General features: G+C 32.9%; 3 protein-coding genes and 1 pseudogene across 12 annotated transcripts; 2 read left to right on the forward strand and 2 right to left on the reverse strand.

Moving 5' to 3' along the window:
- The first annotated feature begins 8,841 nt into the window (after nucleotides 1-8,841).
- LOC132645813 (probable WRKY transcription factor 12) lies at nucleotides 8,842-14,119 on the forward strand. The gene is made up of 4 exons (XM_060363019.1): nucleotides 8,842-9,353; nucleotides 9,600-9,673; nucleotides 10,649-10,810; nucleotides 13,725-14,119. Exons 1-4 carry the CDS (start codon nucleotides 9,075-9,077, stop codon nucleotides 13,885-13,887), a joined length of 678 nt encoding a protein of 225 aa, XP_060219002.1. The 5' UTR covers nucleotides 8,842-9,074; the 3' UTR covers nucleotides 13,888-14,119.
- Nucleotides 14,120-34,592: 20,473 nt separating this feature from the next.
- On the reverse strand, nucleotides 34,593-38,915 carry LOC132645814 (F-box/FBD/LRR-repeat protein At3g52680-like; annotated as a pseudogene).
- Nucleotides 38,916-44,222: 5,307 nt separating this feature from the next.
- On the reverse strand, nucleotides 44,223-52,648 carry LOC132645815 (uncharacterized). Of its 5 annotated transcripts, none has more exons than XM_060363024.1 (6): nucleotides 52,421-52,648; nucleotides 51,334-51,503; nucleotides 50,851-51,015; nucleotides 48,627-48,842; nucleotides 45,726-45,890; nucleotides 44,223-44,440 (listed from the first exon to the last, which is right to left on the reverse strand). In XM_060363024.1, the coding sequence occupies exons 2-6, from the start codon at nucleotides 51,496-51,498 to the stop codon at nucleotides 44,363-44,365; spliced, it is 789 nt and encodes a 262-aa protein (XP_060219007.1). In that variant the 5' UTR covers nucleotides 51,499-51,503; nucleotides 52,421-52,648; the 3' UTR covers nucleotides 44,223-44,362. The 5 variants fall into 5 exon arrangements, with proteins under 5 accessions (XP_060219007.1, XP_060219006.1, XP_060219005.1 ...); XM_060363023.1 differs by having other exon boundaries at nucleotides 51,334-51,564; nucleotides 52,421-52,647; XM_060363022.1 differs by having other exon boundaries at nucleotides 51,334-51,591; nucleotides 52,421-52,647.
- Nucleotides 52,649-59,850: 7,202 nt separating this feature from the next.
- On the forward strand, nucleotides 59,851-63,541 carry LOC132645816 (flotillin-like protein 2). Of its 6 annotated transcripts, none has more exons than XM_060363025.1 (3): nucleotides 59,851-60,000; nucleotides 61,371-62,321; nucleotides 62,795-63,541. In XM_060363025.1, exons 2-3 carry the CDS (start codon nucleotides 61,392-61,394, stop codon nucleotides 63,335-63,337), a joined length of 1,473 nt encoding a protein of 490 aa, XP_060219008.1. In that variant the 5' UTR covers nucleotides 59,851-60,000; nucleotides 61,371-61,391; the 3' UTR covers nucleotides 63,338-63,541. The 6 variants fall into 6 exon arrangements, with proteins under 6 accessions (XP_060219008.1, XP_060219009.1, XP_060219013.1 ...); XM_060363026.1 differs by having other exon boundaries at nucleotides 59,868-60,000; nucleotides 61,375-62,321; XM_060363030.1 differs by lacking the exon at nucleotides 59,851-60,000 and adding an exon at nucleotides 60,045-60,181 and having other exon boundaries at nucleotides 61,375-62,321.
- The last annotated feature ends 1,602 nt before the right edge of the window (nucleotides 63,542-65,143 follow it).

Raw genomic sequence — 65,143 nt, forward strand, 5'->3', positions numbered from 1 at the left:
CTGAGCAGTGCATTCACGCTCTTGTCCACATCAGCAAAAAAAGGGCATTTTGATACTGAAAAAATTTGTCCGCGGGGGGGGGGGGGGGGGGGGGGGTAATAGGACCCCCGCAAAGGTTAGGTGTGTAGTTGAGATTTTGATCAAACGTTGGGGGGTATTTTGAGTATTTTCTCAATAGTCTACTATATGATTGACCTCTGAATGTTTTTCCCTAGCTAAAACAAAAGTTATTATATTCACGCTTTCAAGTTTAAAATTAGTGAGGCAAAGGTAAGGTTAGAGTCTACATTTCGGCAGAACCTAGTAACTTTAATCAGAACTTTTAATTTTTGTTAAAAAATCAAGTGAATATGCATAAATCATATAATTAAATTAAGTTGTATCTCAATCCAAAACTTGCAAGGATTTTATTCCGTTGTCATTAAAGATAGACAAAATTTCAAATATAATATAAGTAATCGTGTCCCGATAAAAACGAAAACTTGATTAGGAATTCCCATATATGGAGATTAATACGAGATCTAAAGCAAAACCTATGACCTAACTAATGATATTGGTACAAGTCTCCCACTTGTACGATAAGCGTTCCTTCGATTGTTATTGTTTCCCTTCCTCTTTTATTATCCACCTACGGGCAGGGCCTCCTCAAGAGAGCCGGTGGCCTAAAACCGGAATTTAGGCCTTATATTTATTTAGTAAAATTTTAATATATTTTGTTTGTTATTTATTCTTATAGCTTTTTTAAAGTGCATTTTTTTTTTCAATTGACGATATAGTCAATTCGTGTAATTTTTCATGAGACATTGACTGAATTACGAATCTTATGTTTTATGTTACGATCATTTCATCGATTTTTTTTTTTAGTTCAAGCGATTGTTACAAAAAAAAAATTCAAAATTATTTTATAAGCAATGGAAACGTTTAAAAATAGAAGTAAGACTTCAGGCCAATAAGAGTATCATCTTCTACATATAAATATTTTCGTTATCACTTTTTACATTAAAACCGTCTGTGACTATTATGCCTTAAAAATATTTAAGGGATTAATAATGTCTTTTCTATTTTAATTGTTTAATAATTTACTTATCTTGAGCTTGAAAAATATCCAAAAAGGCACTCAAAGAGTTATAGAAGATCTTACAAAGTCAAAGTTATGAACTAGATTGATTTAAGTTGAAGTGAATTAAGTCATATTACAAAGTAGGAAGTAATTATAAATCTAATTGACTACAACTTCTAACTGTAATTATATCAATCATATTTCTAAAAAGTAGCATAAACTTTGAAAATATATATATGTAATAATTGATAAATAATTGACAGTAAAATGATCAGAAAATTATTTATCACTAATAATAAATATATATATTTTTAAAATTCTATATATAATACAAATTATTTTGGGGCCCTAATATATTTGGGGCCTAAAGCCACTGCTTTGGTGGCTTTAGGCTTCAGCCGGCCCTGCCTACGGGCTACGTAATAATTTCTTTTAAGAGAGAAAATATGATCAGAAATATTAGTAATCGTTAGATATTACATTATTATAGATGTATAAGTAATATTGATAAAGTTGATCAACATTTTCCAGTGAACACGAGTACTAGTTGCTCTGTTGGTAAATCTTTAGAGAAGTGACATTATGTAAATGAGCTAGAGAAAAAGGGACAAGTTATAACTTGGGATAATTAATCTTATATTTTTATACTTTAAAGGAAATTGGTGAACATATAGCCTTATATAAGTTTAATAGTAAAAAAAAAAAAAAATCAAAGATCTTAGTATGTTATTGTCAATTATTATATATTATTATATATAAAATTAAGATCTTGTAGAAAGACACAAACCTAAAGATAAATTTGTAAATGATACAAAGTCAATTGACTTGCATGTCTTTGACTAGACGTTAATTGGTTTAAATTTCTAGTTATTCTTTTCAAAGGAAGCTTTTTTTTTTCTTTTTCTTTTTCTTTTTTTCCTTTTATTTTGAAATCTGTAAACGAGGTTTGCTTAAGATTGCAATCTTTACTTTTTTTTCAGTTTGTACAATATTCCATATGGACCAGCTATCCTAACCAAAAGTGAATAAAGAAAGAAAATTAAAAGAAGAGTCTATTAGTCATCGATGTTATAATTGTTATACAAAAGTTAACATTATGTGTAGTATTTCTATCTCCTTATCAACTACTCTACTATTAACTACTATATAATGAAATATTCTTATTTACTTTTTCTTACTAAAGTATGAAAAAGTAAGACGACGTATTAGGAGTGAGGACATTGGTATTTGATATAATACGTCGTCTTGATTAAGCAAGACGACGTATTAGGAGTGAGGACATTGGTATTTGATATAGATAGCGAAACATAAGTTATCAATTTCTAACTTTCGATTAGGTCAAAATGAAAACACTAGTTGCTTAAAATTTAAGGACAACATTTTGAGGGGAAATATTGAACATGTTAAAAAACGTCACTTTAAAATAATGGAAATTCTTACTTATACTTTTCAGTATTAGTATCAACCATTTGTTTTTTTTTTATCCTTAATTAAGAAAATGATTAGGGAGTGTATATATACCCCATTTCTAAACAAGCATAGTGGTCAAATTAAGCTGGTCGTAAGCACTGAATTATTATTTAGGAATAATTACTTGGCATAACTACTTTTTAATTTATTTATATTTATTAGCTACAGCGATTTGTAAATTACCATATGTAGCCAGGATTTCCGTCGAGGGGGTTCAAAATATAAAAAAGTAAACATACGAAGAAGCCTAAGGGGGTTCAACATCTACTATATATACATAAAAAATAATTTTAACCTTGTAAAAACAGTATTTTTTTCGCCGAGGGGGTTCGGATGAACACCCTCGGCATAGTGTGGCTCCGCCACTGTACGTAGCTATACCAAAATACATTAGGTTTATGGCTTGTATTTCTCCCTCATTCCTCTCTTCTCCCTCACCTCTCTCTCTCTCTCTCTCTCTCTCTCTCTCTGTAGTCATATACCTTTCCCCCTCTCCGACCAAATACCTTTCCCTCTCTCTGGGATTTTTCATGTCTTTTGGTGATCCATTTTCAATAGGAAACAGAGGATAAAAGGGGAAAGGGAACAAGATTGACGTTGGCACAACCACAAAGTAGGGAGCACCACTGTCAATCCACCGTTCAACCACTAACAGCTTCACCTAGATCTCCATCGACACCACCATTGAAAATAGACATGGAAACACCGTACAACAGCCCCTAAACCACAATTGTTTTCCACCGTGGACCACCTTCCCTTTGCCTTGAATCACCGAATCTAGATTGGAAAAGCTACCAAACCACCCCTGCTTTCACCAGAGTGGGGAAATGACGAAGATGTAGGAAGGAGATCCAGTCATATCTCAGCATGGAGCTTAGTTGAGAAGGAGATCCGATCAGATCTAGGTCGAAAAACGTAGATCCAGAAAACACAGATTCGGCAAAAGGCAAATTTCGGTGGCTAATTTTGTCAGATCTGGACGGATATCGGAATCCATGGCTTCTTTTTACACCTCGCACTATCAGAGCATGAGCACACCACTTATTTCACCATATTAATGGAGTATAGGAGACGTCCCATGAAGTTTGGAAGGTACAGGTCATGAGAAGTACGTAACAATGAAGTAAAGGATGAATTACGATCTCGTAAGTCGTAACCGGGAAGGACAACCTTGGAACCAAAGGACATGACCATTATCAAGTATAATTAATGATAAATATCATGTATAGAGAGTTTCAGAAGATTCCGGGACAAAGCAAATCGAAGAAAATAAGTTTGTCAAAAATTTGAAAAAAGTTGGCAGAATTTTGGATAGAAATTTTGGGTCAACATTAGAGGGGTATATCTCCTAGTATATCAGGAGTGTTGAAGTGAAACAAAAGCCTAAATTGAATTTTAGGAAGTCTAGTTTCCAACGCAACAAACCGTTCATCAAAATGACATTGGAGCAGGGAGTTACGGGTGTTTTAAGATGGACTGCCAGAAGCCTGCGAATCTACGCGAATTCTCTAGAAACTCACTTAAGGCCCACTAATTCGGCCCAATGGAGCCTAACCCGACCCACACACCTATAAATACCCCTCTAACTCATCATTTTACATCAATTTTTCACCATCTCTCACCTTCATACCTCTCTAGAATTTGCCACAACATTCATCCAATATCCAAACCTCTCTAGACATATCCCAAATCCTCTAGAACATTCTTCCAACTTCTAAAACATGCACATATATTCCTATAAGTCTATATGACAATTTTGGTCATTTTTATTTCATTTTTAGCATATCCCCAAGTCCTAGGAAGTCCTAGAAACTTCTCCAAACATATTCCAACATATTTCCAAGCCTAAACCAAGGATCAAGGTGAAGATTAAAGTCGTTAAGGGTTTCCAAGTGAGGTTTACACTTGTCTCCTCTTCTTGAAGATGTTGGGTGAGTATTTTTAAGATGGAGAAACCATGGAATTGAAGTGTTCTTGAATTTTGAGGTAAGATTTCATATTAGTTTCATGTTTATGAGTTTGTTTGGTAATTATGTTAAGATTTGAGGAAAGTTCAAATATGCATTTGATGATATCTTGAGTTGTGAATTGACTTGAGTTATAATTATTAGTATGTTTTGAGCATAATCTTGTTATGAGGGATAATAATAATGTTAAGGAATTGTCGTATACGAGTGTATAAGGGGTTGTATGAAGTTGTTGTTATGGATTGATTATGAAAAGAAGTTTTGGGATTGAATTGAGTATAGTTTGAATGTAACCTTTTGATTATGGAATTGTTGGTGTTTTATTGTGCTTTGGGAGTTGTTTTGAAGATTGGAGGGAGTAGAAGATATAGGGAAGATGCTGCCTGAATTTCGGCAGATTCTAAAGGGGTTTAATTTGAAGGCTTAAGATAAGCATATGGCAACAAGCCTAAAATAGTATGAATTCTCTTGAATGTAGATTTACGAGCTTGGGAGGACAAGTGTTGAGTAGTTAAAGTTAAGGCGACCAAAAAGGTATGTTAAGGCTATCCTTTCTTTCATTTTGGCATGATCCCATGATATGAACGAACAAACGAGTAAGCGAGCTTCCATATTACTCTACTCTTAGAAGCACTAGGAGTACTTCAGTCTTTGATGTTCCTTTAGCCCCTTTATGATTGTTCCTTGATTTCTTAAGTCACGAAGGGGTATCCATAGGCCATATGTTTCCATAATAGTGTCTAAATCCCGAAGGGGACATTCATGAGGTTTCTTTATTCATATGCATTTCATATTTGATTTTTAAGTCTCGAAGGAGACAAATGGAAAACGGGAAGAAGTTCCCATTTTGAATTAAAAGTTGCTCCGAAGGGAGTCTTTTGATGTTTTACATATGTATGTCATGATTTGATGGGGAAGGGGAAAGGGCTATAGCGTTATATACGTAACCCACCTGATCAGCTGGTATATAATGATTGAGATGCCCAAAGGGGCTGCCCGATGGGGCCATTATGATACGATGCTCGACGGGGTGAAACTCGACGGAGCGAATGGGTAAAGGTGTATATACATATATATATGTTTTCAAAAGTACATTATGCATATTTATGGTCCTTAGCGACAGTCACAGGTACAAGTTGACTCCTACATTCTTCTTATCCTTTGAATCTTGATATGTTGTTTCATTTCTGCCTTACATACTTGATACATTATTTGTACTAACGTCCCTTGCCTGGGGGCGCCGTGTTTCATGCCACACAGGTGCAGACAGATGAGTAGAGGACACTCGCTATAAGATGTTCCCGGGCTATCAGCTGGTGTGGTGAACTCCATTTCTATTTGGAGTATTGTCGAGTCGGAGTACATATGTATATATATGTCTCGTATGCATTATGGGTACGTCGGCGCCCTGTTCCGACCTATGTTATGGTATCTTGGTTCATGTTAGAGACTTTGCAGACAGTGTCCTGTGGATAGTGCGTCGAGATGTCGACAGTTGTGTAAGGCAGCCATATAGGTCGATGTGTTCATATGCATTGATTTAAAGATTTTATTGTGACTCAAGGTTTTCTTTGACTAAACGATAAGGGAGAAGTCCCTGACATAATGAAAGAGTTCTATTAAAAAGTTTTTCATGTTTTACCTGACGGAAGCGTCATTTCATAATTTAAAGGTTCACAAAAAGGTGTGACTTATGAATAGAATGGTAGTATGACACTCAGTCGAGTAGGGTCTTAGGTGTCAATCGCGGCCCTTCGGTTTGGGCCGTGCCACTTCTTCTCCTTATTGTATCTTAGATCTGAGTGTATTTGAACGTATCCGTTATTTTTCTCTCTATATACATATGTTGTATATTAGATCTGTGTGTATTCGAATGTATTCGTTATTTTTTTCTCTATATACATAGTTTTGCTCAGATTAAAACTAGATGTATTTGACTGTATGTGTTGTTTGAATGATCTATATACATATGTTTGTATACAATTTTTTCGAGTAAATAAAGTGTATTTGAAATTTTGCATCTGAAATTTTGTTGAAATACATTCAAATACAGTCGAATTTATTCAACTATGCGACGCCGGTGGCGAGCTTGCTGATCGGAGCTCGAATACATTCAAATACAGCCAAAACAAAAGGATATATCAATATATAAATACACTAAAATACACAGCCCCGTCGTATATTTAAATGCACTGAAATACAATTATTTTGAATATACATGTATTAAGAGAACTTAGGATTGCATGTATTCAAATACAGTCAAATACAACTGACGTCAGATAAGTTGGATACAACTGAACAATTTATTCAAATACACTCAAATACAGCAAATTTGCCATAAACTAGCTACGAATTGTAAATTGATAAAAGATAGCAACTAATTGTTAACAACCCTTAAAAGATAGTTACTCCCGTAAGTTGCCCTATTATTTATTTATTTGTTTTGTATCAAGGTACTAAGAAGGCGCGGAACTATAGCTTTGCAACGGATCGGTACGATTAGCTAATTCGGCTTAGATTTATATTTGTGGTTAAAATCCATTTAATATGTAAAAATAATTTATCAAGAACCCAATAAGCTTCGTTTTCTGGAATCCGGAGAGCCCATAAACTCAAAATTTTAAGTGCGCCTCTACTACGAAATATGATGTTCACACACGAACTAAATTTTAAGTAAGTTTAAGATCTATAATTTTTCATATCTCTATATACAGAATGAAAAAGAGTCAAAGACAGGCATATGACAATGTTTCCGATAGACCAAAATGAGATGATTTTCTTGTCACAGCTTGAAATTAGGCAATTTTATTTGTTACAATTGTCAAAGATGAACTGAAATAACTCAGGTTTATAACGTTCCTTGCAACTTAACTCCAGATTATTGCTTAAAACCCCGTTTAGAGCATAATAAGTCAATAAAATGATTATTTATGTATACTTAGTCTCAAAGTAATTGTTATTATCAAACTCCACCGAGAGCCTAGCAAATTGGTTCAACCTGTCAATTCTCTTTATGAATTATGATTACACTTGGAGAGACTTCTTAGTAATATATACCAATAAATCATTCAAGTAGAGAACGTACCAATTTTCCTTGAAATAATTTAGTTCCTTATAAGAAAATGACCTAAAATGGGCAGAATAAGACTATGTTTAATTATAATACTTCTCATTGTTCCTCAATTTATCGATCATCATTTTATCTTCTCTCGCTACTGTAAATAACACTATATATAGTTGTAGCCATCCATTTGGATTTTTTGGGATAAAAAAGGGAGGTAATTAAGGAGTGGGAGGGGACAGGAACAGGGAAGGGGGTCCTATAATACAAGCCAATCCAATAAATACATGATATATGTTTTAACCAATAATATTATTACTAAATTATATAATTAATTACCACATATATTCACATTAATTTTTCATTTAATATTATGGCAGATTAATATAATTTTGTTGTAAATACCTGGTGCATATAAATTTTTACCATAAATTCTTATCGCACTTGGTATCTTTCTCAAATATAAATAGTTCAATAAGGTGAGAATAATATTCATTAAAGTAAGAAATATCTATATGCTACATATATCATGTATGTATTCTTTGATGTGGAAATTGGATAGGGGTAAGTTTTACTTCTTAAGAGAATGTTAAACTACATTGATCATTGATCATTAAAATGATTAGTTGAACCCAACTCAACCTTAAAAGCTAGATGATTAGGGGGGGGACTGTCAATACATTATAAGGGATCATAATTCATTCGCTCAATTAAGGTGGGACTTGACATTCCGTAGTATGCCGAGAAACTGGAGTCACTAGTTAGCATACACAACACAGAATTACAACAGTATGGACTAATGTATCTGGCCCGATACTTAGTGACAAAGCTAGTTAATAAGTTACGGGTTCACCTTAATCCAGTAATTTTGTCCAGATATAGAAACACATAGTTTTCAAATTTTGAGTTTTTTTTTTTTTGGCAACTAATAATTTTGAGTTCCCCTCTATCAATACTATGTTAAAAAAAAAATACTTCATCCGTATCAAATTGGTTGTCATGTTTCTTTTTTGAAAGTCAAATTGACTCATTTTTAATAAATTGAATTAGCTCAACTCAATATTTTATATTTAAAATTTAGTTATCAAAAACCTATACGATAAGTACTACAAGTTACAAAAAATTTCATGTTAATTTGATGAGAAACTATTTCTAAAATGCTAGTCAAAGTTTACATAACTCTTGAACGAAGGAGTGGATACCAAACCTAACTTAAACTCCAAAAAATAACTATTCACGGGAGAATTGTCCAAATACCTATAAATAAATGTTTATATATTTCGATTACATTCTTTCTATCGTTTACCAGTTGACAAGAGAAGAACTTTAAACTCCGATGTTGGTGAAAGAAAAAACATCATTCGACCTGAAACCCCACACGGCGTACGAATACATGCAATTGACGAAATACATCAGCCAATAATTTCACCATCACAAGAAGAATAAGCAACTGAAGAAGAAGAAAAAATTGTTCAAAAGGTCATCAACAAAAGTTTGGAATAAAACTAAAGGAAGAATGGAAAGGGGTGAAGAAAGGGAGTTAAACAACTACAATTTACAAGTCTCTGCCAATAATATCCATGAATTGGGATTTGTACACTTTGCAGATCATAACCAGGTGATGAGCTTCTTAGCTCCTTCATCACAGTCTTCTCAAATATCTCAGTCTCTTCAAGCTAGCCTTACGCCTCCCACTACCACCACAAACGTCGCCGCCTCCTCAAATAATATTAGCAGTGCCCTAGGGTTTAACCACAATGAACTTGTCCATAGACCATCTTGGAATAACGACCAGGTAATTCAGACGTTTTACTTGGTTCATCTCATCTGCCTAAGCTTTGAGCGGCATATATTTGTGTTGTTACGCAAACTGGTCTAACCACTAGTAGTATTAAACAAAAAAAAATAGAAAGCTTCTTGTCTTTGTGATATACTAACACAAAATATTGGGATCTCCTTTAGGGTTTCTCTATTTATTCTTAATTTACTTCTCGTAGTCATCTCTTTTGTTAATTCGTTGTTATGGATCAACTTTACATAGGTGGAAACACTAGATCCCAAGGCTGTTAATGACGAAAATTGCAGCGGTAATGCTAGCGAGGGTAACAATTCATGGTATTATCTCGAATCTCATCTCTCTCTCAGATTTAGTTTATTTTCAAAATGAAAGTAAAATGTTGTATCGATTCTAGCTCTATGAACTGCGGCTCGTGATTATCATATAGAAGTACTGAAATATCCTTCTTCTAACTTTTGATTTATATATCTTGGTTTTCACAAGAGGGGAAAACTAAAGAAAGAAGGTGGAGGAGTTTTGGATTTATTGGATCATGATCTACTTATTCTTTTCACCAATATGCATGCATAGAGATTTTGATTTGCAAGAAGTTATTAACCTCAGCATAAGAGAGATACTTTGTGCTTAATTCATTCTATCAAAATCTATGAATGGAGCGATTATGATGGAGCCTTCAAGAACGGTAATACCTGCGGTGGAATGGTAGAGATTTCTTCGTTCTAATCTGACTTTGAATCTCAAGGACTGAACTTCTTTTCGGCAGAGAGCACTAAATTCCTAAATAGCGGGCTTTTTTACAAGGCATGTCGGAATTAGTCGAACTTGTGAGCTTTTCACCGCATGTACCAGAATTAATCAGACCAGTAGGTTTCGAAGATGAAAAAAAGTCTGCTTTATTTTCAAGTATTTATTACTTACCTCTAGAAGCTTCTTCATGATTTTCATTAAAACCTGAGAAGATCTAAGCATTAATTCATGCAGACAGATTCTTGCATCATTTTTTCTTGCAATGTCTCTTGCCCTTTACTTAACTCTATTTCAAAATATGTATAAATACTGTTGTTTGTACTATATATGTAGTGTGGACGGTGTAGTGCATCTTAAGAAGGACAAGTGGTAGATCCACTATATATTATAATGCTCTATTATTTGTACCCACGTGTCCATCATCAAATTCAACACACATATGATAATTTGATAAGACTTCATCTTAGCTAGCAGAAGTATAAATCCATATTGTTGTGAGCTCAATTGATTAATTACTAGTAACATTTGATTTCCAAAACATGTAGGTGGAAGGGTTCATCCTCAGATAAAGGAAAGGTGAAGATAAGGAGAAAGCTGAGAGAACCAAGGTTTTGTTTCCAAACAAGGAGTGACATTGATGTTCTTGATGATGGATACAAATGGAGAAAATATGGTCAGAAAGTTGTCAAGAACAGCCTTCATCCCAGGTACCTAATGATATTTCCCCATAGTTAAGTACCCGTTTCTTCGGTTTTTCTTTTTTCCCTACAACAACAACTACAACATATCCAGCATAATCCCACAAGTGGGCTCTGGGGAAGGTAAGATGTACGTAAACATCACCCCATTGTGGGGTAGAAAGGTTGTTTCCGATAGACCCTCGGCTCAAAAGAAGTCTAATCAAAGCAGAATAGAAAGGAAGACAAGACAACAAAATAGCAAGATAAACAAAGCAAAGGAAGTAATAGGTAGCAGTAAAATCAAAGAATAGGATAAACTAAACTTATCTTATAAGTAGGAAATTTGTTTGTTTTTTGGTTAAAAACAGAACTATTGTAAGTACTTAATATGCATCATTACAAAACGAGGAGCTAGTTACTGTTAGCAAAATGATTGGTCAAAATACATTTATCCGAAACAAGTTTAGTAAAAGAAATTTCTAATTCATCTACCTCGATAGCTTTTAGGGCAAACATAATAGGAACTTCGAAATAGACAAGACTTCTAGAAAGTAAGAAAATTATTTGGCTTTAATTCCTTCTCCTCCACTTAATTAATTAATTAATTAGTTGTGAAAATATCTTTGTACACATTGATTTCTCCCAAGCCAAAACTTCACAAACCTTCGAATAAAGCGGAGGTAGAAGTCCAGATATAGATCGACCGAAATTGCTTTTGCTCAAACAATGTATTCGTATTAATTAAAATTCATTAAGTATGTATTCATATTAAATTTAAAACTCAATTATTAGCACTTGAAAACGTCATTCTAAAATTCAAAATCAGTAATGTTGAAATTTTAGCTCTGCTGCTAGCTTGGGTCTTGGGATTGATTAATTTCTCGAATGATGATCCAACTAGGACATTGGACCTACGATTTCGTACAAATTTTATCCTGGGGTTTAAATTAAAATGCAAAATGGGGAAAATGATGGTGTGGTTTCAAGTAGTTTTGGGAAGTACAAGGAATTGTATAAATTGGTATTATTACTTCTACTCCATATCTAGAAGTGGGATAGACCGTGTTGACAGTAGGGTGTGGACCATCTATATATCTTGAATTCTCCTCTAACCATTGAGTATTTTTTCTGCTAATTCCCTTTTCGTTTGTATTTTTGTACTTGGCTTTATTTGTTTGAGTATTTTCTCTTTTTGTCCTATTAATAATTACCTTAAATTCAAAATACATAATTCCTACTATATATCAGTATAGCCTGAGCAACATTGTAGAGATCGAGAGAACATCTCTAATTACTTAGGTATGTTATATTTTGTTTTCAAGAGAAGTTACACTAATCTTTGTGTGATCGCATACGCACCTAGGAAAAATAGATCTACTTCTTTACCAGTATCCGTAATTTCTCAGTATGAAACTTGAACCTTCTGATTATATTTAGAAATAAGAAAGCATCAATTTATCCAAGAATGTTGTATTTCGCTTCTTACTTCTTAGTCAGGATAATTATGATCAACTAAGTAGGCGTTTGGACATGCGATTTCATCTCATGAGATGAAATCAACGTTTGGACATGCGATTTCATCTCTGATTTCATCTCATGAGATGAAATCCCAAATCATCCAAAAAGGCATGATTTGGGATTTGAAATCATGATTTCAAAAAATATAAATGTAAAATTTGACCCATACGTTTATATTTTGTAAAAAAAGACCCATAAGTTGGTAGATATATTTACCAATCATGTTTACCAATCATTTGTATTAAATATTAATCTGCAAGTTGGTAAAATATATTTACCAATCATGTTTACCATGTGGGAGGATTATATTAAAGAGTAATTACATTTACTATTCATGTTAAATTTTCCTTTTTATTGAACTAAAGTTTGATCAATTGATGTTGTATTTTTTAGAACGACCTTCTAGTAACGTATTAATTTTAGTATGAACTATTATTTACTCATTTGGTAAGATTGTATAAGAATTGGGAAAATTTTGATAGTTTTCACAACTTGTGGGGTTTTTATGTTTATAAAAAAAAACTGCAACTTCAGAAATCCAAATTACATGTCCAAACATGATTTCATGTCATAATTTCATCTTATGATTTCATCTCATTAGATGAAGTCCAAACGGCTCCTAAAATTGCGCATATTAGTTAAGTTTGTTAATATGAGCTGAATCAAGCACATAATTGGAGTCTGAAAGACTATAAGGGTGTAATTTACTGTAAGTCTTCGTTTGGATCATAAATACTAGTGGAGTAAGAAGTTGATTAATGCATGAAAAATATAGCATGTCTAAATAGAATTGAAAATGCATATGTATACCCCTTGATATTAACATAGAGTGCAAACGCACGCATTTGACATTTCTCAAGATATTACTACTACTATCATATTGGAAATTCTTATTCTACACTATTATAATAGTAGTATAAGCCAATTCCCAAGTCAAATTAAGGGAGTAATTAATTAATCTAAAGCATGCTCGAGAAAAATGGAAAGGAGTCATTAATCAAAATTATTGCCTGTACAATACTTAGCTACATGTATGATGTAACAACTGCTGCTTAGAATTGATTTGGGGTGTATTTGGTATTGAGAAGACAATTTTTGCATCTTTGATTGGTGGAAATATTTTTCTAAGAAAATGACTTACCTGGTGGAATTGAAGTACGGAAAGCAAGTTATATAAGCGGCGTTTCACGCTGATTGTCTCCTTTCCACACTATCCCCGGCCCACACTCTCCCCTACCCGGACGGCCACCCTCACCAGTCACCCTATGTCTTCCTAGATTAGATGTAAATGCTATTGAGACAACATGTGTACTTGTCAAACACAAGTAATTTCCTTTGTAAGATTTTCTGGTTCGTTGTTAATTAGCAACCTGTAAAATAATGTATTCAGTTGCTTATGAGGTATTGTTGTTGTTGCATGTAGGAGTTACTATCGATGTACACATAGTAATTGTCGAGTGAAGAAGAGGGTGGAACGACTTTCAGAAGATTGCCGTATGGTAATAACTACGTATGAAGGTAGACACAACCATTCTCCTTGTGATGATTCTAACTCTTCTGACCATGATTGTTTCACCTCTTTCTAGATAATCAGAAAGCTTCTGTAGTATATACCTCTTTCAAACCATATATTTATTATAGCATTATAAGGAACACCAACAATATCACAACGAATCATATATTTGTGCCTATCTTCATGTTATTATTGGTGGATTTTAATTAGTTACTACAGATTTCTTTTTATTGTTATGTATGGTCCAATATTATGTCATGAAGGCAATCATTTTTATTTAATATTGGACAAATCTTGTTCATTCATTTGATTACTAGATGAATACTCCTATATCATATTAAAGTTAAAAAAGTTTAGTTAAATTGGTCTCCTTCCGCCCATTAGGATTTCTATCTCCAATTTCAATGCATATTTCTAGTACTTATATAACGTCGCAGTAATGTAATTAATTCATCAACAAGGCTGATGTCTCCGATCAGAGTACATAATTTATGACACTTAAATGTGAGATTAGTTTTCAAGATCCTACTGGAGTAGTATTTATTTTTTCAATTCATGATGATTAGCATATTATATAACTTATAAGTCTATGGTTGAAGTACTACAATATCTACAGGTAAGTACACCCTTAATAATAGCAGCAACTTTTATGTGCTTAATTAACTGGGACCCTCTTCTAAGATTTCTAATGGTTTATTATTTGCTTCTTTTTGTCAGTTAGGAAATATATAAGCTAGTGCTCCTTTCTTGTAAACCAGAAATGAAGTTAGAGATATCTTACACATCACGAAAACATAGCGATAATCTAAATGATTATGCAAAATCTTAAGTGCATTTCCTTGAATATGAGGGAAGTTTGGTTTCAAAGTTAACTTCTCGATCGGAGAAATAAAAGACTTTTAGTTAAGTTGAAGCGTCATAAATCAATTGATACTAGTATTGACCATAGTGGAGAAAAAATATAGATATATACATGCATTGATTATTACTTGTAAAAGCATTATCTCCAATCCCTGATCATTTAGATAGCTTGTTTTGGGAGTGTCTAATCCTAAAACACGCAATTTACATCTGAAAGAACAAACACATGAAAATTTGACCAAGATGATGTTGGGCGTTATTGCTGCTAAGTAGTTGAAGTGAACTGTTGAACTTTTTAAACCACTAATGGGTGCATGAAATTGGTTTGAGATTTCCCAGTCTTAATCAGATGTTTCGCCATGAACCATAGAAATACGAAATCTTTCATAAGGAGCGTTATATATTTACATCATAAAAATAGCCTGGCCATTTTTCAATCATGTCTATGAAAAATAGTCACTTTCGTGGAGTTTCAGATGTCACACAATAAACTTCATGATAATGTCCTATCTATGAAAAATAGTCACTCTCATGTTATCATGTATTTGAAATTCTATGACGGTGGTTCTTTTTCAATTACAGAAAAATCATGAAGTTTGGAGTTTCATCTGGTATTTGAAACTCTACGATAATAACTATGTTTTAATTACAGAAGTTGAAAAGCGCTATTTGAGAATTTTACTCAGTTATTACCCCCTTAGTAGGCCTACTATACCGACACAAAGTTGAATTACGTCGGGCAATTTGCACGATTGCCCTTCATTGGGGGTGTCTTTTATTTTTGCCCCTCAAATTGCTGGTCTTTAATTTCTTTCCCTTCGCTTAAAATACCCCGAAGTTCTGGGTTCAAACCCCGGTTTAGTCATAAAAATAAAATAAAAAATTCGCAAGGCAAGAGTCTGCCATCTCCGGTAGACTTTTAGTTATGCCTTAATCAAATTCTGCCGCATAATTAAGGCGGACTTTTTGCAAAGCCTTGCCTTTCGATTTTTTTTTTTTTTACTGAGCGGGGGTTCGAACCCAGAACCTTGGAGTATTTTCGACCACCTTTTTAAGCGAAGGACAAAAATTAAAGATCAGCAATTTGAGGGACAAAAATTAAAGACTACCCCAAAAGAAGGACAATCCGCGAAAAAAAAAAGAATTACCTCGAGTTAGTGATTTGAATACTACACGGTAAAACTGAAAAAATGGTAAGTTCAACAAATCCATAAAATTACGTACACTTCATGACCAATCCATAAAATTATATACACTTCATGAATCATTACTAGTCTAGTATAAGCCTGTCAACCGGGTAACCCGGCCCGGTTCCGGCACTAGTTGGCCCAATCGAACAGTTGCCGGTTAAAAAACCGCCCATGGCTACCGGTTGCCGGTTATCCGGTTGAAATTACCAGACCCGTAACCGCCGGTTATATATATATATATATATATATATATATATATATATATATATATTATTGAATTATAATATCTATAAGTTTCATATATACCTATGCTTATAAATATAGTATATGTAATATAGATTGTATATTTTTTATTTTCAAGTGTATATATATGTTTAAGTTATATGTATTATATAACTTAAGTTTATCTATTTACTAACAACTTATGAGTATTATAAAATTCAAGTTTATTTTTTTTCTAAGTATATAACTTTCTATTTTATAACTTAAGTATATGCATATTATAAGTATATTGTAGGTATATATGTTTAAGTTATATGTATTATAACTTAAATTTTATATTTACTAATAACTCATGAGATTATAAAATTCAAGACATTTTATATTTGCTAATAAATCATGAGTATTATAAAATTCAAGATTGTATATTTATAAATATATATAGTTATAACTTTCTATTTTATAATTTAAGTAGATGTATATTATAAGTATATTGTAGGTATATTCCTAACTTAATATAAGTAATATTAACTTGAATACTTGTAAGAATATGAACACCAGTAATAGAAGAAAGCTCAATGAGCCATATATTTTATTCATTAATGGATAACATTTATTAGCAAGTTGTATTTTTTTTTAACTTGCAAATAATACATGAGTTGCAACTAAGTAGTACAAGAATAAAATCACATTGTTTCAACCATTTGGGTAATGTCCGCCATATCATATTCATCCATTGAAATATCTTCCATGTCTTCAATTTGGTCTTCTTCACTTGCTATTAAAACTTCAATCTCTTCCTCTTCGCCTTCCACCGCCGCTAGCCTTTGGTTGCGCCGCTTCAATCTAATCCAATTGCGAATGCAAACTAGTACTTGCAAGGGATAAGGAGTGTCCATGGTCTCCAATTTGTTGTCTTCCTTGGCTAAGTGCACTTTCCGAGGCCACGGTTGATATTTGAGCATTAAGGATATCCCGAGTCATTCTTGCAAGTACCGGATAATTCGCCTTGCATTTCTTCCACCATGCTAAGACGTCCACTTTATCGTTCATTTCCACCACCAACTGCATCAAATAAAAGTGAAGTTCATCAAAGTTTGCACTACTACTAGAAGAAGTAGTAGAAATGTTTCTCCAAATTCCTAAACGAGACAGGCTCTTTAAGTTTGAGAAGTAGAAGTAGTAGGGCGTGGAGAAACGAGCATTTTCTTCCAACTTAGAATAATGTGTAAAAAAAAAAAAAATAAGCTCAACATCTACCGCTTTCTCGGCCTCAAATTGAGATGGTTCCTCAATAGTAATATCTAAAAAATGATAAATTTGTTTAACCAATGTCACACCCCATTTTAACCGGGTTAAATTTAGGAGTACAACATATTGGAGATTCCTATTGTTTTTTTTTAAGGCGTCGACACCTAATTAATTTAACGGTGAATTAGGACACCTAGATGTTAACTGAGGCAAAGTTAAAACTAAACCTCAATTAATAGTCTGCTTAACCAGTGTAATTCTAGGTAAGGGCTCTATATTATCCTAAAGGAAAGGGGTTAGGCATCCTTCAGAATCCGTTAACTTACGGTTATCCGACCAAACTTAGGTTAATTGATTGAGAGTAAATATAATGCTTAAAATAAGATTGATTAAGTCAAAATAAGATTTACAGAAAATATAATAATTTGTGTAAAAGAGATTTTAAGTGCCATTTTTTGAAAATATGATTTATGAATGTTGTTAAGGTTTTTTAGATGAAAATATAATAGCGTTGTTTAAAATAATACTCGCAGAAACATAATAACGTACGTAAAAGAAGATTCTAAAAAAATAAGTGAGACTTGAGAATATTGACGAACCCTTAAATGAAAGATGGTATTTAATAAGATTTATAGGAAATGTGATAATTTCATGAAATAAAACTTACAAGCATTGTTAAGATAAAATGCCATTTAGAGAAGACTCATAAATATTGCTAAAAGCTTTAAATAAAATGCTATTTAGAAATAAAACTTGTAAAAGATATTTTGCATAATAAGGATTTTAGATGGTATTTAAATAGAGCTCAAAATGTCACTAAGATTTTATATGAAATATGGTAAATGCTATTTAAAATAAGACTTGTAGAAAATATAACGTGAATATAGCAATGTAAAAAAAATCTAAGCTTATAATATGATTCAAAAGGAAGTGAGTTTTCTTATTAATTATGCCCAGTTAAAAGTATGTATGATTGATTCCAAATTTGACAAATTGTTTATAAAAATATACTTGAATTTATATTTGCGTATTAGTAACGTTTCGAAACGTTTGTGATAAAATGATTTCTTTTTTTTTTACTTAGAATGTATAGTCATACCATTTTGTAAATTAATCATTCCCCAAAAAAATGAAAAAAAATATTAGACATTTAATATGAAAAAGAAGGGAAATAAACTAATGGAATGATTTGTTAGTCTTTCTTAAACTAAATTACCCACTATTAAAACTAAACCTATTAATTCATTAGGACTTATCTAAATTAAGAAAAACAAAACAAAGTAAAGGGTTAGTTGCATAATACAAATTAATATGCACAAAATAAGATAAAAGAGGTAAATAACTATCGAATGGGCCAGCCCAATTTTTTCTGGAAACTGTCCGCCATTGGGCCTTGGCCCAAAATTTCCATCTTTTCTTTCTTCGGTTTTTTCTTTTTTTGCTGCGGATTGGGCTGATCAGGGAGCTGAGTTGAGAATATTGTGTTGGGCTTTCAGCCCAACGCCGAATGCGGAGAGAGGCGAGTTGCTTGAACTCGTACGCAGTGATCATGCATAAAATGAAGGAAATTAAGGGTTAGTATCTAATCGACGAAGATGTAAAAAATATAAATTCAACAAGTCGGCCACGAAAATATAAATACAAAAAAAAAAAAAAAAAAAAAAAAAAGACCAGTAAACTTGTATATATTCTGTATATATCTAATGCGTTTCAGCGAAGGTATACCAGCAACATACACACGTATATATGATTCAAGCACGGCAAATTACTATCTAAGCGAGACAATACTCATATGTGGACAGAACCTCGGACAGCCACGTACTGTGTGTTTTAATCAAAACAGCTTCAGCGTATATATAAATAACTGTAGTTTTATAGCCTACGACAATATTTAAAATCTGCATTTCAATTTCATTACTACGGGGGTAAACAAATCAACCAAACCATGTGAAACTTTAGATAAGCAATAAACACCAAACTGGCAGATAGCAAAAAAAGGGGAAAGTTTGAAACTGGCAGATAGCAACAAACTGGAAACAGCAGGAGACGCAAAACACCACATCCAAAATAAAGCTGAACAATCAGGGGAGGGGTGTGATATTTATACTTTGTTGCTGAAAAAAAACAATGCCTTTGTTTCAACTCCTATATGCGCATATAAATACCAGTTCGAACCTAGAATAGCCATACTCTTCTGCCAATGTACAATAAAGACCACTAGAACCAGTAGAGAGGTTATCAGATTCCATATCAAATATAGCATTAGAATGAAATGTGAGTACATTTGACAGTGGACATGACGACAGATTCAGAGGCCAAGCAGTAAGCCTACTAGACTTCCAATCGAATGTACAGGCAAGGTGACTTACATTTAGCCAGTAGGAAACTTAAAACAAGGCTAATAACGTATAAATCAACTAGCGCAATAACATAAAAAAAAAAAAAACTATCCCTATATCTGGATCACATAAATTCTTAAAGCACGAATCTCGATCTATCAAGCAAGTGCTAACTCAACAGGATGAAACCAGAACTAGGCATACTAAAGGCTGCCTTAAAGACATATCAAATACTAAATCACCAACCAAATCATGTAAAGAGATTTAAACAAAATTGAGCCTAGTAAGTAACATATATGAACATATCTGGAAACTACTACTACTGAGCATAATTAAACAAAGATAACAATTAACACATACAAATATGTCCTAAACTAGCAATCAACATAGCTGTCTTCTGACATATAAAACAAGTTAATAAGTGAACAAATCTAACATGTATGATTTTTAATCAACTATATGATGGTTTGGCAGGGACATACACTTATTAATTGTGCATATACAACACAACTCATATCAAATACAATTCGCAACAGAACAACCCCTAACCACATCTGATTTGGGAAACTCTGACTATCATGTTCCACATAGTGGAAATCTGATTCTATTAAGCAGATAAGAAAGAAGAATCTAACTATATAATGATTTGGTCAGCCCACATATTAGGGAGGATCTACCCTTGAGCTTAGAGGATGGTTACAACATCCTATAACATATGAGAATAGCTTAGCGGGCATACAGACCAACATGAGTAAGCATAACCCAACACTAATTCATACTTTGAGTTCCACCGAGGCATCAACAGACAACAAATACTAACATATCATCTCTGATGGAGTTAAACCAGACACATACCATGTTAGGCTCAAATTCATTGAAGGCAGACAAGAAGATTCATTAACAGACCACAATAGAGGCATATTAACTCAACATAATGCTACTTAGCAGTTTCTTTTTGTCAAATGTAAGTGAAAACCATAACCAAAACTAACTAGACAACTTTCATGCCTTTTTAAATGAAGTCCAACACAATAGAGGGTCTGGGTGGTGAACCCAACCTCTTTTGACCACTGACTGGATTAAGGCTAATACACTGACATACTCTGCTGCATCAAACTACTAAACTTGTTTATTTGGACCGATTTAACATAGGAACATGCTCAAACCCCTAGGTTAACTGTGCTAACACACACCGCGCTTAAACTGATGCTAAAATTAATATCAACATACAGGGACATGCGATTTAAACTAAGACACAAGAAAAATACAAGTGAAATAAAAAGATAGGGGGATTACCTCCTTCGGGTGCAGCGAAGTGAGGCTTCGAATCTTCAATCTACACTCGAACACTACCAAATTCGAGCTCGCGATGTTCGGATTCTCAGAAACACCACAGTAATCGACAGAAAACAAGATTGATTTGATATTTTGACTTGATAACAAAACAAGATAAAAACTGTTAATCGAACTCGTATTTTAGGGGATTATAGGCGGCTAACGGACTTAACTTTTTAAGGGATTTTGTGCGACTCCTACTTAGTTCGAATTTTTCTCCGTTTCTTGAGGGAAATTTCATGAACCCGAAAAATCCCCTTTTTTAAATTCAAAACCCCCTCTCTTATAGGCTCTGTTTTTGCGTTATGTTGAATGAAAAGAAAGACGCGTGGGGAACAAAGGGTAGTGGAAACGTGGGAGTTGGCAGTGGTATGGGAGATGTCAGAGATGAAGTGGGTGGTAACGTGGTGTGGGGTGGTGTCAGAGGAGAAACGTGGGTGTGGTGGAGGTTGACGATGAAAGAGGGGTGTCAGGGGTAACGTGGAGGAGCAGAGAGAGATGGAGGACAGGAGGAGAGAAGGAGAGAAGGGGAAAGGAGGCGGCGGACGGGATGGAAAAAATGAGGGAAACCCTAGGGTTTCCCATATTAAAGATGGGAAATGGGCCGTCCGGGTCGGGTAATAATTTGGGTTGGACTGGTCCGTTTTGAGATATTGGGCTGGTATTTGAATGTGGATTGGGCATTAAAATGTGTTGGGCTGAATTAAAATGGGCTAATTGATTTGGGCTAGTGAATTAAAAGGACGGACTGGTTGAATTAAAATGTGGACTGGTTTTGTGAATTGATCCGAAAATAATATGAGTTGATTGGGATACCACATTTAAATAAAAGACCTATTTAAATAACTTGTGTTAAAATATTATAAAATATGCAATTATTAGCGCTTAGATAAAAAATGGTGTTGTAATAGTCGTGCAATAATATTTCGAAAATCCATAGTAAATAAATAATATTATTTAATTATGTCAAGATAAATGCGATGCGTGTGCGTAAGCTAATAAAATACCGAAATGATAAAAATTGTGAATTATAATAATAGTAATAAATAATAATAATAATAATAATAATAATAATAATAATAATAATAATAATAATAACTGTAATAGAATAATGAGGTGCCGGTATTGATAAGAGGCTAATAATTTAGTAAAAAATAAATAAATATATATATATATATATATATTTTTAATTTTTCTAAAAATATTGGAAGCGTAAATAGGTATTTTGGAAGAGAGGCGGGACAAAATTGGGTGTCAACAACCAACTCAACGGTATAACAAGTTTTAAGACAAGGATTTAGAATAGAACACAATATAAATAAAGTTGGGATGGAAAAATAATAATTCTTAAATTTTTCCCTCATACTATGAATAGCCGCTTGATAACCCGGTTTTTCACTATACTCATATAAAACTCTAGTTATTTCGGCTAAGTATGCTAAAATTCCGGTAACCGCGGGATAGAATTGTCTAGAAAAAGCAAGAGTAGCATTATAAAAATTTCTAAAAATGTAGTACATTCCACAACATCTTTCCAATCGGAATTACTTAACCACTCACTAATCTCCTCATTGTGATTGTTGTGAATATTTTGTATGGGAACCCTATATTCATATGCTTGTTGCAACATAATGTAAGTGTAGTTCCACCTAGTATCAACTTCAACTTGAATTTTCTTAGGTCTAAGACTAACACTCACACATTGACTCTTAAAATCTCTAATTTTAGCCCTATTGGCATTACAAAAAAGAAAAGCAACCGCATTTCTAACCTTGTGAATAGGATCATCAAATAACTTAAGATCATCTTTAACAATCAAGTTTATATGTGACAACTACATCTCACATGGAAAATATTTTTTAGTGGAGGGTTTAATTCATTTTTAATAAGGCCAACCGCCTTTGTGTTGTTAGAAGCATTATTTAAAACAATACAAAGTGTTTTTTTGCAAATGTTAAAAAAGTTCATGCTAGTTGTTATTTCATTCGCAAAAAATTTACCATCGTGACGGCCCTTCCCTTCATCATATATAAAAGCTATAATTCTTTTTTGCATCACCCAACTATCATCTATCCAATGACATGTAATAGCAAAAAAATCTAACTTATTAACACTAAGACCAAGATCGGCGGTGTTGACACCTAATTTTGGCTCGCCGTGCTTAAAATTAACGTTTTGGGGGGCCCTGATTCGTTAAAGAGCACATAATAGCTTTTTACACATTTTTTGACGATTTATTGATAATTGTCCTTATTTTAGGAGTTTTATCAATTTATTGTCATTTTCAAGAATCATTATTTTTTTGCATATGTACAGCGTAATACTACCATTCTTGTGCAATTAATAATTGTTTCTTTATTTTATAGCAGTGCATTTTTTTGTATCTTATACATTAATATTTATATTTTATACTTACATTATTATTTATACATGTATTAGTTAACTATATTTTAGTACAGTACGTCAGTGTAGAGAAAATCGGAGTAATTAATTCTTAAACGCAGAGCAAGAATTCGATCAAGTCAAGGTCTTGTCACTTTTTTAAAAAGGTGACATTTGAAGTGATGGGTTGGGTTCTCTATCCATTGGTTAATAGATTTTTATACATTGGTTAAAAGGGTGAAGTCTCCATTGGACAATAACCTAAAGACCAAATGTGGCATTAAGGGGACAATGTGGTGTAGCCCTTTATTTTTTGGACAAAACAAGGGGTCATTTTTTATTATAAATAGTGGAGATGGGTCTTCATATTTTTTCACCACTTCACACTACTCACACATATATTTTTTCTTCTCTCTACACTTTCTACACTTTCTTTTCACAAGAAGACTAGCAAGACTAGCCTCTTCTTTCTCTCTCTATAGTTATTCATTCTTGTCTTTATATTTTTCATACATTGTCTTTATATTATTTATTCATGCATTTGCCTTTATATTTTTTCATGCATTTATCTTTACATTTTGTTCATGCATTGTCTTTACATTTATTCATGTCTTTACATTACATTTATCCATACATTTATATTTACATTTATTCATGCATTGTCTTTACATTTGTTCACGTATTTTCCTTTACATTGATTCATTCATTTATCTTTACATTTATTCATGCATTGTCTTTATATTTATTCATGCATTTTATTTACATTTATCCATACATTGTCTCATATTTTTCAGGCATTTTATTTATATTTTTTACATATCCTATCTTTTTTTTTTCTCTCTACATTTTCTTTACACTTGCAAGCATTTTTTTTACCTTTTGTCAATAATGTAACACTAAATGCTCATTTTATTTTTATTTCTTTTACACATTTTGTTCTTTATATTTTCTCTACATTGTCTATACATTATTTTTACACACACACACACACACACATATATATATAAATATATATATATATATATATATATATATATATATATATATATATATATATATATATATATATATATATATATTTACATTCTTATAATTTTTGCACATATCATATACTTATACATTCTTATACAGTGTATACTACGCCAATTCTAAGTCAAAACAAGTTTCATCTCTCTTTTATCAAAAGACCTTGTGTCAAATCATTTTTCAATGACTTTATGTCAAATCACTTTTTAAAGACTTTATGTCACATCTCATACTTTTTTTTTTATTTTTTTCAAATTATTTTAACTAACACATTTTTTCTTTCATCTTGCAATTTATTACAAACTATACTTTTGGCCGATGAAGAAATTTCCGTCGATTTCCAAGGCCTCCCATGTACAAAAGACGGGTTTTTTATTTTAAGTTTATTCATTATTTCTTTAATTCATTCGATAGTTATTTATTCTCTTACTAACACTTTTACTAAGTGTTTATACAGGTACCCGGAGATACATCCCGAAGACGACACTCGAAAGGAACCCGGAGACTTCATCGAATCACTGTTTGTATTTACTTTCCGTATTTTTTTATATAACTGTACAAAACATAAACTCATAGTATAGTGGAAACTTTATTTTTGGAATGACGGGTTGATATATTTATTTACTTGTCGCCTTGTTTGTTAAACTTAAAATTGTCATTCGCTTTAGGCAAGACTTAGGCCGTCAATACTTTCATAACTAGATTAAATTGACTTGGTATAAATACTTTGTTAAATAAATTCACACTTTTGACGATTAGGCAAAAATACTAGTCCATCCTTTAATTTAGATTCTTTATACACTCTTAATACAACTTACATTTTATATTGTTTCGTGTACACTAATACATTTTTTAATTAAGTTAAATTCACATTTTGACGCTAGGCAAATATTAAGTCGTCCATTTACAAATCTTTTATTCTTTAGAGGCATTACACATTTTCACTCATTTTTTATCCACAATTCCTTATACTTATTTTTTACCAATACTTTTTACAATTATTTTATTCCTTATTCTTTTGATAGGATATTCATTAAACAAACACTTTTTTTAACTAAACGGTAGAAACAAGTCAAATGAACTTCACTTTTCTGAATAATTTCGTTATATAAAATCTTTACACCAATGAATATTCGTAAATTATTTTTTACATTCTTTATGCACTAATATACCTAGTTATACAATTCTTTATACATTTTAGATTTGACGTACACTCTTTTACACTTGAAATATGTTCTTTATATGTTTAATATACATACATTCTTTTAATATACATAGACGCACATTACATAGACGCACATTCTTTATATCCTTGATATATTTATTTTTACATAGTCTTACATTTTTTTATATTCTTAATATAGTTACACATTCTTTACACTAACATCTATATATATATATATATATATATATATATATATATATATATATATATATATATACACTCTTTGTACTAACAGATATACTTTTATACTTACGAGGTACATTCTCTTTATACTATTTTATATATTCTTTTTTACTATACATTCTTTATGAATACTTGATACTTGATATAAATACATTTTTATACACTGTATATACTTAGTATATTATCACCTAGTGTAGCTTTTCATGAGGTCATAATATTTTGAAAACAGGTAATAATAATGATAAACAGATAGATAATCCCCCTCTAGTGTTCAGTTAAACTAAGTTTAAGGACTGTCTTTGGGCAGACTCTGAGGGATGCTTAATACCTTTCCTTCGGGGTAAATAAAACCCTTATCTAGAATTTCATAGGTTTCGTGGACTAAAATGGAGTAGACACACAAATACATATAGGTTTCCTGATTTTCCTTTAAAATTAGGTGGCGACTCTAACTCTTTTTTAACCAGTTAGAATAACTGGGAAGTTGCAAATTATATTGGACCAGTTCAAAATAGGATGTAACAGGCGTTAAGGGACACATTACGATTTAAAGAATTAAGTACATGGCGCAAATAAAATCTATACTTTTTATATAAACCAATAATATCCGTTCTACAAGTACTTCTAGTAGTACCCTCAAACATCGGATTATAACTACGTTGAATATAATAACAAAACCCGATCCCAAAGGAAAGGAAAATGATAAAGCATCATAAGCTACCATTTTATCTATCTCTACACGGTCTTTCTTTTTGTAACTAAAAGTTTTTCCGGTACGTGGGTCTATTTTTTTTTTAATACCCTTGAACTCGTTCACTCTCCCCAAACATCCTAATGTTTTGCCGCTAAATGACTCGATAGTGAACCCGTTCCCCCATCCTTATTGTTCCTACACTTGAACACAAATGTTTTATTACATATATTACATGTGACTATTTCTTTCTCCCTATCTTTAGTCATATAATTTCAAACTTCAGAGGTTGGCTTACGAGCTGGTTTTGGCTGTGTTTGTGATTGTTGTGCTTGTATATCTCCTATAGGATGTTTCGGTGATTTTGTTTCATCATTATCAACTTGATGAAAGGTTGGGCCAAATCAGTGTTCCATTACTTCGCTATCTAAAATTGGATTATTTTCAATAATGTCATAATAACCTATATTAGGTGTTTCACCCACAAATGTATCATTCATATTTTCCCTCCCCCTATTTCCCCTCCCACTAGGTGTACTACTACTTTCACCCCTTCTCTTCATAATTAAATAGCAAGAAATTAAATCGCAAGCAAATAAAGCGCAAGAAAATAAATTGCGGAAATTAAAGATAGAGTTGGAACGAAGGTACCAAATTGCCGGAATAAGTCAGATTGTTGCAAAATCTCCAACTCCACCAACACTTTGTTTATATAATTGCAAATATAAAATTGAAACTTGAAGGGAACTTTATAGTGCATAATTGAGAGAAAATTGTAATTTTAAAGTGGCTGTTTGTTGCAAAATAGCTATAAATTGAGAGAAACTGTAGAGAGAATTGGAGTGGATGAAAATAAAATGGAGAGGGGTTTATATAGGAGTGGGGGAGGAGTTAAAGTGTTAAAAATAAAAGTTTGGGCGGTTGGGGGTGGTGGGGGGCCAAAAATGGAGTTTTTAGCCGTTGCCAACGGCCACTTTTGCAAAATGGTCTGTTGGCCAACGGTCATATTTGGGCCCAAATATAACAAAAAAAAAAAAAAAAAAATCGGCCGGTTAACCAGTTGGCCAACCGGTCCGACGGTTAGAAATTTTGGGAACCGTACCCGGCCTGGCTTAGAAGGGTGACCGTCAACCGGTAACTGAGAATCCGGGTCCGAAACCAGAACCGGTCACCAGTTTCAACCGGTTCAACCGGCCCGGTTGACATGTTTAGTCTAGTATAGTGTAAAACTACTACTACAAAATAACCTTACCTCCAATGTAAATTGGTTAGTATGATAATCAACTACTGGTAATGTAAAGATATTTGACATCGCTTCCATCTTCGGGCAATTTATATTCTGTTCTTTTCCTCAATAATTCTTCTTTCTTAAAACTGATTCAAGCTGACTGAACGAGGAAGAATAAATATTTAATCATTTTAGATCTTTTCAAATGGAACGATGCAAAAGAACTACATTTAAATGCTTAATTTTTTCCTTGTTCCAAACTAAGCATCGTGTTTTTTTTTTCTTTTTCGAAAACCTGTTAATTAGGACGAGAATTATGGTTACATATTTTAGTGTTTGGAAGTAAATCACGAATTTTTATTTCATATTTTTAGAGAGGGAGAAATGTTATTATTATTATTTGTTAGTAGTAGAAGAAAGAAGAAGAATAAACTTTTAGGAGTAACTTGTTATAAATATCCCAAGTAGTGGATATCCATTAAGTTATAAATATCCCAAAATATCCCAAAATATCTCAAAATATCCCATGTCTTGTTGCTCCTATAAATAGGATGCACAGATGCAATGTTGAAAGAGCAGAAGTAATATAATCTGATATCTCTCTACATATTCTCTCTACATATTTCTCATGTGTATTTACTTCATAGTTTTATTTTATAATACGTTATAAATATCCCAAGTAGTGGATATCCATTAAGTTATAAATATCCCAAAATATCCCAAAATATCTCAAAATATCCCATGTCCTGTTGCTCCTATAAATAGGATGCACAGATGCAATGTTGAAAGAGCAGAAGTAATATAATCTGATATCTCTCTACATATTCTCTCTACATATTTCTCCTGTGTATTTACTTCATAGTTTTATTTTATAATACGTTATCAGCACGAGACTCTACCTTGAGCACTTATTTTGAAAAGATCAAAGTGTTACAATGCTACGGAGAACAAAAAATAATGCCAGAAGATATCACAAGTCATGATTTGTTATGCTCCTGCCATTTAAAGAAAAAGATACTAACATATGCATATGCATATAAGATTCATTGGCAACCTGCTGCCTACAGGTATGATTCTTTAACAATTTATGAATTTTGATTTATATGTTGTCTTAATCTCTTTCACGCTATTAAAATTTCAAAAGCATTAATTGCTCCTGAAGAGCAATACGTGATAAGACATCAAGAAATATTATGCTATTAACATCACGATCAGAAGTGATGTTATCATGTGTACAGCCATCAGAAGTGGTAATATCATGTCTTCATTAATCACTAGAAGTGATAATATTTTCATAGGCTTGTACTGGCAACAAGTGAAGATATGTTAGAGAAAGATTCTATAAATTGTATGTATGCCTCGATTTGCTCCTGAAGTAGCAATATCTTAAAAGAAATTCTAAGCTATCACAATTTGATATGCTTAAGGCCTGCACGTTCAGATGATTGTGTTCCATTTTTGAAGAATGAGAACTTTTGTTATAAGCTATAAATATAGATCCATTCCCTGAAGTGAATGTGATAATATGTAGTAAAGCCTATAAATATAAACGTGCATTTGATTGTGAAAATATCATGATCCATCTCCAGAAGAGGTAGAATAATTGAGAAGAAATATTCTGAATATTATATGCTTTACTCCCGAAGTGGTAAAACTTGAAACTTTACTCCCGAAGCAGTAAAAATCTGAAACTTTACTCCTGAAGCAGCAAGAATTACCAAAATATCTTAGAAATACTCTGAAGCAATGTCTTCTTGTGTTTGAGCAAAATAACGAGCTATTGATGAGCGTCGTATTTCAAGCACATTTAAATAATCAGGTTTCATTCCCCGAAGTGAATGAAGAAATACCACAACCTGTCTCCTGGAGAGATAAAATACAAGGAATATACCTGTTATTTTGGTGGTATGAAATTAAGACATAGCAACACGTACCTATCGTACGCAAAAACATCTTAAATAATTTTATCAAAGTATCATTCTAAAGAAAAGGGAGCAGAGTAGAATGATTCTGCTATAACCACATTAATACATTATGGTTAGTTGTTATTGATTTCCTCGAAGGAAATAACAATTAATGTATTTTCCCCTGAAGGAATTAATAACTATGTGGTTGCCTCTTTGATACAAAATGTTCAGATGTTAACGATGAATCTCCCTGAAGGAGATGTTTGAAATATTGAAGTTTAGAATTCAATGTTTATTTCGTGACACCAGTAGTGTCGAAATTTGCTTTAATGGTACCAGAAGTATTTAAGAAATATTTGGTAATAGAAATTAATGATCAAAGGCTCCAGAAGAGCTAATTATTTATTTACAAGTATCATGACACTAGCAGTGTCCAAATAATATATGATTATGGTGAACAAATTGATGTCTCTCGAAGAGCTTATATATGATAGTGCCATTCATCTGAGATCATAATTATTTCGATCGGAAAATAAATTATAGTAAACCTGAAGTTTACTAGCGAGAAAAATGGTCATCATATTGAGACTACAGATGATTGGAAGATTGAATATCTCCAACTTATTACGGGTAGGGTCACGTGTGTAAAGCGTTACCCGAGCATGATGAGATCGCATGTCACAATAAACCAGAAGTTTTGACATAAATTTTTATGCAATAGTAAACCAGAAGTTTATTAAAAGAAATAGCACTCGTCATAGTAAACTTGAAGTTTACGGGTACAGATAATTTTATCAGTTGACAAGACCATTTTGATCGTCCTGATTTAAATCTGATGTGCTAATTGAGTATTAAAAAACATATTGAAGAACTAGAAGATTCTTCAAGAATTTGTTTGTGTTGCTTGTTCTCATAATAAGTTGATTACACCAGCTAATGTTGGGACTGAATCCCCAAAATTCTGAAAAATATAAAAGGTGAATATGGGCCCCTTCACCTGCAATGTGATGTCTTAAATAGATGCATCTATTTAAGACAGTCACATGTATGTTTATTGTCAACTGGCAGTTTGACATTTACAAAGTTGCTTGCTCAAAATAATTGAGTTGGAAGCACAATTTTCAGAATATGTAATCAAGACAATCATCTTGATAATGCTGATTTATATCTAAGTTGGTTTGGCATTGGATGCCTCCATAATACAGCTAAACCATTGCTTATGAGAACAGAGTTTCAGATGTTGGTCTGAGATATGATATATTGCATACAACAACACTTGTATGCTTCAGATCAATAAATTTTGATAAATTCTCCCCTCATATTTGGTTCAGGGTCAGGAACTAGATATTTTCATCTTTTAGCATTTGATGTGCGGTACATGATTAATGGATATACCATGATGCACACAGATAGATTTTCCCAAAGAAAATGGGGACATATGTCACTAAAATAAGGGGGAGAGAATAAGCAGCTAAGAAATATGTTGTGAATTATCATCAGTATGATCCTCAGATAATTCAAGTCATATGCTGGAAGCATTTGCTGACCCAACTATTTCATATTTCATCTGCAAAATGCTCTTAATGTCCCTGAAGGACAAAGTCTACAACGTGCATGGAGCATGGTAGACCAATCGGTTCCAAATATAATAATCCTTGAAAAAGGGAGGAGCAAATGATCATAATAAGGAGGCAATGTGCTCTTGAAGAGCTACGACATAACACTTCATAAACCTTATAGGAGGTTCAGGTACCTGAAAATAATGAAGTGATGAGATCTCAGTAAGTTATGTCGAATTGCGAACCGATACAACATGATATCTTGTGGACAATATACAATATAGCGCGCAATATTGTATAAGGTTGTGAGGATTTGATTTCTACGTCTCTTAAAGCATGTTGACGTAGAATAATTACCAAGTAAAATGATCCATCTTGGTAAACGTAATGTTTATTGGGCCAGCAGTCCAAACAACAGCAGATGTCACATTAATTATACTGATGGATGTTGTCACGGCCTATGTGGCTTACTTGATGAAATTTATATGAAAATTCTTGAAGGATATAAAATGCCTGAAGCATTTGGTTTAAAGTCTCGGGAAATGTATTCAATCAGATTACAAAGATCATTATATGGTTTAAAACAATCAGGGCGTATGTGGTATAATCGCCTAAGTGAGTACTTGATAAATGAAGGATATATAAATGATGTCATTTGTCCATGTGTTTTTATTAAGAAAACAAAATCAGGGTTCATTATACTTGTTGTTTATGTTGATGACATAAACCTCATTGGAACTCCAGAAGAGCTCCAAAAGGCGATTGAATATTTGAAGAAAGAATTTGAGATGAAAGATCTCGGAAAGACAAAACTCTGTCTTGGTCTGCAAATTGAACATTTCGCAAAAGGGATCTTTATACATCAATCTGCCTATACTGAGAAAGTTTTAAATCGGTTTTACATGGACATTGCGCATCCTTTAAGTACTCGTATGGTTGTTCGCTCACTTGAAGTGAGCAAAGATCCGTTCCGACCTCAGGAAGAAAACGAAGAGCTACTTGGTCCTGAAGTACCATATCTTAGTGCAATAGGTGCACTTATGTATCTTGCTAATGTTACAAGACCTGACATAGCATTTTCTGTTAATTTGCTAGCAAGATATAGCTTTTCTCCTACACAGAGGCATTGGAACGGGATTAAGCATATATTGCGATATCTGAAGGGAACTAGCGATATGGGTCTGTTTTATACTAACAAAGGTAGTACAGATCTTGTTGGTTATGCAGATGTAGGTTATTTATCTGATCCACATAAAGTTCGATCTCAAACGGGCTATCTGTTTACATGCGGAGGTACTGCTATATCATGGCGATCGACCAAGCAGTCCATTGTTGCTACTTCTTCAAATCATGCTGAGATAATCGCTATTCATGAAGCAAGTAGAGAATGTATGTGGTTGAGATCAGTGATACATTCCATCAGAGAAAGATGTGGCTTGAAGTGTGATACAAAAATACCCACAGTATTATATGAAGATAATGTTGCATGCATAGCTCAATTAAAAGGAGGTTTCATAAAAGGAGATAGAACAAAGCACATTTCACCAAAGTTATTTTTCACACATGATCTCTAGAAGAATGGTGATATTGATGTGCAACAAATCCGTTCAAGTGACAATCCTGCAGATTTGTTCACTAAATCTTTGCCAACTTCAACTCTTGAGAAGATGATATTCAAGATTGGAATGCGAAGACTCCGACATCTGAATCTTGGTCTTCGTCAGGGGGAGTGAAATACGCGTTGTACTCTTTTTTCCTTAACCAAGTTTTGTTCCATTGGGTTTTCTTGGTAAGGTTTTTAATGAGGCAGCTCTCAAAGCGTATTTCTAGATATGTGCACTCTTTTTCCTTCATTAGGACTTTTTCCCACAGGGTTTTTTTTTAATAAGGTTTTAACGAGGTACATCATCTATTAATGGACATCCAAGGGGGAGTGTTATAAATATCCCAAGTAGTGGATATCCATTAAGTTATAAATATCCCAAAATATCCCAAAATATCTCAAAATATCCCATGTCCTGTTGCTCCTATAAATAGGATGCACAGATGCAATGTTGAAAGAGCAGAAGTAATATAATCTGATATCTCTCTACATATTCTCTCTACATATTTCTCCTGTGTATTTACTTCATAGTTTTATTTTATAATATAACTCTTATAAATAAATTTTAATATATTGTTTGGCGCTTGAGATGTGGCCTAGCCCCCTTCAAGTTTGACTTGCACGTTAGCAAGAGTTCTCAATGTCTTTTTGCGCGTTGACCTTATTAATTACATGGACCACTTGCACTAAGGTGCCAACTAATGACCAAAATTATCACTATGTCGCTCCTAGTGGGGTACGAATGATTTTTGCACCATTACTATTGATCTATTATCACAATTCATCTTTCTAACTGAACTTTAGCATATGATTGTACATTGTAGTGGTTTTTTTGGTTTTACTGGGTAATTTCCTAACACACACACGCACGCGCACACACACAAAAAAAAAAAAAAAAAAAAAAGGTAAAATTGTAAAGCAGTATTGAATGTGACCCTTAGAAGAGGCCCACATCAAGAATAAATTGCACGTTTTGTTCTCGAACTTAGCATAGCATGAATTCTTTAAAAACAGAAGGTATAACTTGTGAGATATTATGATGCAAAAATATAAACTTATGACCAGTCAAAAAACTATTTGTTATGAGGGATAAAAATTAAAGACCAGCACAAAATAGGACACAAGTGCCAATGACTCGCTGATAATGCGCCATGGTAAATCTTAACCCGCATCTAATCAATTTAGGCCCAAGCATAGATAGCTTAATAGGAATTGCATGTGGTAGACAAAAAACGCCTAAAGTTTGGGATTGCCAAGTCAAAATTTTGAACAAAAAATGTTTGTAGTTCGATTGCTTTCAAATTGTCTGAGATTTGGCTTTGGCAAGCTTAAACTCAGATGTATGTGTGAAGTTTGTAACTTCATCCTGGATTATTTCAACTTCAGTTCCGTAGGTCTAAAGTTGGTTTTAGAGTTCATTTTAGAGTGGCTAAACTTTATAAAAGTTTATAAATCCCGGCTATGCCATAAATAGTGATCCAAAAATCGGCTATCTGTGCACTTCAGCTGCTAACCTAAAATTTGAATATAGACAAACTCTTAAGCTGAACCACTTAGTAAAATACAGAAAATCAAAATTGAAAAAGGAGTAAAAGAAAAAAAAGGTAGCATGGCTTAGATCAGTTGAATTGAACAAACTTTGAGTGTAAAACCAGTTGGGCTAATCTGTTTGGGTTTTGGACTCGAGTAAGCAATACATTGGCCGGCCTGATATAGATAGTAAAATTGATAATGACAAGTTACTCTCTCATCCAGCTAAAAATACTCGGACAAAATTACAATTGATAATAGTATGGGTTGGGCAAGGTAACCAAGGTTGTCTATAAGAGATTTCACGCAAATTCAGTTAGAAATTCAAGACTGGATTGGACTTTGAAGTTAGATACCACAACTAGTACAAAGATAATTGAGTTTGAGTTCTGAATCGGTAATTACTACTCCTACATTAACAGTTCAAACATGAAAGGAAAAACAGCCAAAGAAGTTTCATAAACTTCACGGTCCAATGTAAATAATGCTTATATAGTCTGGGCTCCATCAATCAATCATCTTCCAAGTCGTGTCATTTTTCATAACTGCTGTACCACTTACGAGTTCTTGGCATCGAGAAATGTCACAACAACATGTGATGAAGTTCTAGGAAACATCCATATTTCCTCTGATGCCTCTTCTGATTTTTGAGCATAGCTAGCCCAGACAATCGTCAACTTTTCCAATACCCGTGCATTCTTCAGAAAAAACCTTACTAGTTCTATCTCATTTTCGTCTTCTTTGAAACCAATCAACTGAATCGACTTTAGATGAGAGTCCAAGCACACAATGCTTTCATCAGGATCATGCATCTGCCAATTCTCAGCCCAGTCTCCATTCTATCAAACAATTGAGAGTCAGAAGAGAAACCAATTAATCGAGCAGACTAAATACCTATATGCGGAGCCAGGATTTGAAGCTTGTGGGTTCGGGTTTCTAATTCTTTAAAGTTACTGGGTTCTTAATTAATAATTTGTACATATTTGACAAAAAATTTAATACAAATATACGGTTCGAACAAAAGCTACTGGGTTCGGCCGAACCCACGCTCGAAGGGCTAGCTCCGCCCCTGCCTATATTGAAACAACAATAAATAACAATAAGCATCATTCAGCAGCGTAAGTATCAATTTCCTCCGTTACAAGTGAATATGCCAAACAAGATTCACTTTCAAAACGAATTTGCTCAATTTCCTTCTCTTTCTGCTATTTCCCAATTGGCATCACAGATGCATTAAAAGTTCCAGTGCTCTGTTGATATTTCAGAGTATAGTACGTACTATACAAACCATGCCATTCCATCCAATCAACAGTCACCTCATTAACCAAAGATCATGTGAAAAAACACATCGCTGACATTCTAGCATTGATTTTAGATCTATCAGAGTCAAGTATGAATCGTTTTTTGTACAAGGGAAATTAATTTACTTGGGTAAGCTCTCTTTGCATAAAGCTAGGCGTAGGACCGAATTTAGATTAATATGCAGGCAATTTTCAGGGCCAAGCTACTGTTCAAGACCAGATTTGCAAATTTCTCCATCATTTACCAACTTAATGCTCCCTAAAGTTGAATCATCATCTCAGTTTCTCAGAGTTTCCCTGCATCCATTCACGACTCAAATCCAATTTACCATTAAGTTCCATGCAGCACACATGAATAAATTAATTGGCATGAGCAAGCAGGTGAGACTTGCCAACTTCCAGATTGAATGTTAAGAAGTTACTAAAAGTGATAATTAGTCTGATCTCATATCCCTTTCATTGTGGCATGTTTATCATTCTGTTGAGTGGAATTTAGCTTGTCTGGTTCTGCTTTACTGTAATACTATAGGGGGTCGTTTGGTACACGAAATAAGGTGGGATATCCCTGCACTAAGTTTGGGATTAATTTTGTACTCTGTTTGATAGGAGATATAAATTTATACCTTCTACCAAAAAAGAGTATAAAATGAAGCCCAAATTTAATGATGGGATATCCCACCTCATCCGATTAACCTTGGGATTATTTTATCCCACCTCCCAGATGGGATAAATTAGCTTGAGGATTATAATCTTGGGATTATAATGCCGGGATAATTTATTACACGTACCAAATGACCCCTAAGATTTATAGTTTAGGATTACTGCAATGACTTTAAAATTATATGCCAACTTTTCCCTGGAATGTTTAGTTATGTCAGTTTTCGAGCCTAATTTCACCACCTTCTGTTCTTGAAAGAATCGTTTCACATTAATCACTCTAGTTTTACAAAACTTACAAGTTGTTCCGACCAACTACCATATTAAAGAAACGAAATTTGTACAGAATTAGTGAAAAATGATGAGCATTACCTCATCAGACCACAATTTAAGAACCTCCAGATTAGGAGCATACTTGAGCAATAATATCATAACTTGCATAAAATCTTCATCAACATCCACAAACAGCTTTAAGGACTTCAGCTCATAAAAAGAGAGAGGAGAGAGTCTTTCTTTGCGAGCTGCTTCGTAAAGACCCTACAGCAGCCAAAAAGAAGAAATGAGAAATTCCGTAGTAAAGGGATTAACTGAAAGCTACAGACAAGCTCTCCCAATGACATACAAATACTTAAGAATGTATATTTTTCTTGATAAGTATTTAGACTGCATATACAATCTAAACATTCAAAAAATGTACTTCTACTCCACATTTTTTTGTTACACTCTGTTTGGAACGTTGTTACCCATTGTATTGTATTGTATTGTTACCACAAAAACAATGTTTGTTTTGATTGTTATTTAAAATGTATTGTATCGTATTGTTAAATTCCGTCGTTACGTAACAATGAAAAGCCCCATTTTATGTAACAACCGATTTGGTGTTATCCCATTGTTACCTAATTTCTTTTTCCAATTATGTCCTTACTTAATATTTCATAATCCTATTTTACCTTTTACCTTATATTATTTAACTCCACCCAAAAATCCTATACCCTACGTCTTCTACATAACTCTGTCTCCTTCTAGGTTTGGCTCCCTACTTCTTTTTCTTTTTCTACGTCTTCTAGGTTTTTCTTTTTCTTTTACGTCTTCTTCCTTCTGTTTATCTGCTCCGTCTTCTTCCTTCTTTTATCTCCTTCTACGTTTTTCTTTTTTTTTGTCCTGCTCCCTACTTCTTTTTCCTTCTTTTAATTTTATATGTTTGCTTTTTGCTCAGGACTCTTCCATAGTTTCAAAGTTACATGTAAGCTAATTCCATTCTGCCATATGTTTGCTTTTTGTTCAGGAATCTGCCATAATTTCATTAATTTGCTTGCTTTCTTGTTTTATTTTTTTGCATAGAATATTTTGCTATTGCACAATTTACATGCACTTAACTTATAGTTTAGGGTATTTTAGTAAACTTACCAATTAAAATACAGTACGATACATTCAATCCAAACATAAAATATGTTATTACACAGCAGCAAACGATACAGTCTATCCAAACATTGTATCTACAAAACAGCACAGTACAATACAATACAGTACATTATGAAACAATGGGTAACAACGTTCCAAACAGAGTGTTAGTTTTATTTCCCTTTATACAATCTAACCAAAATAGAGAACTTTACCCAAATGGCAGTCTTGTATAGCTTCAAAATTGATGTAGAAGGAACCTCCTTGATCATCTTATGCACAAGGATACCAGTTTCTTCACGTGAGCCGTTTGAATCATAAATGCAGAAGTGAACAACTTCTATTGAAAAGAGATTCTCGACGATTGTATCCTTTGGCATTGGAGCTTGATATTTTAAGAACTTAAGATTGGGGCAAGAAATTTTGACTTCACAATTGTCATAACTCTCCATATTATAATTCACATTTGCTAAAGTAAGATAAATAAGAGATGCTGAAGCAATATCAAGTAGTTTCATAGCTCCTAAACTACATTCTTCTAAGATCAAAGTTTCGAGGTGATAACATTTTGAGAACAAGCAACTTGTCAAATTTCAGCTGACGAAATCCAAAATGATTAGGCAGTTTAAGTATGTCCCCACACAAGTGTAGCTTTAAAACTTGCAAAGATTCACAAGTCACAAGACAATATGGCAACTCAAACGGTTCACCAAGAGAACTTCTTGAACATTTCGCCAAGTTGTTGCATGAATCCATCGCAAAATAGCTACCTTGTCGAAGATATTGCTACAACATAAAAGAAAACGGACAAGCTTAGTCGCCCCCCAATTGATAAATTCTTTGAATTTCTCAACCATTGCGATATCACAAGGCCGATTGACCCGTTCTAAATAAAATCGATCAAGATCAAAGTGCAAATAAGGCATTGTAGTCCATATGTATTTCCATCTTTTAGACAATACACTCAGCTGAACCACATCAAAAATAAAGAGTGATGAAAGGATGCTGTGGAGTACATCATCTGGCAATGAGCTTACTCTATCAATCCCATTACTTGTACGTTTTCTTCTTGATGTTTCCATTAAAAAACAGAAAGTACCAAGAGATTACCTCGCCTCAAATCAAGGATTTGAGAAAACTCAAGAATGGATTTATTCAAAATCGTCTGAGCCCTAAAAGAGTTAGGTTTTGGATTTTCCCACTTTCGGGGAAAACAAAGAACATGCTAAGGTTTTAGAGAAAAGGACCAAAATCATCCATAATGTTTGGGTTTTGATCAAAATCATACATATTCTTTCACATAGAGCACTAATAGTACATTATGTTTGCATAAGTGGTGCACTTTTAGTCACACTCCCAAATAAATTTAACGGAAAAGAACAAAAATGCCCCTGAACTTTTAGAAAACGTATAAAAATACCCTTTATTCATCTATTTTGCTAAAACTATCCCTCAATTTAACTTTTTGGCTCATTTATTTCCCTTGACTAACGGACAACACTATTTCTTTTAAAAATAAAAATAAATTGCACATGACATTTTATTACTGAAAAAATGATTTATTCTTTTAAAAAGAAATCTGAAAAATCGTTATTTGTACAATAAGGAAAAATAATTTTTCAACATCCGTTTCTTTAAAAAACAAATGTAGTAAGCCTTATATATATATATATATAACAGAATTGGATTTTCATTAAAACATGTGGAATTTTTTTAAGTTTGGAAAACTTTTTTTAACGGGTGGAAACCTCATTTTTTTTTTAGAAAATTCAATTTTTAAATCTGAAAAACTGATTGTTTTTTTTTAAGTAAAATGTGCAAAACTAATACTCCATAATATTATTCTAGATTTTAAAAAAAATATATGGGTTTTTTTTTAAACACAGTTTTTTCATAAAAAAAATATTTTTTTTAGATTTTTATAAAAATCCAATTTTTTACATTTTGAAAAGAACAAAAATTAGTATTGTCCGTTAGTCAAGGTTTTACTCGTTAAAAAAAGTTTTCCAAATTTTAAAAAAAAATCCAAGGTTTCAGATTTCTTTTTAAAGAATAAATTAATTTTTCAGTAATAAAATGTCATGTGAAATTTATTTTTATTTTTTAAAAAAATAGTGTTGTCCGTTAGTCAAGGGAAATAAATGAGCCAAAAAGTTAAATTGAGGGGTAGTTTTAGCAAAATAGATGAATAAAGGGTATTTTTATACGTTTTCTAAAAGTTCAGGGGCATTTTTGTTCTTTTCCGTTAAATTTATTTGGGAGTGTGACTAAAAGTGCACCACTTATGCAAACATAATGTACTATTAGTGCTCCATGTGAAAGAATATGTATGATTTTGATCCAAACCCAAACATTATGGATGATTTTGGTCCTTTTCTCTAAGGTTTTACCCCAAACTAGATGACCTATCTCCGCGCTGCCCGCGGGCCCAACACTTCAGATTATAGTGTATCTATATCTATGTAGTTATCTTTGAATAGTGATTATATATATATATATATATATATATTAGGTTCAAAACACGATTAATATAACATTATAGTTTGTGCTCCGTATCTAAAATTTTATTATATTAATGTTTGCGATGAATATAAAATCGGCAAATTTATTAATATTTTTTAAAAGAGAAGAGTTGTTTAAAAGGAAACCATTTTTCTCTTTTTGAGATAAAATAATATCAATATTTAAGCATCAGTTGATACTTTCAATTTTAATTTGATTAATTTAAAAGTGTAAAATACTTATTATTTTTTATCAAATTTTGATTTGGATAATTCTAATTCAAATTATTAAATTAATTTTACATGTTTAAAACGAAACAAAGTAGAAATTGATTTTCTATTTAAAAGAATGTAAATATTCTCGGTTTAGCTCATTTGACTTAATGAAATACTTTGGAAATTACATGAATATTGTTTGATTTTTTAATATGGAGTGCACTTTTTTTTGGACATTATTAATTTGCACTATTCTTTTGCATATGTGTGTGTGTGTGTGTGTGTATATATATATATATATATATATATATATATATATATATATATATATATACACACACACACTATGTTCAAAACAAGATTAATATAACATTGTAGTTTGTACTCCGTATCTAAAATTTTATTATATTAGTGTTTACTACGAATACAAAGTCTGCACTTTTTTTTTACATTATTTATTTTTTTAATGTGGGGTTCATTTTTTTTTTTAATATTGCTTGATTTTATTAATATGGGGTTTACTTTTTTTTTTTTATATTGCTTGATGTCGTTTAGTATGGAGTCCACCCTTTAAGGGGTGCACTTTTTTTTTAACATTATTAGTTTGTACTATTTTTATGCATATAATATATATACATATACTATGTTCAAAACACGATTAATATAACATTGTAGTTTGTGCTCCGTATCTAAAATTTTATTATATTAGTGTTTGCTCCGAATACAAAGCCTGCACTTTTTTTTTTAACATTATATTTTTTTTAATAAGGGGTTCACTTTTTTTTATATTGCTTGATTTTGTTAATATGGAGTCCACGTTTTTTTTTCCCCCGTGAGTTTGGAGATGGTGGGTTCCACTTAATGGAGGAAGTATTTGTTGTTTTAAGGAAATTTGTCTTTACCAATAATTTGGGGCCGTTTTTCCATAAGTTTGCATTCACATTTTTTTGAAATATTTTTTACTTTTTTTCGGAATTAGTGTTTGGTTATGAAACTGTCCATTTTTTCAAATCCAATATGGAGTTAGATTCTGGAATTTGAAAAACAGCTATAACCCTGTTTTCAGACTCACCTTTTGCTTTTGGAAAATTTCTGATTTTCAAAATTTCCCCCAATTTTTTTAGGTTTTTTTGTAAAAACAACTCTATCTTTATTTATATCATAAAGAATAGCTGGTTATGTATTATTGATTTTGTGTACTAATGGATCTTTGCAATAGCATGTAGTAGCTCTTACATGAGATCCATATGCAGTTCCTATTTTTAATTTTTGTAGTTCTGTGAATGTAATCTATGGCATTATGTGACGATCCATTACATGATACACTTTTTTAGAGCAGATTCGGTTGTTCGTTTCAGGTAAATTAATCAAGTTGTGTGCTTTGCTAGTTTTAAAAATTGTGGGATATATATAATATTTTATGTTTTTTAGATAAAGTACATTCAAACCCGAACATTGTTCTAAATATTCTTTGCAAAATATACAACCCAACACAATTCCAATTTCATAACAAATAAAGTGAAAAATATCTGGAATCTATGACCAAAAACCTAGTTATTATATGCAAATACTGAAATTCAGTATATTATTCACAGGAAAAATTTCAAACACGACTATTTTCAAATTTGTTATTGAAGATAGTGATAGATTCAAAAATCATTGAAAAATATCTAATTTTGGAATCTATAATACTATCATGGATTTCAAAATCGGGACTTGCTTAAGTTCGAAATTCATAACGTTGTCATGGTATTTCAGCATTACAAGCGGTAACTTTTCAACGAATTTCAAATAGTGACTATTTATAAAATTATTGGTCCAAAAAGTGGCTATCTCGTACAATTTTTATGTGATTCACTCTAGGGGTGACAAATGGATCATTTGGGCTAAAGTTGGGCAGGTCAAGATGGGATGAATCTATAGATGGGCCAACGTTTGTTTAGGCTAAGATAGGCTGGATCAAGATGGGCTAAATGAAGGGTCATAACCCAACCCGCCCAACTTAACCCACCTTTTCAACATTTTGAGAAACTAAAAATATCGATATACTTTGATTGCAAATATTTTCTCGCTCATGCTTTTCTAAATAAACGATGCTTTGAAAAATCAACTTTAAATACTTTTTGGATATAAAAAAAACTCAAACATACGCTTTTACTCAAAATTAAAAAGATATTCACTGTAAATATTTCCTCATAAGTTATCCCCGTACATAAATTATATTCGAAATTATTCCGAAAAGTATATCAAAAGAAAATTAAATGTTAATTGACGTAATGAATAGTAATTTTGTCAGATTCTTCTCTATTACCCCTTCGTCTTATTTATATATTTTTATGACTGTCTTATACATAACTAAGAGTGACAAACGTGTGTCGAATATGGGTAGGTCGAAAATAGCTTAAACAAAAACGGATAAGCATAGACCCCCAAAATTAAAAACTTAAAAATAAAAAATTACTAGTAAAAAATTTAAAATAAGGAAATAAAAATTAAAAATTAAAATTAAATAAAAATATTTTTATCTAAAAAATTAAAAAGAAAAATAATTACAAAAATAAATTTAAATAATAATTAAAAAAGAAGTTAATCATGTTTAGTAGCTTTTATACATATGCATGGAGGATAATTGAGAGTCAGTTTGAGTTGATGACTTGTGATGGATCAACTTGGGCTAGCTCAAATCAGTCATCTTCAAAATCACTCTAGCTCAAACCCATTAAAGCTTGAGTGGGTTGAGTGAGTCAAATGGATTTGTGCTAGTTTTGCCACCTCTAAATTCACGCCCATAGGATTACTCTGTTTTTTACGACAGGGACTACTCTTTCAAATGTTCAACAAAGGTGTAAACGATAGAGTGAAAAACAAAGGATCAAAAGAACGTAAAATTGCAAGTAAAATTTGAGAGAATATTGCAATTTGCAATTAATTATTCATACATACAAGGAGCGCAACCTCAATTCTAAAAAGTTACTGAATCAAGTTTGACGAAAATCTAACTGTGAAGTTTCTTATTACTAACAATGAGGCTCTAAAAGTGTTTGTGCATGTATGTACATCGTAATTACATTGTAACCGACTGCTAAGGAGCTAAGCTACATAATGACTAACACTTGCCAAAATAATCCTAACAAATACCATCTGCAATTATTAACATAAAAAAAACACATCAAATAAGCCTTGAAGATGAAGTTGCACTTCTAACACAGAGAAAAATAACCCGTGCCAGATTGAGCTGTTGAAAATTGGATCTCAACCACGCCCAATTACAGCAAGCAGTCCATATAGGTTAGACATATCCACGAATATTGCTAGAGACAAGAAATGGCCATACTTGCTGAGCTTATCAACTATGATCCAAACAACATCATTCCCTTTAGACATTAGGAAATGTTTCTATGAAATCCATATTGATCATAGACCAAACACTGAGAATAAAAGGTGTCAATTGCAATTTGCAAAAGCATTGGTATGCTGAAGCATCATAATTATTTTTCGAATCCTGCTTGATACTTTCCCATAGAAAAAAGACATGTCCCTTCCTGGTTACTCTATAGCAGTTCAAACATGAAACACAAAGCAGCAATAGAAGTTTCATAAACATCATAGTCCCATGAAATCGCTTATACAATGTGGTTCTGACTTGAATCTTTAAGAGAAATCTCAATAAGAGTACATTCAACAATCGAATAATCCTCTACTACGTAGAGTCATTTTGAATTGTACCACTTACGAGATCTTGGTTCAGGCTTGGCATCAAGAAACGTCAGAACAACGTGTGAAGAAGTTCTAGGAAACTTTAAAACCTCCTCTAATGCCTCTTCTGACTTATACGTGTCCATTTCCCAGACAATCATCAGTTTTTCCAACACTCGTGCATTCGTCAGGAAAAACTTTAGTAATTCTATCTCGTTTTCTTCACCTTTGAAACCAGTCAACTGAATTACTTTAGATGAGATTCCAGGCACACAATGCTTTCATCGAGATCAAGCAGCTGCCAATTCACACTCTCATCTACATTCTAGCAGACGGTTGAGAGTCAGTAGAGAAACCACTTCATCGAGCACAATAAGCTCTTATATCGAAACAACAGTAAATAACAATAATTAATCATTCAGCAGTGTAAGCAACCATTCCTCGATTAAAAGTGGAAATTTCAAACAGGATAGTTTCCTAAATGTTTTGGACCATTTACTTCTCTTAGGACTTTTTCTTTTTTCCCATAAGTTCCACAGATGCATTAAAAGATCCAGTTATCTATTCATGTTTCTGAATATGGTACCTTTTATTTTTTACAAGGTAAGGTATATTAATATACCTACTATTCAAACCATGCCATCTATATAATGATGGAGTATCTTTTTTTTTGATAATTGAGAAATCCCCGAGATCAATGGCACAAGTTTCGAACTCAATGGATAATGAGCACATTCCTCTATGTTCTCCACTTAAATAGAAGGGATTTTCGTTTTGTCTGCTACAAGATTTAACACATGACGTGTGCGCCTAAGTGGCCTAACCCCATCACATCACAAGCTACGCTCTTACCATTGTACCAAAGCCCTGGGCGCGCCATCTAAGAAATATCTTACTCATCTCAGGTTATCTAAACCCGTAATCCCATCATTAAGCCAAGTGAAATTATACTAATGCTCCCTTTTGACCATATTTTTTGTGCATGAACACATTTGAAACATCTCCAAAGTTCTAGCATTGAAATGAGTTGATTTCAGAATCTTTCAGTGTCAATATGCACCTATTTCACTACAAAAGAATGAATTAATTTGCCTAAGTTGTCTTTGCAATCAAGCTCAACTTAAAACCAAGTTTAGATACTATATTGTTGGAAAAGCTTTTTTTATCAAGATACCGCTCAGGACCAGATTTACAATTTCTCCTTCATTTATCAACTTAATGCTCCCTAAAGTTGTAACATCATTTCGATTTTTCTCAGACCTTTCCCACGTCACTTTACAGTTCAAATCTATTTCAACCATTAATATCCATGTAGCAAACATTATTAAATTCAATGGCATGAGTAAATAGGTGACACATGCCATCTTCCAAAGTGAATGTTAAAAATTATAGTCAAATTCTGCATCTCATTGTGGCATGGTTATCATTTTGGTGAGTTGGAAGGTTTAGTGATGTCAGTTTTTAAGCCTAGTTTCATACCTTCTGTTCTTGAAAGAATCCTTTCATATTAATCAACCTCTAGTTTTCCTTACAAGTCCTTTTGACCAACTACCATTTAAAAGAAGCGAGTTTTCCACAGAAGAATTAGTGAGCAAAATGACAACCATTACCTCATCAGACCACAATTTGAGAACCTCCATATTAGTAGAATACTTGAGCAATAGTATCATAACTTGCATTGACTCTTCATGAATTACAACTTCCAGCTTTAAGGACTTCAGCTTATAAAAAGAGACCGGAGAGAGTCTTACAGTGCGAGCCACATGGTACAGACCCTACAGCAGCAAAATACAAGTCATGAGAGTTTTTTCCAATAATCAAGAAGTTAGAATTCAATGAGTAAGGAGACTAATTGATAAGCTATCCAAATGACCATATATTTCTTTAATACTTCTTTTTCCCTTTTACGCTTAACGTGAAGAGAGAGCTTTACCCAAATGGAAGTCATGCATAGCTTCAAAAATGATGTTGAATGATGAATCTCCTTGATCATCTTATGCAACATTATGCCTCTTTCTTCGATCGAACCCCTATCAACAAGGTTGATGCGAACAATTTCTATTGAAAAGAGATTCTCAACAACTAGATCCTTTGGCACCGGAGCGTTATATTTTAAGAATTTGAGACTCGGGCAAGAAATTTTGATTTCACAATTGCCAAAGCTCTCCACTATAGAAATGTTATTTCGTAGAGTAACATATATAAGAGACGTCGAAGCAATATCAAGCAGCGTCATAGCTCCTACGCTACAATGTTCGAAGATTAAAGTTTCTAGGAGATGACATTTTGAGAACAAACAACTTGTCAAATGCTCATCTGATGACCTGCTCAAGATGAAGCAATTTGAGTTGACGAAATCCCAAATGATTAGGCAGTTTAAGCATGTCCCCATACAAGTGTAGTTTTAAAACTTGCAGAGATTCACAAGTTGCAAGACAATATGGCAACTCAAATGGCTCACCAAGGCGAAAACCTAACACAAGTTCTTGTACATTTCGCCTTGTTGTCACATAAATCCACCGCGAAATAGCTACCTTATCAAAGATATTGCCAAAACAAAGAAGAAACCGGACAAGTTTAGTGGCGTTTTGGGAAACTAAGACCCAATTGATAAAGTCTTTGAATTTCTCAGCCATTGCAAAATCACAAGGCCGTGTGATCCGTTCTGAATAAAATCGATCCAGATCAAAGTGCAAGCGAGGCATTGTTGTCCAAAGGAATTTCCATCTTTTTGATAATACACTAAGCTTAACTACATAAAAAATGAATAGAGATGAAAGGATGTTGTGGAGTATATCATCTGGCAATGAGCTTATTCTATCAATCCCTTTACTTGTACTGAAGGAAATCTTAGGTTTTCTTGTTGATATTTCCATTATATATTCCGATTTTAATGATTACAAAGCTGCACATACCAACAAATCACCTTGTTTCGAAGATACAGTGGTACCCAAATAGTTAAACTGAGGCCACCAGTCTGTATGAGCCGATGAAGATAGAAGAGAACGACAGAAACACATTCTTGGGTTTTCCCGCTAAATGGTCTCTTAGGAGTAGGTCTATTTTGTCCTTCAAATATTTATTCCCTTAAATTTGCTAAAGTGAAGCACATTTGATCCAACTAACAAAATGGACTTAAAAACTAATAGTGACTATAAAAAAAGCCGGCAAAAATCGACCAACTTTCGAATCCCGATTTTTTAAATAAAGCTAACTGAGCTTGTTCGTCTTTTTTGAGTCAAAAACTGGGAAAATAGAAAACCGACTGAGCTCACTCAATTCTTCGATCGACTTATTTAAAAGTTTGATCGGAATTTTGACCAAAACACAGATCGAGTTTGGTCAATTTCTAGAAATAATTATTTTATTTAAAAAAAAAACGAGCACTGTCAGTTATACTAAAAATATTTTTTCAGAATATTTAAACGACCGAGCTCGGCTAGTTTTATTTTAAAAAGATTAAAAATTGTTAGGATAAAACCGATCGAGTCGGTCAGTTTTAGCCATATTCTTTGTGGTCACTGTTAGTTTTTAAGTCCATTATGTTAGTTGGATCATATGTGCTCCACCGTAGAAAACTTAAGGAACTAATTATGTTCAAGACAATATTTGAAAGACCAAAATAGACCAACTTTCATAGATAAGGGATAATTTTGGCTAAAAGCTACCCAAACTAAGCAGGGTTTGAACAATATTTGTATCCTACCACCATTTAACTAGAATAACATAGTGAACCCAGTCAGGAGGTGAAAAAACACAGAAATACATCAAATAAGCCTTGAGATATCTGTTGAGGATCTCGGCTTGGCTTCACACTAAAAGGATGATATGTTAAAGTATGTTGTTGCACTTCTAACAGGAAAAGAAAAAAAAACTCTTGCCAGATTGGGCTGATGAAAATTGGATCTCTACCCCTCACAATAATAGTAAGCATTCCATATAGTTTAAAGATGTTGTCCATAAATATTTGAGCTAGAGAGTGTGCTGTATAAGGATGCGCAAGGGACAAGAAATGCCCATACTTGTTGAGCTTATCAACTATGACACTAACGACTTCATTCCCTTTAGGAATATGAAGTGTTACTATGAAATCCATATTGATTTCAGGCCAAGAAGTGTGAGTAAGAAGTGGTTGCAAAAACATTAGTATGCTGAAGCATCACATTCAGAAACAAGGCATTATGTAAATGTAGTTAACCAAATCCTGCTTGATACTTTCTAGTAGAAATTAGGCATGACCTTCCTAGTTACTCTATAGCAGTTCAAACATGAAAGACAAAATAGCCATAGAAGTTTTATAAACATTATGGTCCCATGTAATTTCTTGTACAGTCTGGGTCCAAAATTGGATCTTCAAGAGAAATCTCAATAAAAGTACATCCAATGTCGAATAATCCTCCACCGGGGTCAAGTCATTTTTAGCATCTATCGTACCAGTTATAATAAGTTTTGGGATTGGCATCATGAAATGTCAGAACAACAAGTGAAGAAGTTCTAGGAAATTTCAAAACCTTCTCTGATGCCTCTTCTGATTTATAAGCGCCCTCTTCCCAGACTATCATCAGTTTTTCCAACACTCGTGCATGCTTCAGAAAAAACCTTAGTAGCTCTATCTCGTTTTCTTCACCTTTGAAACCAGTCAACTGAATTGACTTTAGATGAGACTCCAAACACGCAAGGCTTTCATCAGGATCATGCATCTGCCGATTCTCAGTCCAGCCTCCATTCTAGCAGACAGTTGAAAGTCAGAATAGAAACCATTTCATGAGTACAGTAAACACTTTAATTGAAACAACAATAAATAACAATAAGCAATTACTCAACAGCATAAGCACCTATTTCCTACATTACAAGTGAAAATATCAAACGAGATTCACTTCCAAAACGTTTGGGACTATTTCTCTTTGGAATTTTTCTTTTTCCCCCAGACATCATAGATGCATTAAAAGTCCCCAGTGATCTGTTCATATTTCAGAGCACTGTACCTATTATTCAAACCATGTCACCAATCAAATGAACATGTTGCTCATCTCAGGTTAATCTCCTCATTACGCCAAGTGAATTTATACTAATGCTCCCTTTAGACCACATCTCTTGCGATGAGAACGTTTGAAACACACATCTCCAAAGTTCTAGCATTGAAATGAGTTGATTCAGATTTGTCGGTGTCCTTTATGCATCTTTATCTTTTACAAGGAAAATAAGTTAATCTGGGTAAGCTCTCTTTCAATAAACCTCAGCTCAGAACCAAATTTAGATACTATGATTGCTGCCAACTCTTTTTATCAAGATATTGTTCAAGGCCACATTAACAATTCTCCTTGATATATCAACTTAATACTACTTAAAGTTGTATAGCCATCTCAGTGCTTCTTAGACTTAGGGGTGGGCATAAAACCGAAAAATTGGACCGGAACGAATTAATTTGGTTCTCCGGTCGATTTTTGATTTTGATTTTTCTCGGTTCGATTTTAAGATTATTTGGTAGACTGCTACGGTGGACCAAGTTTCAGGTCTAACTCCTTCTGTCTCCAGCTGGCCTTCAAGACTTTCTTTCCTCTCAATTCTATTTTCTTTTGCAATCAGACGTGGAAGATTGTTCTAGTAGCTACAAATAACTCAAGGTCCAACTTGTGTTCCTTTTGTTGAAGTATATTCAGATAACTGCTTTTTTTTCCCTTTCACCTTTTAGCTTTTGTGTGTCTCATGTCAGGTTATAGATGTTAGCAAGATGATAAGTACTACTTCACTAATTATAAGTTCTTGACTAAGGTATTCAAGTTTACCATGTCAATTTAACTTACTACGTATTTGCATGGCACTTGTTTTATAACTTGTCAAGTTTGTCCTACGTTGGGAAAAACAGAGTTGAATTAAACCCCTTAAAGGCCCCTAATGAAAGGCGAAAAAAGCTTTCTCTTTATTTCAGCACTATAAAAGGTTAACATAAACCTTTATGACTCCATCTAGGCAGAAAACAGCAACATAAGCAATTAAGAAAGCCAATTGAAAGAAATAACCATGAGATTTTCCTATGGAAGCATTCGATTTCAAATTCTGACTCAATTTATTTTGATGTGTTATTTAGTTTTTTAATAGTCACGCCCAAATAAAAAATAGCCATTTTAAGCAGAAAAAATTCCAGTATATAGGCTCATACCGAAAAACCGAAACCGAACAAGAAAAACAGAACCGAACTAACTACGGTTCGGTATATACAATCGAAAAATCAAATACCGAAGTATCGAAACGAAGTTCTTAGAAACCGAACTGAAATACTGAATGCCCACACTTACTTAGATTTCCCCACATCAATTCACAGTTCAAATTATATTTCTACCATTAAGTTTTATGCAGCAAACATGATAAATTCAATGGCATCCGTAAACAGGTGCTTGCCAACCCGTGAATGTTAAAAGTTAACACAAATGATTAGTCAGATCAGGTCCCTTTCATTGTGACATGTCCATCATTTTGGTGAGTGGATTTTTGCTTATCAGGATCATATTTTCTCGAATATAGGTTCATAGTTCAGCATTGTTGCAATGACATTGCAACGCCATTTGCAATTAGTGACGTCAGTTCTCCAGCCTAATTTCAAAAGCTTCTGTTCTTGAAAGAATCCTTTCATGTTAATCAACTTCTAGTTTTACAAAACTTACAAGTCCTTCCGACTACCATATAAAAGAAACGGAATTAGTACACAAAATTCGTGAAAATGATGAAGAGCTTTACCTCATCAGAGCACAATTTTAGACCCTCTAGATTAGGAGAAAACTTGAGCAATAATATCATAACTTGCATAAAACCTTCATCAACTCCCACTTCCAGCTTTAAGGACTTCAGCTTACAAAAGGAAATGGGAGAGAGCCTTTCTTTGCTAGTCGCTTCGTACAGACCCTACAGAAGTAAAAATACAAGAAATGAGAGTTTCTCTTATAACCAAGAAGTGTGAAACTTATTATGATTTTTTTTATAGTGAGATATTTATTAGTAAAGAGACTAATTGAAAAGCTACCGACAAGCTCTCCAAACGACTTAGAAATACTTGATGTATTATTTTTTAGATAAGTACTTAGACTGTAATTTATTATTTATTTATTTTTTGTAAGGACTTAGACTGTATGTTTAAAAAATATACTCAGTATTCAAAAATTGTACGTACAGTGTGTATATTTTTTTAATACTCCTATTTCCCTTATGAAGAGAAAACTTTACCGAAATGGAAGACGTGCATAGCTTCAAAACTGATGTAGAAGGAAACTCCTTGATCATCTTATGCACAAATATGCCAGTGTCTTCAACTGAGCGGATTGTATCGGTAAAGACGATATGAACATCTTCTATTGAAAGCAGATTCTTGATGATTATGTCCTTTGGCATTGAAGCTTCATATTTTAAGAACTTGAGATTGGGACAAGAGATTTTGACTTCACAATTGCCATAAACCTCCACATATTCACAATCGCGATAACACTTCACATTACAACAGTGCGTTGCAACAGTAAGATAAATAAGAGATGTTGAAGTAATATCAAGAAGTGTCATTCATGTAAGATCAAAGTTTCAAGAAGATGACATTTTGAGAACAAGCAACTTGTCAAATGCTCATCTGAAAACTCGACCTCCTCAAGATGAAGCAATTTCAGGTGATGAAGTCCAAAATGATTAGGCAGTTTAAGTATGTTCCCAGACAGGTGTAGCTTTAAAACTTGCAAAGATTCACAAGTTACAAGACAATATGGCAACTCAAATGGCTCATCAAGAGAAAATTCTAACACAAGTTGTTGAACATTTCGCCTTGTCGCGGCATGAATCCACCGAAAAATAGCCATCTTATCAAAGACACCATCGATAGCACCACAACAGAGAAGAAAACGAACAAGCTTAGTCGCCCTTTGGGAAATTAAGACCACATTGATAAAATTTTCAATTTTCTGAGCGTTTCCCAAATAACAAGCTTCATGTTCCCAAATTTTTCGATTTTCTTGAAAAAAAAGTATCAAGATCAAAGTGCAAGTAAGGCATTGTAGTCCATATGTATTACCATCTTTTAGACAACACACTCAACTGAACCACATCAAAAATAAAGAGTGATGAAAGGATTTTGTGGAGTATATCATCTGGCAATGAGCTTATTCTATCTAACCCTTCACTTGTACTGCTGGAAATCATGGATTTTCTTGTTGATGTTTCCATTATGTGTATATATATATATATATATATATATATATATATATATATATATATATATATATATATTCCGATTTGAATGATTACAAAGCAGAAAATAGGAACAAATTACCTTGCCTTGAGAACTAGTCTCTATGAGCCCTAGCAACGAAACACATGTTTGGCCCTTCCTTCTTCTACTTGCCTCTATGTTGAGGTTTCCCCGCCTTTGGAAAAAAAAAATCTATCGTTTACAAGGTGTAGAATATATATTCTATAAACTAAACTAATCTCTCCCTAGTCCCTACCACCATGGGTGCGTTAGCATTTCAATTGAGAAATGTCAAATTCACGGTGAGCTAAAAAAAAAATTTATATTAAGAAAACAATAAATGTAGCGGAAAATGCTCAAATATGTAATCTAACTATTGAAAATGACTCATTTATGCCACTTATCAATAGTTTGACTCATTTATGCCATCGAACTATAGAAAATGACTCATTTATGCCATCAAACTATAGAAAATGACTCATTTATGCCACTCACCAATATTTTGACTCATTTATGCCATCGCCCGTTACTAAAATGACTCATCCATGCCATATTTCATTAAAACTGGTTTTACAATATCATATATGACACGTGGCCTCCAACTAGATTATGGTTGTGGGTGTGTAAGGTGTGTGAGTTGGATTTTTTATTAATTTGGAATTTAAAATTGGGCTGGTTTAATTAAATGACGTAGACCTCTAATTGGAGGTCACGTGTAATATCTGGTATTATAAAATTGGCGTTAATAAAAAATGGCATGGATGAGTCATTTTAGTAACGGGCGATGACATAAATGAGTCAAACTATTGATGAGTGGTATAAATGAGTCATTTCCTACAGTTCGATAGCATGAATGAGTCATTTCCTATAGTTCGATGGCATAAATGAGCCAAATTATTGACGAGTGGCATAAATGAGTCATTTCCGATAATTAGATTACATATTTGAGCCTTTTCCGTAAATATAATGTGGAGTCTACTAAAATATTATTATTTGATTATTTATTTAATACTTTTTTTAGAATCGAGCAATATTAAAGAGGCATACAATACTTCTTTAATGCTAAGGAATCTATATATAATATAAAGCTAGGCATAGACAAGGTGATGTGGCACCTCTCTATGCCCTAGAATGCTATTTATCTTTTTTGTCATTTTTTTGAGTTCTTTTCTATTCCCCCCCCCCCCCCCCCCCCCTCATCTCCCCTTTTCCAATAATTATTTACTCCTATTTATTATTGTAATAGATGAGGCATTGAAGAATTGTGAGGGGCAACGAAGAGTCACGGTAAAAGGGTAGCAAAGAGTCATATTTTATCCCCCAAAAGTATTTCTTTTCCTATCGACAATTGATCTGAAGAGGTGTAAAAGAACATTAAAATCTGCCCATTTGCATTCAGCTCATAATTTCCATTAAATGCAAAAGTAAAGACAAACTCTTTCTCTAACGTTAAAGTTCATGTATAAAATGAAAAAGTATTCCAGAAAAACAAGGACAACACAAAACCCTTCCAGTCCTTCTCTTTTTGGATACTATCAGGTAATGCTTCCATTGTTAATCATATTTTTTGCTTTGTATAGTAATGGCCAAAACTTCTTTGAAATATCAAGCCTAAAATGCTTCATATAATAAAGTTCTTATGAGCTTGGTATGGTAAACTTATATGGTTCTTTTTATGCTGGCTTGATAAAATGCTACGATGTTGTATTGTATTAAGTATGTCAGTTGTTAGTTCTTTTCCTATTGATGTCAGCAATTTCTTTTTTGTCAAGTTGTTTAGTTTGTGATAAAATATACGATAATTTTGATTGTTAGTTAATTTTGTTTATATTGATATGTGGTTTAATCTGTTTACAAACTAAAATTTGCTCCTTCACTATGACCATTGAGATGTAATAATATGGCAGTTTTTCTTTGTTTTTACATGATTTTGAGAGAGTAGATAACAGTCGGAATCAAACCATGAGACGGGATGGTGATAACAATATAATAAAAGAAAGCTTGCATTGAGTTTTTTCATTTTTCCTTCTCAATTTCTAATTTATTTCAATTTTAACTTGACTGTCTCTGTTTTATCTAATTGAAAAAATGTTAGCACATGTTTATCAGTTACATATTCTACATTTCTATTTTGCTATGACATGACTACTTGTAGGAGAATAAAATTTGTCTAATACAGGTAAAGTTATGATATTTTATTTGACTTACGTATCAGAAACTTTTTTTTTCTTCTTAATTTTGCCTCTAATTAAATGTGACAAATAAATTGGAACGGAGACCGACAACTTGACAAGGAACAGTAGGACAGAGCAGCTCTATAGTCATATAAAGTGACTAACTGGTTAAGCATCATAAGTGCATTTGATCAAACTAAAACTCATAAGATATTCCAATACTATAAGTGTAACAAATGAAAAACAGAAGTAAGCAAATAAATATCCCAAGTCACAATATCAATTATTACATTGACTTTATACCTCTATGCTTCGTGAAAATTCCGTACTTCCAAATTACCCAATTGATCCAAATTCTGCTGTATTTATTTCTGCGTTTATTTTCATTTACCTTAAAATACATTTAATATGATTAAAACGTTTTTTTTTTTTTTTGACAAAGCTTATTAAAGAGTTCAACAACCAGTACCACTACTAAGGGAAAGCTCAATTATTCCACATTAATGGAGGTACTAACATCCTCTAGAAAATTAATCAAGTTGTCCATGAAGATAAACTACTATACTTGTGATTTATCAAGTTATAAAATTATTTTTTGTATGTACGTACATATTTTATCTCCTTGATCTTGGCTACATCCACAAAAGTATTTTATAAATTTAGTTTGTTGCTTTTATAACTGCGCGAAGCGCGGTCACGTACACTAGTCAATTGTGATAAGAAGATACTCTCCAAAACCACACGAAGAAAAGTTAGCAAGCGGCAAAGCTATTGATATTCATAAAAGATAAGTCAACGTATAATCTAAGATAACGCTGATAGCTTTTAGTGTATAACCCCATTATGAAACCAGCCGAAAGCGGCCTTTGGTACTTATGTAGTTAAGGTTTAAAACCCTTGCAACAGTGATACAAAGCCGTTTGCTTGTTTCCAAACCCTTTGCCTTTCTTTTGAATCAAAGTAGATCGTGACTATTGTATTTTAGTCAGTCGGGAAAGCGGTAGCTTCGCGCTCCGCTTCTCTCGTGCTTGCTTGCATGAAGGCTTAAAGCCCTTTTCGCTAGGTCCAAAAGATTTGATCCAACAAAAATTCAGCACTGAGTGTAGCTGATATACGGTTACGGCTAGCCGATCATATCATTCCAACAAATATATATATATATATATATATATATATATATATATATATGCATAGAGAGATCCCTAGATATATAGATATAATAGATGTTCATAGATAGACAGACATTCCATTGATTCTTCATTTTTGGGCTGAAAAAGCTCGTCGATCCAAATGAATCATTCTTCTGGTCTTAATTTAGTGAAACAGTAAATGTACGGGCAGGTTGATTGAATAATAAAATTGTAAAAAAATTATGAAGTAGTATTCACTTTTAGAATGTATAAGATATAATAAAAATATATGTTCCCTATATTTTAACTTATGTGAACCTATTTTTCTTAGTCTATTTAGAAAATTAATTACCCCTTTTAATTTAAAAATAATCTAATTTAAATTTTTCATTCTACCCTTAATAGGAATCTTTTATAACCACACAAATATTATGGCATCTTTAAGGTCATAAGTTTCAAAAAGCCTTACAAACACAAATATGTTGTGGCATGTTCAAATAAGTTCCAAAAAGTTCTATTTTTTTCCCTTAAATTCCATAGGGATGGCAATTGGGGCGGGGCGCGGTAGGGCAAACACTTAATAGGGCAGGGCAGGGCAACACTTAAACATGGCGGGGCAAAACTTGTTTTTTTGAAAATTATAAGAGAAAATTACATCATAAGTCACTATACAAGAATTAAGAACACAAATAGCACAACTTTTCATATTCTACAAAAAGAACACTATTTATTACATTTATAACATTTGAAAATAAATATGTGATGAATGGGAATGTCCCCTAAATCAGGGAGTGATATCTTTTTTTTTTTTCATTTATCCATCATTTATTTCTCTGATTTAAGGATAAATATCTACCAACTTATCTATCTTCTTCAACCAATTCCACCTCCTATTACTCATCCCTCTATTCTTTCATTTTATTTATAAAATCCGAAAGATAATTATTACATGAGGTATAACTGCATACAATATTATTTAGTTCACACACAAAATTATACGAGGTATATAAAATTAATTATACAAGGTATGATATAATTATACAAGTTATAATAAAATTATTGAATATTATTATGTGTATAATAATTTTATTATAAAACCCATTTCCTACCGTGTTGAATCAGAACTACTATTTATATGAAAATAATTATACAAGGTATGATATAATTATACAAGGTATATAAAATTATTATACAGGGTATAATAAAATTATACAAATATTATTCTGTGTATAATAATTTTATTATACTACCCATTTCCTACCGTGTTGAATCAGAGCTACTATTTACTCCTCCATGGGTAAACAATGAAACCAGAGTAGAATAGGAAGGAAGTGGAAAGAAAATTATTGTACTTATGTTCCACATCTCATTTTTCATTATGTTGAATCAAAACTGGGATTTTAATTATCCATATATGATTAATCAAATAAGGCCAGAATAAGGAGAAAGTGGAAAATTAAAAGAAGAACGTTAATTAGTATAGGAGTAGTTAATCGTAAAGAAGCAGTTATAAGATATCTACTATGAACGAAAAATGAGGAGATATGGTGTGGGTTTATTATTAAGAAAAAATCAAGTCTGGATGATTTTCTTATAAATAGGAATTTGTTTTTACTATGGAATTTCTTAATTTGCCATAGAATGTTAATTGCATTTACATGCTAAGGGTATGTAAATATTATTGTATTATTGTCTACTTATGTTTTTTCCCCAAATTATAAACGGGCAGGGCGGGGCAGGGCAAAACTCTATTTTTTATCAAATAGGACCGCAGGAAACTATTCTGTTATAGCTTCAGCAGTTAATTACAATATAAATGTTAAGTTAACTTATTACAATCTGATGCTTAATTACAATCTAAATATTAAGTTAACTATGTGATGTTTGGTGTTTTCTTTTCTAGGATTTAGAAAAGAACGTTGACATTCTTTTTAGATAAATAATAACGAGTAGCAGAAATTAGATCATTTTGCTATATCAATAGTAGTCCATCTAGTTAGGATGACAAAACTACTTTTAAAATTGTATATCTAAGACATTATATTTTGGGAGTCAAGCTGGCAGCTTGCTTAATTGCCTTGTCTACCTCTTCCATTTCATTGATTAAGTATAATTTGTTTTAGAAGAAAAAATAGTGTGTTGTTATCTCCCTTTTACTCTAATGCTTAGTTGTAACTATGAATATTTTACGAATGCATAAAAGAAACTGCGTTGTCATCTTCATTAATACTTGATATTGATAAATCATCACAGTAAAATGATTGTTCATCCAATTTAGAAAAAAAAAAATCCCTAAAAGGATAAATACCATGCTGCAAACTGAAAATAAAGAGAAAAAAAAAAATGAAAAACAACATAAACGGGCAGGGCGAAAATTTTGAAAAATGCTAAACGGGGCAGGGCAGGGCGGGTCAAAATCTTAGCAGATCAAGGCTTGCCCCGCCCTAACCTGCCTCATTGCCATCCCTAATTCCATGCCAATCAAATAGATTAACATAAATTGAAATGTGTACTGTCAAAGACGACAATGTGATCGCGTTAACTGAAACAATTAAGTTTAGATAAGAATGATTATATTTGTAAAGTAATTTTTAAAAATTTATTAAACTTTGGTGAATAGTATTTTTACGGAAAAATATATTCCTTTATTTAAAGGCAAACTAATATGTTAAAAACATTTTTCTAAAGAAACATTTTGCTTTTATAGAGTAACAAGGCTTTAATGGATTCATTCAATTCTGATGCATCCAGTGCCCATATATAGCAGTGCTCCATTAATAGTATTATTTCAATTTCAGAGAGTACCAATTTCTAATACTGAAAGTGGTGATTTTTCGGTGAATATTTCACCAATTAACTGCACAATAATTGAATGATTAGATATTTCTGGCTAATAGGATAGTTGCTTCCTGTATGGCTTATTTCCCCTTAGCAAGCCTCCTTTTTTTTTTTTTTTTTTTTTTTTTTTTTTTTTTTTTTTTAAATAGGTTTCCCACACGTTGTCCGGTATTCGCATTGAAGCCCGACTATATAAGGATTCGCGTCGCGTTAGTAGGGCCCCATTCGGGGGGAAGCGCTCATATACTTACATTGATTTAATTTATACTGTTTTTTCGCTCTAAAAACCGATGGAGTCCGTCTCCGTCGGTTTTTTTATATAAAAAAAAACCGACAGACTCCATCGATTTATTTTAGAAAATAATATATAAAATAATTATATTTTTTTGTGCATTTTTGTGCAAAAAATAACCGACACAGTCCGTTGGTTTTCTTAAAAAAAAAGATTTTAAAAAAATTATTGAAAAAACTGACAGAATCCGTCGGTCTTTACCAATTTTTTAGCAGTGTTTGAGAAGAATGGTTACAGAAATTCTGTGCCTGAGTTTGTCTTTTCGAATTTTAGAGACTCGAGAGCGACACCAGTGGCAGAATGCTCCTTTTTTTTTTTTTTTTTAACGAGAGGAACTTGAGGAAAAAGAAGCAGGGAGAGAGAAATATAGGTCTGAGGAATGATTTAACGATTAATCTCACGAAAGTTTATGAGTTTGTATAAAAAAATAGACGGAGATCAAATTTAATAAGTTTTTGAATAGTTAAAGGACTAAAACCGGTAAGTGTATAGTTAAGGGGCCATTTTAGATCTACTCCCATAGATAAGAGACTATTTATGGCCTTTTCTCGGAAAAGATCATATCAAATTGTCAATATCACTAAATGGAAATCACTAAGGTATTAGCCCATAACAAGGATTTTAAATTTAAAACTCTATAATTAACTTGATCAGTAAGGAATGTTTTTAATGGAGACCGAAAATTTGTGAAACTTCAACTTTGCGATAATACATTTATGGTAATGCATATACAGAGGTAAAAGCAAGAAAATTTGAATCGCCAGTATTCTCAAAGCAGCTTATTTCACGTGGTAAAAAAAGGTACAGTAACTTTTTTTCATTTCCACAGTAAAACAGCTACATAACCATTCTCAATAAACAAAATGGCAGAGGGAAAAAAGATAACCCACACAGATATTTACATAACAAAATCATAGTACTATCATTTTACCATAATTAAGTAACACTAACAAATTAAGATGAAAATAGTACAATAAATTAACCAGAATGATAAAAGTGTACTATATAAAAGCCACTTGTCATGTTATTATTGGTTTAATATGTAAACAGTAACTTTTTTCAATATCAGGGAGGTGAAACTTCATAGCATGTTCCTTTTATATCTCTTAAAGGAAATTGTCTGTTACAACAGTAATAATGGCGTTTGATTGACAGTAGTATATAGTATCCTTCCATTCATGTTTTTTTAGGGACTTGGACGTTTCAAAAGCAACTTTCATTCACAAAGTAAAGCATTTTTCCTTACTCTTTTCATCTCAAACATGTTTTTTTTTTTTTTTAACTTGCCTTGGGGTTTTGGTTTCCTTGGTTTATCGTGAAAATTTCTTTTCATGTTCATTTTGAAAGAGCTTCATGTGTCTAATTTGGAAGAATGAATGAGTTCTTGATTATGCTCTGTCTCTATCTAGTATGGTTTAATGTTTTTTTCTTCTTTTATAATGTTTGGACTAAAACATGGTTTCGTTTTTATCTTTTTTTTTTTTTTTTTTTTAGTTGTACGATTTCTTTGTTAGCCTTGTGCTTATGTGTGTGTTTGTGTGTAGATGAGATCATAGGGAGAAACCTGAAATGCCAAATCAATTTTTTCATAAAACCCTGTAAAGAAACTGTGTTTTCATTCATATTTTACAGACTTCAGAGTCTCAAAACTTTTGTTTACATGTTTAATATTCAAAGGTGTGACCTAGTGGTCAATGAAGTGTGTCGAAAATTAAGGTAAACAATACTAGATAAATTCTTCCCATTTGTGGTCTGGTGGACAGAATTACCCGACAACCATACTGGTAGAGGGTAGTAATTACCCTAGAAATTAGTTTAGGGTGTACACAAAAGCTGACCTAGACACCATAGTTATTAAAGAAAATGAAGTCATCTTAGTTTACTTTTTATTCCTTTGTCCATGTTAGACGGACCAGATTTTTAATGTTTCAAGTAGCTGAATGTAGAAACTAATATCAATAACTTGCTCTCACTGAAATGTTTCTTTATTTCCTATTTAGCTGGGCTGTATTGTCCTGTTCACCTGTTACTTTTAATTCGTGTGCTTGTCCATTTAAAGAAATTAAGGTGATAATTTAATGTTATATCTACTTTTAGGCGTTTAATTTTGTGAATCCACTAGCAATCTGTTATGGACTGTTGCAGTTTCTTTATGTACTTTTGCTACAATCCTGAGAGTAGTATTTCTGCATTTATTTAGTCAAGGAGGGGTGTATAGTACTTGGTTTTCTTGAGAAGGAACATCTTTATGACTTTATCTGTTGTCATATGAACCAGAAGGAAGATTTCTTGAGGTATTCTAACTTTGAGAGAGAAGGGGCAAAAAACTCTTTGGGGTACGTTAAAACTTGAATTTGTATCAAAATTGAAAATGGTATTTCGAGTTAATCATCTGCTCGAAGTATGTTGGCTTTACAACCTAATGATGAAACTTTTTTCTGATTTTTTAATGATCTTTACATGCGACAATTGAACTAGTCGAAAATGTGTCTCTTTCTTGATTGGGATTTTCTGCTAGTTATGTAGGTTTGTAGTTGATGAAAATTTTGCCTGTGTATGGTGTTGTGTGTCTTGACAACCTCTATTTGTTGTGTTAGGAAGATCAAAGAACTGCAAACATGATTTACCGCATAGCAAGGGCATCTGAGTTTCTGGTGATCACTGGGATTGGTATTAATGAACTGAAGATCACAAAAAAGGCACTAATATGGCCATTGCAGAAATGTCGGGTCATTGATGTTACTCCTGTGAACTATACTTTTGAAGTCAATGCTATGAGTGCTGAGAAGCTGCCCTTCCTTCTCCCTGCTGTTTTCACTATTGGCCCGTGTGTGGATGACCATGAGAGACTTGTCAAATATGCTAAACTTCTATCCCAACATGAACGTGAATCACACGATGTGAAGGACCTCGTTCAAGGTGTCATTGAGGGAGAGACTCGTGTCTTGGCTGCTTCCATGACCATGGAGGAAATCTTTAAAGGCACGAAAGATTTCAAGAAGGAGGTGTTTGACAAGGTTCAGCTTGAGCTCAACCAATTTGGCTTGCTGATTTACAATGCTAACATTAAGCAATTGGTTGATGTTCCAGGCCACGAATACTTTTCTTACTTGGGGCAGAAAACTCAAATGGAAGCTGCAAATCAAGCAAAAATTGATGTTTCTGAGGCCAAAATGAAGGGTGAGATAGGAGCTAAGGAGCGAGAAGGTCTCACACGTCAAAATGCTGCCAAGATTGATGCTGAGACAAAGGTCATATCTACCCAAAGGGATGGTCAGGGAAAGAAAGAGGAGGTTAAGGTGAAGACAGATGTTAAGATATATGAAAATCAGAGAGAAGCTGAGGTGGCTGAGGCAAATTCTATTCTGGCAACCAAGCAGGCTGGGTGGTCTCAGCAGGCAAAAATGGCTGAGATCGAAGCCCAGAAAGCTGTGGCGATTCGGGAGGCTGTATTGCAACAAGAAGTTGAGAGAAAGAATGCATTGACTAAGACAGAGAGTCTCAAAGCACAACACCTCAGTAAGGCTACTGTTGAATATGAGATTAAGGCAAGTTTATCACGTCACAACTCTTTTCTTTCAGTACCTACGTGTGAGTTCATGGAGTTGACTTTTTCTTTGCTGATCTATCAAGTGTAGATTAGATTGCTCATGATTATCAATATTTCCTGTGAATGTTGTGTATCTTAGAAGTTTCCATGTGAGACGGCCTACTCAGTTAATAGTCCATTTACATTGTTTGTACTGTATTCCACTTTTATCTAGGTAGAATCCCTAAATCAGTATAATGTGATGATTTTGTGTTCAACTTTTACATGAGTTTGCTAGTGTTTCCTCTTAGTTACATTCTTTCTTGGGGGACTTTGCTCAATAGATGTACTTGTGTCTGCACTATAAAGAAGTGGCTCTTTTCCTTTTCTCTATTTTCAATTGCAAATCTAATAGTACTACTTTATTCAGTCATATGAATCCGATTATGCACCGTGCTACTACTCATCTAAGTTTTGCCATGCAAACTTTAGGTGCAAGAAGCCAATGCAGTGCTGTACAAGAAACAGAAGGAAGCAGAAGCCGAGCTTTATGAAAACAAAAAAGCTGCAGAGGCTAAGAAATTGGCAGCAGAAGCTCAGACATATGCCGCACAACTGGCTGCTGATGCTGCACTGTATGCCAAAACGAAAGAGGCTGAAGGACTAAAGGCCACTGCAGAAGCACAGGGAGCTTATGTCCGCAATCTGTTGTCATCTTTGGGAGGAAATTACAACGCCCTGCGAGACTACATGATGATTGACAGAGGAATGTTTAAAGACATTGCCAAAATGAATGCTGAAGCGATCAAGGGACTTCAGCCAAAGATCAGCATTTGGAGTAATGGTACCACTAGTGGGCAGATGGTCGACGGAACAAGTAGTGGCCATGCTGGAATGAAAGAGTTGGCTTCTGTTTATCAAGCATTGCCTCCTTTACTTGAGACTGTGCATGAGCAAACTGGAATGTTGCCACCAGCATGGATGGGAAGCCTCTCTGTTGCTGCTGCTGATCCAGCCACATCCCTCCGTCCATAGGAAATTTTATGACTTTTAGGACTATCTAGTAAGACTCCAACTACCGATAAGCTGACATGACTAAACTTTGCACCGAACTACTTTACATATAGCTATTATTTTAGGCCTTTCGTGCCTGGAAAAGTGATGCTTGCAATGCTTTATTACAGACTGGTTTCTTGTTGATATTAGAATGCTTTATTACAGACTGGTTTCTTGTTGATATTAGAAGACTGATTGTTGGAATTTATGAGTGTGAATGGGATGAGTTAGGCTCCTAAATCTTTAGTGTTACACTTATATGCAGTCAGACATGCAGTGAATAGCGTGTGAAACTTCTCTAACATGCACCCATTACGGAAGGAAAATCTCTTCGCTTAATGTTTTTGTGATGGGTGCATATATAATTACTCAAAACTGTTATTGTTGTAGTCACTGTTATCTCTGTTATGTAAGTGTAGTTGTTTGATAATTTTAAAAATCCCTTAGGGCCTGTTTGGAAAGCCACTCAGGTAATTAGAATTGAGTGTAATTACAGGGGGGCTGAGAATTGGGTGTAATTACACCCTGTAATTACAGGGTTACTTTTTAGTTATTTCTTTTTAATTTTATTTTAATTTGTTTTCTTTTTTAATTTATTTTTTATTTTTTTAATTTGTTTTCTTTTCTAATTTATTTTTTATTTCTATTATTTAATTTCTTTTTTATTTTTACTTTTTAATCATTTGTATTTTTTAAAATATATTTTCCTTTTTATAGAATTTATATTTCATTTCCTTTCTTCTCATTCCCAACCTTTACTTCTTGTGGTTCCATGTAATTGCTCGTATTTTTTTTAATTTTTAATTTTATTCATTTAGCATAACCGTGTTAATATTCTAATTTTTGAAACTATATCTCTTAATATTAGAAAGAATGAGTCATTGGCAAACTTGACATATAAAAAGTGACGTTATTAAAGTAGAATTTCGTTGTGAATAAGGTTATTGACTTATATTTTCCCTTTCCTTTGAATTATAGGAGTATTTACTTATGTTACGTTGAACCTTACTTATGTAATGTTAGAATTTGACATAAGAGTAGTATGTTAAAAATATTCTTTCGGATTTTGAATTTAAGTTATATTTTTTATTTTAAAAATATTTGTTTTAATACTATTGACTTGTTATTTCACATTGCATGTTGTTTATTTTTCACTTGCAGTTGATAGAATTATTGTCAAACATTTAAATAGTGTTATGACATTATATTTATAAATATTTTTTTTTTTGACAAACATCCAATCCCATGATGTTTTCACAAAAAAGGTATGCTTTTAATTTTTATAATCAATTAAAATTAAAATATTATTAATTTGAAATTATATATCAATTATTTTTTACAATATTACTTACAAATATATGATTATTAATTAACATATTTTCAAGAAACAATGTATTATTAAATAGCTAATTTAATACCATTTATAAAGGCACATATTTTTTAAATATTAATTTTAATTTTTTTATAATTAAATTGTAGTTTTAAATTAAACTAACTGTGTAATTGCACTTGTGCAATCAAACAACACGCTTGTAATTACACTGTAATTACATTATGACAAACAAACAGATCATTATAATTACAATACTATATAATTACTAGGCTCTTAATTACTAGGTGGCTTTCCAAATAGGCTCTTAATTTAGATAACTCTCTCGAGTGGTTAAATATACACGCCACACGGCACATACGGTATGTCATCTGTCACAATAAAGGGCATTTATTTTGACTTATATTATAATGTAAAGGATGAAAGGGTCCTAGGCATAATCCTTTTCACTTATA

Source organism: Lycium barbarum, chromosome 6, assembly GCF_019175385.1.
Source record: "Lycium barbarum isolate Lr01 chromosome 6, ASM1917538v2, whole genome shotgun sequence".
NCBI lineage: Eukaryota > Viridiplantae > Streptophyta > Magnoliopsida > Solanales > Solanaceae > Lycium > Lycium barbarum.

What these genes read in the sequence shown, in the direction of transcription:
- LOC132645813 (XM_060363019.1), top strand. Translation starts at nt 9,075, where the DNA reads ATGGAAAGGGGTGAAGAAAGGGAGTTAAACAACTACAATTTACAAGTC. An exon ending in AGCGAGGGTAACAATTCATG is followed by an intron (nt 9,674 to 10,648) that starts GTATTATCTCGA and finishes CAAAACATGTAG; the next exon opens with GTGGAAGGGTTCATCCTCAG. An exon ending in AAGAACAGCCTTCATCCCAG is followed by an intron (nt 10,811 to 13,724) that starts GTACCTAATGAT and finishes TGTTGCATGTAG; the next exon opens with GAGTTACTATCGATGTACAC.
- LOC132645815 (XM_060363020.1), bottom strand. Translation starts at nt 51,663, where the DNA reads ATGACACTTCTTGATATTACTTCAACATCTCTTATTTATCTTACTGTT. An exon ending in TATGCACGTCTTCCATTTCG is followed by an intron (nt 51,016 to 51,333) that starts GTAAAGTTTTCT and finishes TTACTTCTGTAG; the next exon opens with GGTCTGTACGAAGCGACTAG. An exon ending in TCAAATTGTGGTCTGATGAG is followed by an intron (nt 44,441 to 45,725) that starts GTAATGGTTGTC and finishes ACCGTCTGCTAG; the next exon opens with AATGTAGATGAGAGTGTGAA.
- LOC132645816 (XM_060363025.1), top strand. Translation starts at nt 61,392, where the DNA reads ATGATTTACCGCATAGCAAGGGCATCTGAGTTTCTGGTGATCACTGGG. An exon ending in CTGTTGAATATGAGATTAAG is followed by an intron (nt 62,322 to 62,794) that starts GCAAGTTTATCA and finishes TGCAAACTTTAG; the next exon opens with GTGCAAGAAGCCAATGCAGT.